At 54.4% G+C, this 69695-nt stretch overlaps 3 protein-coding genes and 1 long non-coding RNA gene across 4 annotated transcripts in view; all 4 read left to right on the top strand.

Moving 5' to 3' along the window:
* Positions 1–16255: 16255 nt before the first annotated feature.
* Positions 16256–29679, top strand: LOC119102291 (kinesin-like protein KIF20A). The gene is made up of 15 exons (XM_037225657.1): positions 16256–16340; positions 18601–18840; positions 20118–20227; positions 20575–20729; positions 21308–21589; positions 22397–22484; positions 23122–23258; positions 23678–23861; positions 24116–24244; positions 26158–26359; positions 26763–26927; positions 27442–27581; positions 28360–28534; positions 29118–29135; positions 29608–29679. Exons 2-15 carry the CDS (start codon positions 18610–18612, stop codon positions 29677–29679), a joined length of 2088 nt encoding a protein of 695 aa, XP_037081552.1. The 5' UTR covers positions 16256–16340; positions 18601–18609.
* Positions 29680–39927, top strand: LOC119102290 (rootletin). The gene is made up of 17 exons (XM_037225656.1): positions 29680–29757; positions 29893–29996; positions 30564–30639; positions 31000–31029; positions 31646–31786; positions 32154–32282; positions 32782–32939; positions 33311–33452; positions 33720–34895; positions 35196–35333; positions 35553–35717; positions 36393–36572; positions 37085–37163; positions 37206–37210; positions 37407–37522; positions 38161–38338; positions 39862–39927. The coding sequence occupies exons 1-17, from the start codon at positions 29680–29682 to the stop codon at positions 39925–39927; spliced, it is 2961 nt and encodes a 986-aa protein (XP_037081551.1).
* Positions 39928–41138: 1211 nt separating this feature from the next.
* On the top strand, positions 41139–45162 carry LOC119102289 (RNA-binding protein NOB1). Its single transcript, XM_037225655.1, has 6 exons — positions 41139–41240; positions 42549–42967; positions 43154–43471; positions 43955–44163; positions 44466–44628; positions 44954–45162. Exons 2-6 carry the CDS (start codon positions 42584–42586, stop codon positions 45137–45139), a joined length of 1260 nt encoding a protein of 419 aa, XP_037081550.1. The 5' UTR covers positions 41139–41240; positions 42549–42583; the 3' UTR covers positions 45140–45162.
* A 24368-nt stretch (positions 45163–69530) lies between these two features.
* Positions 69531–69695, top strand: part of LOC119103525 (uncharacterized) — an 18606-nt gene continuing 18441 nt past the window's right edge. The window contains exon 1 of the long non-coding RNA XR_005094772.1: positions 69531–69663. This is a non-coding gene — a long non-coding RNA (uncharacterized LOC119103525). The remainder of the gene's footprint in view (positions 69664–69695) is intronic.

Raw genomic sequence — 69695 nt, 5'->3', positions numbered from 1 at the left:
CAAATGAAGCGGACACTTGAGCCCAAGAGGCCGCGCGTCCTGATTCGAAACAAGACAAAATATGCTTTGAACCTGCATTGGCCGCCACGGTATCTCAGTGAGTAACAGTGCCCGCCTTGACTCAGCTGCGCCAGGGTGAGGCTGGAGTCACTTCGGCGCTCGCCATTTGCCCCTGACTTGGAACGCCTGCGGCCGGGGTCAGTAGGCGCCCGAGATCAGTAGGGTGGACTCAGCCGAACATTTCCACAGGTTAAACTTCTGCCGCAAAGTTCTGCCGTTCAGCTGGAATTCTACGATCGGATTACCGGTCGACCAAGGCTCGCACAGCAAGAGCAAGCCACTGCGTAGAGTAGGCCTGGACCTCAGGAATCCATCAAATTCAGTCACATTTTGCATGCTCTTTCCATATATCAAACATTACTGGAATGGTTTGCATTGGTGGCTTCGGCATCAGGCTACCTATGTGAACTACAGCTTGTACCTCGTGTTATGAGCCGTCAACTCAATAGGGTAATTGCAATCGAACGGCCAATTTTACCTGCGGTCATTTATCCACACGAGACCAATCGGAGGGACATTTTTCATGCCGTGCGAGGCTACGGGACAGCTGCTCCGTGCCAGGCTGACTCTCTGATCACCAGCCAGAAGACCAATGGGAAAGCAATCAGCTTTTTCCGGGTCTCCAACCCAGCGCCACCGGATCCAAATGAGCCATCTTTCTCCTGGGGCCGAAATCGGCCATTGCGGCACGAAGATGGAACATCTGCCGAGCCGATCCGAGCTAATTATTGCAGACCTTGAATGCGTTTAGATCTAGCATCACAATGCTGCATTTACGGCGCTATTCTCTCAAAACATTCCACAAAGTTCGAATAGAAAAAACATGATGTAGAAGCCTGCTAGCGTTTACCAGCCGTCCGAGCTTGCAAGGTGGGATTAAAACACGCGTTCACTCACGCCGAAAGCGCCTATCGACGTTTGTCAATTGTCACATGGTGATGTGGCTACATCACTGAACGTCATCGCTACCTGGCGTGTACATTGCACGTTTAGAAACATTTCACGGACCTCGCCAGGATACTTAAACCAAACTCCCGATCAGGGCATCCGTAAATGCTTAGCAACAACCACGAACAAGCTTCGTTCCCAGTCTGACGCGGGGAAGCCGCGAAGAGACCACGCTACGCTGTAACGTAGGTGACATTGCCACACTACTGCCGAACAGACAACAGGATTCGCTTGTCGGGGAGTGCCTGAGGAGTTCACCCAAAGTCTGATGATCAGGCCACGCTGAAGCGTAAAGGCGTGTGCCTGATGGACATGGGGCATAATCAGGTGTGACAGCTGCTTTTGACACATCGTCGTGCAGAGGAGCGTTTTTGCTAGCCTCAGGGCGCAGTACGAACGCTCTGCTGAGACTGCCGACATAGATACGGTCATTATGAGACGACACAGACGCACCACTTCATTCAGCATCTCTCTGACAACCTCCCCTTGTACTTGAGCACCAGACACATATCGATCACAGTTTTTACGCCTGGTGTCATGAAACCAGCGTTGCTGAGCACTTTCAGCTCCACCGAGAGCAGCTTTAGGACGACATCGGATGCGACAGGCCTCCGCTCCGCAGCCAGCAGCTCCGGAGCCCTATGAGCGTCCAGTGACTCTCGAAGCTGGTCTGTTGCTTTAGCTTGATCCTTGATGAGGATGTCTCCCAGCATCTGCAGACGTCTCAACGCAGGCAGATCGATGCGAAGCTGCAGTTCGACGGTTATCAGGTCCACCGCCTCGTAGTATGGCCTCGTAGTATCGGGAGATCCGGCCGTCAATCTCCGTGTCACCCACAGCATCCGCGCACTGCTTCAGACTTGTCGGTGGCCTGGTCAGTTTCGGAGCTGCTGGAGGGTCAACATGAGCATCTACTTCTGTGACGTTCTCCTGGACTCTGTTGAAGAGTTCTGTAAAGGCTTTCTCCTCTGGCATGCCTTGCATGACCTTGATGGATGCCTGCGCACCGGGGAGCACCTTACCAGCAGTCATGGAAGGCCTCTGCAGCTGCCTAGTGAAGAGCTCACATGGTGAGAAAAGCTGGATGCACATGCACGGTGCAAACACGGTGTCAAACCGCCGCGGCGAGCCGGGATCCCTCTCATCTGGCTTCTCGCGTCTGGGTGCGTTCTTCTGTCCTTAGATAGGTCCTTGAGTGTTTCAACGGCCGCATCAAGGTTGTCTAAGAAGCGCCGGAATGGTTCACACCTCACAGTCCACCGTGCTGGGGAAAACGCCAGAAGTTTCTGTGGACGGCGTGCTCTAGCTCCACCGACACCGCCATCTCCGTCATCCCCGCTCCGGACGTGCTCCTCGAGCACGTTTCTTTTTGCAGTGCTAGGTACATCGACACAAAGCAACGGTCGATCAATGGGTCCGTGACACCAAACAATCTGATCATGGCATCCTTCACAACACCAAACAAAGGCGAGGTGACAGCGTCATGGCACTCGTACAAGTCCATGAAGACTTTCTGAGGCTTCACCAAGTCATCCACGTATCTGAAGCTGACGGACAGCTGCTCGGTAGCTGTGCGTCGGTGTTCCCGTCCGCGGCCACCGAAAAGAAAAGCGCTGCTTTCACCTTTTGGAGCAGCTGTCGCTGTGGCATCTCCGCCATGATGTCCAATAGCTCAGTTTAAATCTGGTGAGTCAGGAAACTTGCGTTGCAGTGAAGGCACCAGCTCATCTCGGGGCTAAAGACGCTTTGCCCCTGGAGGAGCCTCTTCAAGTGACTATCATTGTCTGAATGTCCCCGGGGAGCACACGCGGCACTGAGCCAAGTCTCGCAGCTCATCGATTACTTCAGAGGAGGCTTTCCGATTCGCGGCCTGCTCCCTCTCGACGCCTCTCGCGGTAGTCCGGGCTATGGGCTGCAAAGCCGTCAGCACCGTCTTCTCCACACGCAGGTGATGGCGCCGACTTGAATGGGGCACCCATTTTTGTGATAAATCTATTCCGGTTACGCAATCCGTCCAAAAACGCCTTGTCTTTAAGTTTCTCTTCTTTACCAACCCCTTAGACGCCGCGGAGGCAGGTAGAACCTCACAGCATTGGTTGCGCCATCATACAGGATGCATCGAAACTCTTCTCTCTAGGCGGGTCCAAATCGCCGTGATCCGGATCCGGTGACCTGTTATAAGAGTGGAGTTTCAGGATTATCCGAACAGAGGAAAATGGTTCATGGGCCTGAACAAAACGGCGAACATTTTTGGGGGCTCCTTGCGATTGAACAGCATCTATCGTGTTATCGGTACGCACGTGTTGGGGGTGCCGGGACGACCAGAAGCGACCATGGCCATCTCTTTGTGCTTGTTTGCACACGATTAGCTCTAGCGTTCCCTTTGATTTTGCGACGCTCGACCAACCGTGGTGCATGACACTCCTGCCTCGGACTTTGGACCAATCAACAACCGGCCGCGTTGCGGCTTGTCAAGTGTACGGCAGTGAGGTCCAGATCCAGGACTTGGAGTTCTCAGTGCGTTCAGGACCGCCACACGCATGACTGCATGTGGATGCTGCTGCGTTTAAGAATTTGTCACGACGTAAGCAATTACTGACCGCAAACTTATATTCCGGCTTTGGGTCACCAGTTCTAACCCGACGAGTTACATTGTTGAGAAAGTTGCGGGCTGCTTAACAGTCATGCTGATTTGGAATGTTAGAACATCGAGGTAAAAATATCTGTTTCGGAATGGGATCATCCCCCCCCCCCAGGTTTTTTGCAGGCCTGGAAGAATGTTCTCAGATCTTAGAGCAAAACATTGGTCCCTTCTGGCCTTTATCTGTGCCTTTTCTGGTCGTGAACAAATGACACTTCCCAGATCTAGCGTGGGTATTTCTGGGTTTAACTAGACATGGGCCCATCCCGGGTCAAAAAGACACAAGATGCCTTTTCGGCACATGAGACGATTGCCTTCTAAGAAAATGGCCGGTCCCCTGATTGAAAAAGCCGTTTTGAGACCCATTACGGCCCGTTTCCAGACCTGAGAGGACCCCTCTGAACTACCATTGGCCCCTCCTTACCGAAAAAGGCGTGCCTTCTGGGTCTACGATGGCCTTTCCTGATCGGAAATAGGTATTTCTAGGCCTAAAACTTACATGGTGGATATCTACTGAAAATATGGTTATTTTTCTCAGACCTGAGACGGACCACTCTCATCAATCTGAAGGAGGGGCGCAGGACGGGGGGGGAGCACCGGGGCACACATGTCTCCCCTGTGGTCCAGAAGGGTCTTTAGGGCTCTTCGGGATCGACGATCAAGGGCCCGACAAGTGAGCCCGAGTGGGTGGCCAGGGGCTTGGTCAGGGGCTGTATCAAGGGACCCGGCCCGCAAATGTCCATCAGGGGCCTCTCGCGCCGAATGGGGACCTTGAGGGCAAACAGGTTCCGCTAGTCGATCCACGACCACGAATTTCGAACAGTTGGGCCCACTACCCGTGGCGGTCTAGGGCCCATTTCCAAAGCCGGGAACATCCTAGGTCCCACGATTGTCAGCCGGAAGACCCTTTGCATTGGTCGGAGTCCTGGGAACAATGAGGGACCGCTGTGTTGGCCAGTGGTCTCCCTAGTGTCCAACCCACTGAGCCCCTCAGCGAACGCATTCGTCGGCATGATGGTGACAAAGGAAGAAGGCTGGGGCCCTCGAAATAAAATGGCCAAACCTGGTGATTTTTCGGGTGCCTTTTCACAGAGACCCCTTCATCAAGCTGTGTTCCGCCCCCATCCTTCATACCAAAACTTTGGCCTGGCTCCTGGTATAAGATGGAGCTTGTGAGTTCGGAGGCAGGCTCTTCTCAGGCTTACGTGTTTAGTCGGGCCTTTTCTGGATCTGAGATGCCCACTTTTCTAGCCTAAAATGTGTCATCTCATGGTTTAAATGGGGCCCACTTGAACCTACGATGGACCCTTTCCAGACCTGAGAGGGCCCTTTCTGTGATCACGATGGGCCCCACCCAGACCTGAGACGAACCCCTTTTCAATTTGCGATGCGCATTTCATGATCAAAGACGGGTTCTTTTGCGTCTACAGTGGGACCTTTCCAGACTAGAAAAGCACCCTTCTCGTGCCCGACACTGTTATAAGAGCATCTTGCCTTAAAATTAACCCTTTCTGCATCTAAGAAGGGCTTTCTAAGCTTACTTTCATAACTCACAACAAACGAATCTCTTCCCCAAATCTACCGGGCCCCCATTTGGGCCACCTAAAATCGGGGAAAAGATGTTTTTGGTCCTTACCTCATCCATGGGGACAGTTTACCCCGCGGATTCAATGCCACTGGTTTTCTGAGCCCACGATGAGCGCATTCCAAACTAGAGATGTGCCCCTCACAGACCTGAAAAGTGAGATAGGCCTTTTCCGAGCCCAACGTTTTCCGTTTCTCAGCATGCACTGGGGTCCCTCCCTGACTTGAGACGAGCTATTTCTGTGTTTAGCATGGACCCTTTCCAGACTTGAGAGCTTACGACGGGCCTTTTTCCCGACCTGAGACGAGTCCTTCATGAGCTTACGGTGATCACTTTCCACACCAGAAAGGGGCCCATACCGTGCCTGGAAATGTCATGACTGTTTTACTGTCATGAAATGGGCCATTTGTAGCCTAAGATGGGTTCTTCGTGGACACGAAACAATTCCCTTCTGTGCTTAAGATGGGGTCTTTCCGGACCGGACATGGGCCCTCCACGCCTGCTTTAGTAACACAATAAGCAAGATTGCCACATACCAGAGGGCTTCTTCTGGGTCCCTGAAATTATGACGAGAAAAAAGATACTGATGTCCCCGCCTGGAAGACGGGGGGAAGTTTTTCTCCCCCCCCCCCTCCCCGAGATACACCGCTACTGCTATCCAGAGTTCGGAGGTCGCACCGCGTCCGGCGACACGCGGTCGGAGTCTTTGGATGTGTTCGGCGGCGCAGCGTGCTGCAGGGGAGCCCTGTCATAGGCAGCCCGCGGTCCGCCGCCAGCGTACAGCGTACCGGGGGGTCGGGCGCGCTGGGCCGGGCTGGGGGACGCGAGTCTGGACTGAGGGCCGAAGCGGGGCGAGGTGGCCTGTTGAGTCATGCTGCGCTTACTTTGTCATTCGTTGCGTACAAAATATTACACGCTATGTCATGCCACTGCATTTAGCTGAGCCATGAGCGGACGCGGTGCAGGACGAGGAACCCCACAGTTTGTGAAGAAATGAATAACGCACAATTAATCACCTAGGCACTTCTATAAACCGCGCAGATCGTAATGTTCAGTATGAAAGGTGCAACTGCACCCTTTCAGCTTTACAAAACAAATGTATTTATACGGCAGGCTTCCATATTTTGTTCCTGTGGGTACCCACGTTAGATTTTTTTTAATTGAAGCGGTGTGTGGGTATTTATTATATTAAATGATGGCGAGATTTTCGATATTCCATAACACGTTGAGTACACGCACATCAACTGATTGAGCATTTCCTCCATACCAGCGATAGGTTAGCACTTGTTGAAATTGCCTCATTCACCTTCCTCAGGGTTACACAGAACCGTACCTTCCCATTACATTCGCGCGACACAACGAGCGGCGAGATCCGGGCCGAACTGTCGATGCGCTCGATGATCCCTTGCTCTTCCATCTCCTTCAGGCGTGTATCAACCTCTCCAGCAGTGGAACCACCCAGCAGTGGAACCGTTCCCTCCACAACGTACAACGATGCTGGTACAGACAAGCCACGTGACTCGAACTCAGCCTGAGCTGCTCTGAGCACTCAAGCAACAGGCAGCTCCGTGCCACGACACAAGCATGGAGCCGACGTCCGCTGGCTGCAGCGGCACGTCCGTCAGGTCATTTTTAATATATCTTGATTTGTAAGACGTCGTGACAAAATAAAGCGGCTTGCTGCCGACTTAAGAGCTTAAAACATCGCTGAAGAATATCAAAACTTTCAGACAATATCACAAAACTAGACCAAAGCCCACAAGGCAAAGCACTTTTGAAGTAAAGAATAATGCCCTTTAAAAATTGTGATTAAATCATGCAATAAATGGTGCATGGTGTGAAAGGTGGGTAAATGGTGGTTAGAGAACAAGTTAAAGGAAATCCTGCAGGCAATGGTTTTTAGTGTTAATACATTTGTTCCCTTCCGGATGCCGGCTGATCGGTGCCTGTTGGTGTCTGGCCCGACATAGAAGCCCTTATCAAATCAGGTGGCCCCCGATCGAAGGGCCCCTAACAAGCACTGAAGACCGACCCTCAATGTGACCTCAGATCAGCTTCTTGGACCCTTCTGGGCCTTAAATCGCATCCTTGATTGCCAGTTCCCCCTTGGCACCAAAGGGGGGGGGGGGGCGGGGGCGGAGCACGTGTCCTTGAACTATCTTGCCTGTGCCACACCGCAGTGCCTCATAAAGGGCCCTCGGCAAACATTTCCCCGTAAAACATTGAAGCTTGTTCACTTTTTCGGTGAGCACCAACTTCATTCTCATTTATCCAGTCATGCTGGTAGTCGCGGCCATTGCGGGGGCCGTGGATTGTGCACTAAGGAGGCCCGTTTCCTTTCCCCGACAGAGGGCTCAGCAGGCAGGATAATAGAGGGCGCATTAAGAGGGCGCATTACCTCCCCCGGTCTGAGGCTGGGGGAGCTCTCCACCCCATTACAAGGCATCTACCGGCTGCTACTCTAACGACACGGTGGCGAGAGACCCTAGTCGATGTGGAGGCTCTCGGGCTGGTAAACTATGCATCGACATCAACGATGCATTTTACCATGGTAAGTTAGCGGGAGGCCTCTGGCCGGGCCAGCTGACTGCGGATCGACGCAAAGGCCTTTACTGATGCCAAGGAAGCTCTTCCCGCACAAGGATTCAAAAATCCGCCCAGGGAATCTGGGGCCCAGACACGGTTATGGGCCCCTGACCAAACCGGGACGGGGGGACGCCGCAGTTTGGTACTGGGGCCAGATTGACACAGAGGCTCTCCATTGTGTCACTGTGATCCTTTTTTGTCATTTATCGACATCCCTACATTGTAAGAGAGACCAAGACTAAGAATGCATTCGGACATGCACGGACCCGGCCTTGTCACTGCTTATGAGATGGGGCTCAGGCTGACAACCGAGCCAACCTGATCAGTTGCGTCGTCTATGACCGGTATAGGGCCCTCATCGTTCCAGGGACTCGCGATTGCCGCAAGAGGCCATCATCTTAAAGAATCAGTACTCTTGACCCGCACGGCCGGAGTTTTTTTTTTGGCACATGCTTGGTTGGGGGTAAATTTGACCTCCGAAGATTTTTCCGGTTATGTTCCGAACGGCGCGGTGTACCAACGCCAAATTGTGCATAGCTGTAGCCCAATTGAGTATTGGATGTTTTGGTACCAGAAATTTAAATGTAGCACGTAAGTCACTGAACCACAGCGGGGTTACTGTAAGGGTGTGATTCAGCGAATGTAATTTATAGGGAACCGTTCAATGTCATGCTACAGACTTTCTTAGACAACATAAAAATTGAATTGACAATTCCATCAACCTAGGGTCAGGTACATAGGTCAGACAAAGGTCAAAACCAACCTGCCTTATAACTCAATAGCTTGCCGTGTAGGGTAGTTTTGATGCTTATTTTAAGTTTATTGAATACAGGAAGCGCATCATACATCTTCCATGAACTTTTTCAGTATCAGAGTAGGTCACTGACGTGAAATGACCCAGTTCAACATTTGGTTTTCAGGACCATATTGCCTATGGTAACCCTTGACACCTAATTCAAATGCAATAATCAAAGCAGTTTTATACAGTTTCGGTCACCGTGACCTTCGACAAGTCATGCGAGGTCAATGACCTTAAATAAGCACAATTTACCTGCTTGAAACAGGTATCTAGGATTACAGTGGTTACAGGAGAATGTCTGGGGCACTTGGTACACCAGTCTGAGGTTGGACTTTGTTTTACCTTATTGACCCGAGGGTTATAACTTAGAAACATTTAAGTTATGACACAAGTGAGTTCGTGTATAGTTCAACACACTCTGTGAGTTTAGTGTCTCCAGTTCATTAATTTCTAAGATCTCAGGGGTGAAATTTATCCTCCCCCCCCCCCACACACACGAGCTCTTACGAGCTCGCCACGCATATTCCAACCGGCCACCTGGGCGCCTGTTAAGGAGGCCTCTGGCTAGTCCTTCGTTCCCTCGAGGTCCTCTTATTAGACCCTTGACCGTCGATCCAGAGGGTCGTCGATCTTGGGGCTCCCGGGACCCTAGGGAAAAAATGGGACCAAGTGCCCTCTGTACAACCATCCGTACTATGTTACTTAAGACGTTCCACAGGCAAAGGGCCAACAGGAAGCTGGGTGGTTCTTTTCTGTCGCCACCACAGAGAGCAAGCTAACTTAGTTCCCTCCTAAAGTTAGCGAGGTAGATCAGGGGGGTAATAAAAGGCGAGGGTAAATATCACGCAACATTAAAGATCTCGCATTTCAGGTCCTGGACGTGGGGCTCCAAACATCACCAAACACACCGCTCCAGATCTAGCGATGTCCTTCATTACTGCAGCGTGCCTTCATAAATTTTTGGTGCCGATTTGGCTTCGGTGTTTGAAGTTTAGTAACGCCACGGCTGCGATACAGTTCGGCAGTAGAACTTTGTACTCATTTGAATGCTCTTACCGAAACTTGATTTATACCACAACTATCTGCCCGCCATCCTCCGGAGGCGCATGTTCATGAATACAGCTGAGTATCTGCCAACACATGAACATCCCATGACATGAAAATCGTGTCTCTTCGTATCACCAGCGCCGCCGCTGGAATGCTCGTATTTTCCCCGCCACGCAATAAGCCTTGCGTGTTAGAGAAACAATGAGGCTCTAAAAGCCTAGATTGATGAGATCCTGCCGTAATACTCATTTGCTGTGTGCGATCTATTTTAAATAAAGCTCGCTGTTAGTCGTGAAAGATTCAGAAAGTCAACGAGGGTAAACAATGCAAATGCACTTAAGGATAAGGCTTGGTTATCTTGCAACGCGATCTGGCCCGACCCCAAAAGGGCGACTTGGATCCACCAGGTGTATGGATTGGCGGCTTTCTTAGTGCCTTAGTGTGGATGTGATATTTGATCGCAATCGTACACAACTCACTCTTCGCGTAAATCGACTCAGACCTGGCGTGGTGTACGCTGGGAAGCCATTAATCGACTCACGAGTCTATATGCACGCTCCCATTTCCATATAAATTGGAGGGAGTTGCCAGTCTCTCGGTTGCCAGTTGCCTGTCGAGCCGGAGCCGATCGCCGCTGGACGAGATCCCTGCTTTGCATAGAATGACCTATCAAACTCACGTACGACTGAACGGGGTCGTTCTCCGCCAGAGGCGTACTCAAATCTAACCTCCTGCGCCAAACCACCCGGGATGATATTCCTACAACACAATCAGGGGCATTAGCGCAATCACCCTGCAGAAGTCCGTGCTGTCATGCTGTCGCAGCTGTGCCGCCACGCTTGCCGCCACCCAAGTGCTGGGACATGCCAGAATGCAGTTGCCTGCAGTCAAACGGCGTTCGTATCTCGGTGACTTGAAGCCCGAGAAACGATGACATCACGGTCCCAGTACGTTATCCGAACAAAACGCATCGCGTGAATGTCGCCCGGCACATGTGTCGCGCAGCCAAATAATGGGCAAAGGGAGGACTGAAAGCTCGGGCCGGTGACTGTCTCCGAGCCTTTGACATCTCAAAAGCGGACGTCAGCAGCACCGCGACCGCCGCACGTGCAGGAGTGTGTTGGGCGCCTCTGTCGCGGGGCGGTATAAAGACTTGGCCGGCTGGGGTGTCGGCACGTCTTCGCCGAATCACAAGCTGGGCAAATGCGCGCTATGACACGTGTCTTTGCTGGTGGTGCTGACGGGTGGCAGCTGGCCGTCGGCTCATGGCGCGTCCCCCCGGCCCCCCGTCTCCCCCCGGCCCCAGTCCTCCTCCCGGACCGCCGCCCGCCGTCCGGCTCCTCAGGCTCCTCCGGCTCCTCCGGCTCGATGGGGCCCTCCGCCGTCCGGTTCCTCCGGCTCCTCCGGGTCCTCCGGGCTCGATGGGACCTCCGTCGTCCCGGGCTCCTCCGGCTCTCCGGCTACCTCCGGTCCATGGGGCCTCCGCCGTCCGGCTCCTCCGGGTCCTCCGGCTCCTCCGGTTCCATGGGGCCTCCGTTCGTCCGGCTCCTCCGGGTCCTCCGGATCGATGGGACCCTCCCGCCCGTCCGGGTCCTCCGGCTCCTCCGGCTCGATGGGGCCTCCGCCGTCCGGCTCTTCCGGCTCCTCCGGTGTCCTCCGGCTCGATGGGGCCTCCGCCGTCCGGCTCTTCCGGCTCCTCCGGCTCGATGGGGGCCTCCGCCGTCCGGCTCTTCCGGCTCCTCCGGGTCTTCCGGCTCGATGGGGCCTCCGCCGTCCGGCTCTTCCGGCTCCTCCGGTTCGATGGGTCCTCCTTCCTCCGGTTCCACGTAAATCCGCTCAACTGGTCCTCCTCGTCAAGTTAGACCCCAACGTCCTCGCTTCTAGAGTTTCGGCCGCAGTCAGGAAGCACCAGTCTACTAGATGACGACTGCCAACGCTCTGGACAACGTCAGCATTTTCTCTTACCTCCAGTACAGTTCATGGAAGGCAGTCGGCTCAGCAATCCACTACAAAGGATGCATCCGCCGCAGCCAGTCTGCCTGTCTTCGTTGGTGCGGACCCATCTACCATTCACCTCTTGAATATCAGCAACGCAGCCGACGTCGTCTGGCGAACTCGCAAGTGTAAACGGCTCTAGAAGAGATGTTGAAAGCAAGCGGTGTTTAAGTCCGTGATTAGCTGCACTCCAAAGCACCAAGGTAGCCGGTGCTTTGCTGGGTTGCGAGCACAGCGTCTTTGGGGCTTAGCCAAGCTGCAGTCAATGGTGTGCAGGATGTTCGACGACTGCAGCGGCTGGGAGCGAGGCGCACCTTTGCGTCTTCAATCTGGTGAACGGTGTCACATGAATAAACTTTTGGCTTTCGTGAATCATGAATGGCTCCGATGTTTCGCCAGGGAAAGGACATCTGACAGCCCGCGTGCGACAGCTCATCTGCACAGAGGCGACAGTTTGTGTTTGAGCTCTCGGACGCTTTCTGACTGGCGGTGGGGACGGCGGAAAAGGAACGCTCGTGGTGGGCCCATATTTTACTTGTTCAGTTTTGAGGGTGATTCTCGGAGCTGGTTAGGAGTTATAGTAACACGAAACAATGGATATACGTCAGGTGTGTGCATGCAGTTCACGATTATCCGTCCGGGTCGCCATATGGACCAATTAGAGGCGCCCTTCAACATCTTGAACACCCAGTCTCTATACGGTTTTCTTTGTAGACTTAGAAAATATTTTCAGATCTCAGGAACACTTTTAAGTCGCCAGGCGCCGCCACTCCATGGTTTGAGGTGCTTTTTCATGCAATTGACTTTCACCCATTGGGGATGTTGATGCAACACCTCTAAGGTTTTTTAGAATGCTTCTCCGGCATGTGCAAACGCGCTCAAATTTCAGAATCTTTCGAGGCACTTATTGCGTGCGTTGTAACAGCAAGAACGTGTTTCTAGCTTTCCTGCTTTCGGAGCAGCGATGGTTTCTGAGGGACACGACGCAGAGATCTACGGCCGGAGCGGGTGGGCAGGTGGCAAGCGACGATGCCGCGGAATGCGCGCGCGAGCCGACGTCACATTAACAAAGTCATGTATGATAAATGTACGTTCAAAACACATCAAAATACAGCCTCATGTACTCAAAATTGAACAAAAAGCATATCTGTTTAAGTTATGTGTCACTATGCGGCATCGTCTCGAAGTATGATATTGTAAAGCTAAAAAATCGATGTTCTGGAATACTCTGCCTTTATCATGCCATAATGGCTTAATTATTAAACTAACAGCATAAAACCGAGTACCAATTATGAGACCACGTTGAAACCAGTCAACCGGTTCTTTTCAATGAGGTCTGTTCTCGTTGGTTCGGAAACGCAAGGGGGTCGCATTACCCCCATCCCCACCCCCAATCAGCCCACGTTATGAAAAACGGCGAATCAGGGCGAGTGATGAGGTCGTTCTCTAGACTTCAGGAAGTATTCTTAGACCACGGACACCTCCTCCTAGCCCCTAGCCACGTCCCACAAATGTCCCATGAGCGGCGTCATTTTTTCGGTCGTCCTAGATCTGGGACCTAGCTTCAAGAAGCCCGTACGTATGTTGCGGTGAAGTCAGCCGCGAGGACCTGGATTAATGAAGATGTATCGTGTAAAAGTAATATGTAAGATGAAATTGTCAAAAGCGTCATGAAAACTGTACACTTGGAAACGATATGACGCGTGTACGGTGTCTATGTATCTAGTACCCAATGTGTCATATTTGTATCTGTGTAATGATCTTCACCATGGACTTCTCATTCCGCTATGTGTGCATGTTTTTTGAGCACGCGAATTTAACGTTTGACTATCGTTTTGTCAAAATGGATGCTCAAGGAAGGCCCAGGGCCGAAAGCTCTTCTCCGACACTTTTGGATGAAATTTGGCATCACGAGACTGTGTTTGTTCATTTAATTATGAGTCTCAGACCAGCACCCCGTCATACTGTTTACCAAATGGTTCGCGTGGATTGAACGCTACCTGCACTATTTCTGGAGTCAAGCTTGCATTCCCCAAAAAGGTGGCCTGAATGCATGGCCTGTCACCAACGCGAGGCAAACATGATTATCAATGCGGTTTAAAAACTGTGCCCGACTGCACTTGCAGACTCACGCGAGTGAGATTTTTGTGTTTTTAGACATCTACAGCATAATGTCAGTCTATTCGCAGTAGTAATGTTAGTTGCACCACAACAATAATTGCGTACATGATTTCCTAGGTCATCTGTGAACTACTGTAATGCACTTCAAAATGCAGTACCTCAAAACACCGTTCTTGTTTTCACTGTTACAATATGCTCAAGAAAACATGGTTCCTATTCACAATGTTATAATTTTGTGGTACCAAATGCACATCTACTAATGTATAAAGAGAAACCCCTCTCACTGATTTGCAAGTGCACTAGTTTTGATAGGGAATGCGAGTTCATTAGAGTGAGGGTCGCTGAAAAATATCATCTCACACAGTGTCAAAAGAAGTGAATGCAAGAGTGTTCAAGAGCCACTATATAACTCGTGGCCATGGCCACATACTCTGTCCATACTCCGCCTCCGCTTGGGCATACTCCGCCCCTGATACTCCGCCTGGGCATTTCGGCTCCGGCATGGTGTATTCTCGCGTTCGTCAGATATAACGACAATCTACACAAATAAATACTGGCGCCCTTATTAAGACTTCGGCAGACGGCAGGGACAAAGCTTTACGTGTCTGATGCCAAGGACCAAGGCGGTATAGATCGCGAGATCGTCTTCTATCTATTGCCACACGCCCCGTCTCCAAGCCACTGCAGAAACAGCAGCCACTACCCCGGCCTCGACCGAGGGAGCCGGATCGACAGCCGCTGCTCTCGCGCTGTCGTGCTTTACTGGCCACGCCTGACGAGGAGCGCACGAGGCTGGAGCGGGCAATGATCCGCCAAATGATGAATAGGCTGGTGGAGGCTGTTGAACGGGTGTTGGGGGGGCATAGGTGAAGGTGCTGTCGATTGGTTGGGAAGAGTATTTAAAAAATGCATAAGGATTGCGTTAGATGTAAGGCCCGGCCAGTCGGTCGGTCCCAAATTGTTAATAAAATAATGTTAAGTGGTAACTTGTCTAGCAAACACTTCTACAAATATCCGTATGAATTGCGAAAAGTCCAGAGGAATATGTGATCAATGGGGAGCCATCTACGGTAGTTATGGATGTTTTCTTCATGATGAAAATGATGCAGCTCAGCATAACCTTCAGAACATAGATGTCCTATGCCATTACATGGCCCTGAATGCAGTGCTGCCTTGCTCTCGGATATTGGTCCGTTCGTTTCGTTTCGTTCGATTTGTTCGGCTCGTTTCAGATGTAAGGTTCGATCAGAGTCAGCCGTGTGGGGACAGCCGGGCCTGGCCAGTGGCCGTCGACGGCGGACAGGAGCAGAGCTTAGATAAGGAATACCGAAAGAAGGACCTCCGCCCTGTGATCTGGTTTTTTACAGGAGAAACTCTGGCTGCATGTTTTTGTCACAATGTTTTTGGCAGTAAGCATTTGAAGCTTCCGACTTTGTTTCCGCCTAAAATGCTGTGGCAACTTTTATTCCTTGAAAAGCAGCCGGCGAAGTATAGGCGCATGCAAACTCTGGTGCCTATAAGCCATTTATTAGCACTCAAAGTTCCGACCGGCCTGTGTCTAGGTTGTATCTTGGAGGCAAATGCAGATGCCTCCACAATGCCTCCTGTTGAGGGGCATGCCTCCCTAATGGCCCGAAATGCTTACCCCCTGATAGTATATTGCGTTCCCAGGGAAAACAATGTTCAAGTTGGACGAATGATCTCAGATAGCCGGATAGTCATATTTGCCAAATGGCATGGATAAGTCGGAAAGGCAAGATTGTGCACCGGTGTGAAACAGCTGGAGGTGTACATCTAGCACAGGAACCGCGGCATTTAATTATTTCCGAACTGTGTTATGTGAAATAAAAGCGGGCAATGTACCCCATCTCTACCCCTGCCTCCGGTCGCTGAGCTTGCTTGCCTATAAAAATTCCTGAAGTTTATACTGACCCTCCCCCCCCCCCCGCCTTGAAACGTTTCTACGCCTGTGCCATACGGGGCCATTCTGATCTGTAGATAGTCCATTATTGACTGCAAAGGGCCCAGCCCGGGATGTAGCGGGCCCACTATGTAATCTTAGGGAGTCCATTTGAGCATTTTGGAGTATGCTCCCCCTCCCCCCAACTTGAAATAGTTCCCGTGTCCCTGATTGGAACGCTCATTCGTATGCAGTGGTATCGTCAACCCCAGTTAGGCAGTTTAAATCTAGGCTCGATATACACTGGGCAGACATCGTTTATGATATCCCATACCGATTACATCCCTAATGTGGGACTGTTCTGTTATTTAAACGGGAGCCTGAAGAGACCGGAGTGGACAGGACAAGTGGCTTTTCAAATTCCCGACCACCACTAGGTTAGGTAAATGTGAGTATAAATTAGTCACCATGAGCTGTTGTGTTGGAGAACCTTTTGAGGAACCGTTACAAAAGACAAAGCTTCTCCCTGATTGGCTGCAGGTTCAAAACATAAACCGGCTGTTCGCCGGGTTCGCCAAACCGTGGATTTCGCTGACACAAGGACGATACGGGCCTGGGCATCATAGGTACTCTTTGGTACAAGTAACACATCGGAAAGGTAACTACTGCGCATCTGTTGTAAAAATGTTCGACCTGTGAGATGAGGCCACATTTAGTGTATACTTCTCGACGACCCGTTATAAGTAGATGTCTTATGATAGTTCGGGGTTGTGGGGCGCGCCGATTACTAAGGTCATTTTGCTCCCATTTAGTTGACTTCTGACGCGTATTGTTGTAATGAACTTGCACTCTTGTTCGCCTAACGCCCCATATATAGCTTCTAGTTTTTCAAGCCAATCTTCATGACAGCACCATAGCATTGTAAAGTTACTTTGGTTCCTAGTTGAGAACTGCTGGCCTGGCTATGATGGGATTTCCCTGCATTTTCAACGAAATATCTTGTGTGGGAGAGGTTTAGTGGAAATAATGCCTGTATTACGAATAGTGACAGCCTGATCTGGAGTCCTCTTTGTTCAAGAAATGCTTTTGAGCATGTCCTCATGACATATTGTTAACATGAAAATTCCTTGGAATGTTGAATCTCTGCCATGCAAATTGTGGTAACCCATGTGCCAAGAGAGATTTATGCCATATTTGTGATGTTATTGTTGCAAGGATGCTGCCGCCCCATTGGACACAGGACACATTCAGGGATGCTGCTGCTCCATTGGACACGTGACACATTCAGTGTAGCATCATTTTTTGCAGGATGGCTTGCGGGCACATCCCAATAATTGATTGACCTGATGCTCAGTATCAGCAGTAGGACTAGCATGGTGTGACTGTTCCTATGCCAAGATGGATGTAGGTCTAATGAATTTGCTTTTGAGAGCTAATTTTAATTTATTTGCTTAAATTCAGTTGCTCAACCTAGGCAGCAGATAGGGGTTTGGTGATTAATAATATGATTGTTGCTTATACTTGTATGCCCCCTGGAACCTAGGAATGAAATTATGGTCTGGTGTAGAAATAGGTGACCAGAATAATGACTGAAAGTAATGAGAATGTGTGGGAATTAGGGTTTTCATCCCTCCTCTAATGAACATTGTAAGATCACTAGTGCAACACAAATGCTGGTCAGTGTTAGTGATATTGAAGTTTTAACAGGATTTGGTAGGTAAGCACAAATGTTTGAAGCATTTGTAGTTTGACTTTATGTCCGATGTGCCTTACCTGGTAATGTCAGGCAAATCATTTCACAAACATGTATATCCATTGTTTTATGCTGCTTGGCCTTAGTATTTAACAATGTATAGCTGTGTGTTAGTTTATATGTTTATAATTTTCTGTGAACCAAAATCATATAGCTAGGTAAATTGTCATTATGGCCACAAGATGACTTCAGCAGTAGATGTGCCAAAAGTCAAATAATCATAATTCTGTAGTTGTAGTTGCTTCATGCTGGGCCTTAGGTTAAGGTATGTATGTCCATTTCCCACTATCAAGTCTGTTGCAGTCAGCATGCCAAAGCTCATCTAGTTGGGTATGCAGGGTACAAATATAAGCTAATGCTATTGGACTTGAGCTGCCCTTTTGACCCAAAACCTTCACATCTAACCTGCCCAGCTGATTAGCTGCACATATAGTGCCTGTTTTGTTGCTTTGGGGCATAATGCTGAATGGCTTAGTGTGAGTGAGCAAAAGAACAATAGGCAGTAAACCACATGATGGCATGAACAAAAATGGACATCCCTGTCATGGGGTGAGGTCGAGTCACTTTGAGCACTTGATGTATGTCGCTGACTGGGATAACCCAGGGCTGTTGGCAACAACCAGGCAGGCTGTGTGCTGAAGTCAGAGGGTGACATGGACCTTGCTGAGCACTGCAGCATGGAAAGTTCCACCACAAAAGACTTGGAGTGTCACAGTTGGACCAAGAGCTCAGGGCTCGCGCAGCAAGCACTGCTTAGCATGAGCTTGGATCCTGAGAAACCATCAATCAAAATTTTGGACTTAATCATCAGTGTGACTGTTATAAGAACTTTGGACTCATAATACTGAAAAACCAAGATTTGAAGGCCTTTCTCATTTAAGCGATTGCAATGTCTTTGGCGGTTTTTAAAGGTGACGCCACTTTGAGGACAGGATTTCCTCCTGTACTTTTCAGCCAACGAACCCCAGAAGGTATTTTTACGAAGTAAGACTGAGCCACAATACTTCGGTTGGGACTCGCACCTTGGTTCCACAGCACCCCGCTTCCCTCGCCGGCAGCGAAACTGGTCCCTGACGCCGCTCCTGTTCTGTGCTGCTGTAGTCCCGCTGCCCTCGCCGGTAGTGACACTGGTCCCTGACGCCGCCCCTGTTCTGTGCTTCCGCAGAGCGCCGCCATGGCGTTCGCACGCCCATCGGCGTCGGACGTGTCGTACCTGCAGGCGCGCGTGTCGGGCTACACGGGCCGGGCGCGCGCCTCATCGGCCCTGCTGCCGGGCCTGGCGCCGGCGCGGCGCGACCTGACCGCCGAGCTGGAGCAGCAGGCCACCGCCGGCACTGCGCTGCGGGTGTTTCTGCGCGTGCGGCCCCAGCTGGACGGCGACTGTGGCGATGATACCGACGCTGTGGTAGGTACAGTGTGTGAGGGTGCGCTTGCTGGGGTGCTGGACGGGGCACCGAGGTGGATGCGTGGGGGGGGGACGAGATGGGCAGTAGGGATTGCTGAACTGTCCCGCATAGGTGCTAGGCAGGGTGGCAGTGGAATGTTGGGCGGAAAAAGCAATGGGGATGCTGCCCAGGCAGTATTCCAAAAGTCATCCAGTGAGCTGTGCAGGAGGTAAATAGAATGCTACCAGAATTCTCTTCGGCGACCTACGCACGCACAGTGCGTTGGCTGCTGCTCTGTTGCTCTTGAACCCGTAGTCATGACATGTGACCCGGCCGGCCACGTGCCGAGATCGAGGTGCCCAGCTGCTGGGTCGGCCGCTTCACGGTTCAGTGCTGATTGGCCGGTTTTGAGCAAGGGAAGGAGCGACAGACAGGGAGTACTAGCGCAGGGTTGTGAGAGCGTGCAAAAACATCGACATCACTGGCGACCAAATGGTCGAATAATGAACGCTGCCCAGAGGGGTGCTCGAGAGGGTGCAGAGGTGGTGGAGGATGTGTAGGAAGGGTTTTGTGGAGGTTACGGGAGAGGGTGCTAAGGCACGTAGTGCAGATGGTGCTTGGGGGGATCAAGTGACGTTGGTGCCTTCATAATCGTGCTCGCTTGAGATGTTATTATCCTTGTTAACTGCGTGTTGCGTTAAATGATCATATACTGTGCCCTTAATGACGTGGGTATTGCGTTTCATGCGTTTGTTTATTCATGGTTTTGTTTGGCTTGCAGTATGCCTCTTTTCTGTACTCCTGCGTTCTCTGGTAGATATTCTCAACCCATTGCATGTTCCTTTCCCCAGTAAGAATTTGCTGGCGGCAAAATGCGTTGAAAAGCAATGATATGGCGTGCCACCTGGAGTTCTGGTCGTATCGCGGGAGATTTTGCCAGTGATTTTTTTTTTTTTTTGATTCGGCTAGTTTTGTTTTTGGTGGCTGTGGCTTGCTCCGGCAATCCCGTTATTTTCCCACAGGGTGCAGTCCACCTAACTAAAACATTGCCGTTTAATTGTGTGGGTTGTTGGTGTTGCGCAAGTTGTGCCGCTTCCCTTAGAAAATGTTGTGCAAACAAAATTGGTGACGCCCTGTCAGTGATGAAAGAAAGCTGTCAAGCAGGGATGCGTGCGGTCAACCTTTATTCTCTTGTTGTAGTTTCGTGTTTGCGTCGCAGGCAGCACGGTACAGCCGTCGCACCGTTTCGGGGATGAACCATTGTGTATCTCACAGCCGACGTCCCGTTCTGTTGCAGACGAGCCGTGTGCTGGAAATACCTAATAACGTGCACCTGGTGATGAATGCTCCCAAAGACTCGGCCACGTACAAGAACGGAATGAACGGCAACGGCAAACTGGCACACCGGTAATTGCCATGTCAAAATGATGAAAGTGCTCTCAGTGCAGTTTTCAGTGCTGCTATCTGTGGTGTCAGGTGGCGGATGTTGGTGTGGGTGTAGCAGGTAACGTTACCGGCACGTCCTGTGCGACCGTTTGTCGTCCGTGGGACGACCTGCTTAGTACGGACTGGCGCTCTCGCACCGCTGCAGACGCCGTGTCAGGCGAGATTTGGCTGACACTGACACTCCTGGTCGCGTTATACATGCGCACGTACGCAGAGGTGCCCGATCAGCGACGGCCGGCGGTGTGGTGGCGGCGCTGATCACCTCTGCTGAGCTGATGCACAGCTGAGCCCGTGATACACCCGCGCAGGTACACCTTCACCCACATCTTCCGTCCCGAGACGAGTCAGCAGCAGCTGTTCAACCAGACGACGCTGAACCACATCACCGAGTTCATCAACGGCCACAGCTGCCTGCTCTTCACCTACGGGGCCACCAACTCCGGCAAGACGTACACTGCTCAGGGTAGGCGACCGCGGCCCGCCGGCGTGGCCAGCCTGTGGTCGCTTGAACGCCTGTGGTCGTGTGTTCTGGAGGCGGGTCCTTGTCGTTTGAGGAGGTAGATGGTGTGTTGGAATACCCAATGACTGTTCCAGCGTTAGGCGCGTCTTGCCGGTGGGTGGCAGACAGGCATCAGGAAGGTTTTCACGGTGTGCGGACATTATACAGCTCCCAATGCCTTTGACGACGGCAACCCCCTGCAGCTGCCTGGCTGCCGGAAGCGTCTTTTCGTTGGTTAACTCCACCCCGAGGCATTTACCTGTGACGTCACAGGTAGTCATGTCGCGACAGGTTCGGTTTGTAGGGCTTACAGCCTTTGGTATGTAGCATTTCGTGCCTGCGACGTAGCGGTGTAAATATCTTGCGACGGTGTGTGTCAGCGGGAAGCGGGCCTGTTGTGATCTCGCATGGCGTGACGCTCGACGTCACGGCGTGACGGCCCGTCACGCGTGCCGCGAGCGCTGGCTCCGGCTAGTGACACGTCCCTGGCCCGGCTAGCGCCGTCCCGTGGCCCGCGATGACGGCCGCTCGCCGGCCGGCAGGCTCGCCGGAGCAGCCGGGCCTGCTGCCGCGCGCGCTCGACGTCATCTTCAACTCGGTGGGCGACCAGCTGTACGCCCGGCTGGACATCCAGCCGCGCGGCTTCGGCGAAGTGTGTCGCGTCTCGGCGCGCGACGAGCAGGCGGCGCAGCGTCTGAAACGCGACACGCTGCGTCTGGGCTGTCAGCCGGAGTCGGCCGAGCTGGGCGCCTCGCACGGCTCCGAGGACAGTCTGGCCGCCAGCTCGCTCTACCGCAGCCAGGAGAGCCTCGCCGGCTCCATGGGTGAGTGAAGCTCGCTCTACCGGAAGCAGCCGGGAGCGATCCTCCCCGCTTCCGCGGCTGAGTAGAGCTCTACCGCAGCCGGGAGATGTTCTCCCCGCTTCCGTGGCTGAGCAGAGCTCTACCGCAGCCGGGAGCGATCCTCCCCGCTTCCGCAGCTGAATAGAGCTCTACCGCAGCCAGGAGAGCCTCGCCGGCTCCGTGGGTGAGTGAAGCTCGCTCGACCGCAGCCGGGAGCAATCCTCTCTGCTTCCGCGGCCGAGTAAAGCTCTACTGCAGCCGGGAGAGAGTCCTCTCCGCTTCTGCGGCTGAGTAGAGCTCTACTGCAGCAGGAGAGCGGACTGGCTCACGTAACTGGTGCGAGGCTAGGAATCAGGAGCAGGTGATTTGGTGAAACGTTGTTCACTGCGTGGGCTGAATTGTAAATCGAGACATAATGAAAAGTAGCGAATGCTTTTATCGGCAGGTGCATTTACACTTCTCTCTGCACGCACTATCTTACGTGCTAAGAGCATGTATACATATTTTTTTTGCTCGCCAATTCCCGTTTTAAATTGGTGTCCAGTGGTATTGATTGCTGTTTTCAGCGGGTCGGTGTTGAAATAGCAGATCATGGTTTGTCTGTCTCTTTTTGTCTGACCTTGCGCGAAAATCTCCCTAGGTTACTTGCGCTCCTCGACATACCATCCGTCGATAAATCGGATGTTTTATCGTCGTCGTCGACATAAGTCAGCAGAGTTGACCAGCCCGCGGGCTGCCGCTGGCGGCCGGGCAGGAGACGGCTGTGTGACGTCCACCTGTTGTTGCCAGAGTCACTGAGCGACCTCAAGTGTCCGGAGATCGAGGCCCGGTGTCGGGAACCGGCCTCGGTCAGCATGGAGAACCAGCGGGAGACCAGGTGCGTGTGGGCCCGACCTGGTCCCGGGTCGGGCGTCGCCGACGCGACCGTAGCCCTTCTCGACCTGTCACCTGTCCCGGCACTGAACACCATCTCCACGGGTCCTGGCTTGGTCCCGGGTCGGGCGCGACCGTCGCCCCTCCCGTCCCGTCACCTGTCCCGACACTGAACACCACTCCCGCGCGTTCTGGCTTGGTCCCGGGTCGGGCGCGACCGTAGCCCCTCCCGACCCGTCACCTGTCCCGGCACTGAACACCACCCCCGCGCGTTCTGGCTTGGTCTCGGGTCGGGCGCGACCGTAGCCCCTCCCGACCCGTCACCTGTCCCGACACTGAACACCACCTCCACGCGTCCTGGCTTGGTCCCGGGTCGGGCGCGACCGTCGCCCCTCCCGACCCGTCGCCTGTCCCGGCACTGAACACCACCTCCATCTGTCCTGCATTCGCCGAAGTGTTGGGCGGGCCCGGCTGGTCGATGCCGACCTTCCCACCTGGTATTCCCGATAGAATAGCCCACTGATTTGTCAGAAGTCTCTGGTGCTATGGGGCGGAGCTCCTCCCTCGTCAGCCACGCGGCGAGGACTCCGAGGACAGCGCGTACCGACCGTCCTGATCGGAGCGTGGACCCGTGCCGTCAGGTTCTCGGTGTGGGTCTCGTTCGTGGAGATCTACAACGAGTACGTCTACGACCTGCTGGAGAAGATCCCGTCCTCCCAGAAGCGACGCACCGTTCTGCACCTCGGCCTGGACAAGAAGGGCAACACCTTCGTCAAAGGTGCGGAGCTGTTCTGTGGCCTGTGACGAGGTCCGGCCGTCTGGGCGGTGAGGCTGCTCCTGCTGAGCGCGGCCACTGTTCAGCGTCCGGCAGAGCTCGTCTCTCGGTTGACTCACGGTCGACGGATGATTGTTTGGCCTGTGTTTATATCCTCTTTCAATAATGAAATCAGGCTCGCTGACGCGGCTTGCCAACGACATGCACGGACAGCGCTTGTGGGCCGTCCGTAACACTGCCCGGCGTCAGCGTCCGCCTCGCCCAGCCCAGCCCAGCCGCTGCCGTTTGGCCCCCTCATGTCTGCGTGGCGCTCGCCGTCTCGTGCAGCGCCCGTCCAAGCCGTCCGCTGGGTTCGCTGACGTTCGATGAATGTCCGCCGGCTGGCGCCCTGACGCCCACCCCCCCCCCCCCCCCATCGGCAGGGCTGCGTCACGTGCAGGTCCGCACCGCAGACGAGGCCTGCCAGGTGCTGCGCGCTGGCCGGCAGAACCTGCACTTCGCCTCCAACCGGCTCAATCACAACTCGAGCCGCTCGCACTGCGTCTTCACCGTCAAGTTGATCCGCATGCTGGACACGGACAACCCCAGCGTGGCTCGCATCAGCATGTGAGTCTGGCCGGCGCTGCCGTCTGGGCGGCCCGGTCTGGGACACCGCTGTCGTCGGTCACAGCGCTCAGTCGAGGTTGTGCCCGGGATGCTCTGGCGTAGCGTGATCGCTGCCCCCTCTCCCCCTTCCCCCTCTCGGTGCCAGGTCCCCTCACAGGACAGCTTAGCCGTGGCGTAATGCTCCGCTCGTGTGCCTCAGGTTGCCTGTGCGTGGCTAGGCCATGACCCCCTCCCCTCCCCCATCTATGCCGCAGGCTATCGGTGTGTGACCTGGCCGGCTCTGAGCGGGTGGAGAAGACCCTGGCATTGGGCCAGCGCATGAAGGAGGCCGGCAACATCAACACCTCGCTGATGGTGCTCGGTCGCTGCATGAAGGCTATGAGGTAGGAGACAGCATTGGCGCGGCTCGTCCACCCCGGGCGTGTCAGTGGCCTGGTCGTGGACTCATCTGTCTTGGGATCGGCAAGTCGGAGGCTCCATTCGTCTTGTGGACAGACCTCGCTGGCCTGTTTCCTCCAAGGTGTGGCGATGCTGGTGCTTGTAGCGTTGTTACATGTGTTAATAGATAACTTAGCGATCATTATCAGGACCTGCGTTTGCGTCCTCGCTGTCGTGGTGAAGTGAGCATTCCCGAAACCATGCGGGTCAGGCGCGGTACGTTGCAGCGCTCCACTCTGGCCAAAATACTCGGAGGCGTGGGGCCCAAAGGGGGCCCCGCTCGGGTTTACCAAACTGCTGCTCGCACCGCGGCTGGGCGGTCTGCGGGTCTCCGCTCGGGGTGCCTGGCTGCGCGTGGCGCCTTAGGGTGTCAAGGGGCGACGGCGCTGAACCGCGGCTAGTGCGAGGAGGAGTCCCCCCGGTTACATGTGGCCTTGTGGAAGGAGTCGTCCGCCCCGTACAGCACTTGGGTAGCCGTTGGGGTATATGTAGCTATACTGATAGCGTTAGAATATGGGCGTTAGTTAAGGACAGCGCCAGTTCCCTGCGCGGCGTGGTGCATATATACCATTTACAGACTGTCATGTAGCACATTATTTCGTCCGCAACTAACGCTATGCTTTCAGCTGTCTGGAAGAACGTTGTTTCGCCAAATCCGTTCGGATCGATAGTGAAAGGGCCGTGGCGTAGCGCGGCCGCGCGGAAGCGTACGGCCGGTCGGGACTAAGGCAGTCGGTAATGTGATGTGTGCTTCTGCTCGGGGTGCTGCTGCTGGATCATTTACGTTACCGCCACGCGCCACGGTGTGCGGCTCATAGTTGGTGACGGCCAACGAGGTCCTCTGTTTCATGGAGATGGGTTAAGGTGGGCTTTGAGCTGGGGCTTAATGGTCTTTACACCTCATTATAACAGCTTCTTTGATTAACCTCCGGGCTTTGAAAACTTTTGATCCACCTTTACTATGCTAGATCCCTAGCCGCGTCGGAATTCTAGGCCACGAGAGAGCCAACTGCACTGCGAAACGTGCGTCTGGGGCAGACTGGCACGCTCTCTATCCCTCCCAGCAAGCGTGCATCTGGGGCACGATCTCTATCCCTCCCAGCAAGTGTGCATCAGCAGGTGTGCATCTAGGGCACGATACCTATCCCTCCCAGCAAGTGTGTATCTGGGGCACGATCTCTATCCCTCCCAGCAAGCGTGCATCTAGGGCACGATCTCTATCCCTCCCAGCAAGTGTGCGTTTCGGGCACGATCTCTATCCCTACCAGCAAGCGTGCGTCTGGGGCGCACGGCACGATCTCTACCCCTCCCAGCAAGAAATTTCTACCTGGTAATGGACGTACAGCTCTGCTGGGACCAGGTGGGTGAAAACCTCTGGAAACCAGCTGCTGGCGATAGTAGCGGCAGCTCTTGTCCTGCCTGCCTGGACTCCCACGGCCGCCCCGGCTGCCAGCGCCCTTTGGCAGAGGGCACGTTTGGAGCCCGTTTGGCTTCCGCGGCCGCTGACGCTCGGAGACGGTCGGCCAGATGGTCCACACCTCCCGCCTCGTGAAGGCGGGCTCCGTCGGAGGGCAGCTGGCCAGCTCGGCCTGACTGGGAGCGTCAGGAGAAGGCGGCGTTTTCCGCTCGCTCGCCGTCGCGATGCGCGGCCACTTCCCGTTGGTGCCCTGGACATGCTCCTTGTAGGTGTGTTCTGCCACCCTCTTTCCTCACAGAGCAGTCCCCCCCCCCCCTCCCCCTCCACCCGGCTTGCGTCCCCCGACAGGCGCCGTGCGCGCGTTTCCGCTTCAAATGGTATTACCGACCCCTCTGTCCCTGTGCAGCTGCGGCTCTTGACCGGTACCCTCCCGGCATGCAGACAGAACCAGACGAAGACGGCGGCGGCGGCGGCGGGCGGCCCGGCCCTGGTGCCGTACCGGGACAGCAAGCTGACGCGGCTGTTCCAGTCCTACTTCTGCGGCCAGGCGGCGCGCGTCACCATGATCGTCAACGTCAGCCCCAGCCCGGTCGTGTTCGACGAGACCATCCAGGTGCTCAAGTTCTCAGCGCTCGCCAAACAGGTGAGCACCGCGGGCGCTGTCGTGCGCGCTTGTTGTGTGCGCGTGCGCGTGTAGCCGAGGTTGACGGTCGGGCGCGCGGTGCGGGGGCAGTGCCCTGTGTCTGCGTTCGTGGTCTGTTCTGGGCGCCTGTTTGTCGCGACCGCTAGCTGTGGGACGTCATGAAGTTCGTTGGGTGAGGCCGGAGACATGTTTTCGGGGGACGGGAGAATTGCCGCTGTACTTTTGATGGCCGGCACATCCAGATGACCCGGGGCAGAACGAGGCGAACGTGTGGGTGAGGTCGCACTGGGCCACCCGAACCGCTACCAGGCCTAACTCGCGACACCCAGCTGCGGAGGGGACTGAGCCGCCGGCTGTGGCGCCGACACCGGCGCGCGGTGACCCGTGCCCGGGCCGGCGGCAGGTGTCGATCCAGCCGGTGGAGAAGCGGCGCGCCCCGTCGCGCTTCTCCACCATGGTACGCCGCTCGGTGCAGGTGGCGGCTGCCGCCGTCGGCGCCGCCATCGGCCGGCCGCGGCCGCTGCTGGACGTCACCGCGCTCGACGAGACGCAGGGGGACGAGCACCAGGTGAGGGGCGGCTGGCGCGGCCGCCTGGAGCCGTCGGTGCTCCTCAGGCCGGTGGGCGGCGCCGTGGTGGCTGGCGTCGGTCGTGCAGGCGGCGGACCCATGGCGGATCCCGGCTCGGCCCGTGCCGCCTCCGTGACCCTGACCCACTCTTGATCGTGGCCTGGCGCTTGACCCGATCGCCCTGCCCTTCGGCTCGATCGTCCTGACGTTTGAACTGGACACAACCCCTGAACTGTGGTCGTGGTTAACCTTTTGCCGGTTCGCTTTTGTTCCTCACTAAATCGTAACAGCAACTTTAACCTACTGGCAGATCTAAGCGGGATTCTGTACCGCTTTCCCATGCTCAGGAGCCTAAATGTTGGTTTTCGGGTTAATGGAGCATTATCCGAAACCTGCCCCTTCCCTCCCCTCGCCAGATTCGGTGTTGGATTCGGCTGAGACTGAAAAATTATGCCTCCCCGGCGGGGGGTTTGGGTGAGCGCGATCTGACGTCCCTCGCCCCGCCGCGTGGCAGAACCTGCTGGACCTGGTGGAGAAGCTGCGCCACGAGCTGGTGGAGACGAAGCGGGAGAACGCCGGCCTGGAGGCGCGCATCCGCCAGGAGCTGTGCGAGGAGTTCGCCCAGCACATGGTCCAGATCGAGAAGGACTGGCAGTGAGTTGACTTGCCTGCCGCCGCTGGCCGGCCAGGGCAGCGTCAGGCTGGAGCGAACCCGGCCAACGATGAGTCCGCACGGTTTGCCGTGCTGGTGTGTTCGACGCGTGCTCAGACAAGAAAAGAGGGCTCTGCGCTGGCGGACAAATTGTTTCCCCCTTGCCCGCCACTTCCGTCGTGTTTGAGCAGCGCCATGGTTGCATTGGTCACAGCATGGGCGTTACATGGCCACGCGTCCGAACAAGTCCACGAACCCCGGCTAGCATCACCGTCTCCATTGTCGTCAGCTCAAGACTGGCCCGCGTTTGCGAACCACTGACCGGGGCATGAGCGCATCGCGTCGCGCCTTCTGTATCGTACGTTGTCATTTCATTTGTACTATGCAGCCCGTTCCGTTCCCAGTTTCTGTCACGGTTCACCACTCCCGCTAATGTGCGCGCTCCTCTCGGGGCTGCGGCCGCGTGCGGGAGCTCGGCGTCACGGTGTGACGTCACCCTGCTGCGGCCGCGCGCGGGAGCTCGGCGCCACGGTGTGACGTCACCCTGTTGCGGCCGCGCGGGAGTTCGGTGCCACGGTGTGACGTCATCCCGCCGCGGCCGCGCGGGAGCTCGGCGCCACGGTGTGACGTCACCCTGCTGCAGCCGCGCGCGGGAGCTCGGCGCCACGGTGTGACGTCACCCTGTTGCGGCCGCGCGGAGCTCGGTGCCACGGTGTGACGTCATCCCGCCGCGGCCGCGCGGGAGCTCGGCGCCACGGTGTGACGTCACCTCGCCGGCAGGGACCGCATGCAAGAGACGGAGCGCTACATGGAGTCACGCGCGGAGCTCCAGATGAACGAGGTGGCCAAGAGCCTCAGGGCCAAGTACTCGCGCAAGCGGCGGCGCACATCCGCCAGCGACGACGACGGGGGCGACGCGGACGAGGCGGACGACGACGAGGCCGACGAGCTGGCCGTGAGTGGGGTGGCGGCCGTGCTGGTACCAGCCGTGGAAGGACCTGTGGAAGTGCGCTCAGTAAGGATCAGTAAAGACCAGTTAGAGCGACCAATACGTTTCCAAATATTGATGATAATGATAGTTGGGGTCTAATGCATATCCGCTTGTCCGCTCGTCGTAATAACGTCCCACCGACTAACAGGACAATTTCAAGATGGATGCATGTATTATGTATCATGTGTAATGCGATGGTGGGGTGGCAGGGTCCCAAACCCAAGACCAGCAGGTCTAGAGCGGAGCGCCCCAACCACTGTACTATGATCGCTCCATGACGCTCCGTCCGCTATTCCCGACACCGACATAACTAAGTTGGCTAAAATACGATTGCGATGGCCTTAATGACGTAGGTCCGCCTGGTGCCTGCCGGTGCGGGGGTGCATCACTGGACCGCCCGGCGTCTGCTTGTGCGGTGGTGCATCACTGGGCACGTCTCCCGCCTGTCGCCGTCGCCGGTGCCCCCGCTTGTTAGTCGCCCGCCGAGCCGATCTCTGCGTGTTTGTCCCGACGGCGATGCCCGCTGATGACGCCGCCTGGCCGGTAGGAGGCGCAGGAGCGAGCCGCCGCTGCCGAGCAGCGCTGCCAGCTGCTGGAGCAGCAGCTGGAGGCCGAGGCGGCCGACCGACGCCAGCTGGCGCAGCGCGCCGCCCAGAGTCAGGAGGAGGTGGCGCGGCTGGCCGTCCAGCTGACCGAGGCGCGCCAGGCCGGCGACAAGCTGCAGCGTGACTTGGTCAGTGGCCGGTGGAGGCGCAGCCGCTATCGCGCAGCCAGTGTGGTGTGAGCTGTGGCAGGACCGAATGGGCTGACTAAGCTGTCATCCAGCCACCGTCACTGCTGCAGAGCTGCCAGACTGTGAGACCGGGCTCGGTGGCCAGCCGCGGTCGAGTGACCGTCACTGGTGCGCTGCGCTGAAGGCTGCCAGCGTGTCGCGAACTGTGGGGACGCGATTAGTGTAGTTCCAACAAGCGGAAGATCAGGCATTCTGTGTTGCTTGGACGGCCGTCGGGGCCGGACCAGTGTGACCCGACCTGCAGCCGGACGTGTTCAGCCAGCGCCGGTCCGTGCCGTACCGCGGTCAGCAGTGGCTGCACGGCATCCGGATGTAGATGGTGCGGCCGGCCGCCGCTGTGTGGTGGCTGTCTGCCGGCACCCTGTACCGGGCGCCGCTGCACACCCCCTGCCCTGTCCGCTGCGGAGCCGGGGCTGTGTGGTGGCTGTCTGCCGGCACTCTACACCGGGCGTCGCTGCCCACCCCCTGCTCTGTCCGCTGCGGAGCCGGGGCTGTGCGGCCCCTCGCTGACCCGGCCCGCCTGCCGCAGGACGAAGCGGAGGCCCGCTGTCGCCGACATCTTGAGAGCAAAGCGGATGACCCGCTAGTGGCGCAGCTGACGGAGCAGGTGGCCAAACTGCAAGATGATCTCAGGTACGGACGCTTCGACGTCGGTCTGTGTACTCCTCGGGTGGCCAGTATACAGACACGTGGCTTATGGTGCTGTCATCGGAGCCGCCAGGTGCAGGTCTGACCTGCGACCATGGGGTGCTTAGGCAAGATCATCCACAGAAACTTATCACGTGTTGGCTGTCATGTGCTTGACATTGTATGCTTTCACGTGAGCCGTACCCAGCCTCCAGCGCTCGACTCCCGTAACACCATGGCGTCCTGGTGCACCAGCCACCCTGCTCCCCGGCATCACGCTGTCTGTCCGGGACCGCGCTGTCTGTCCGGGATCGCGCTGTTTGTCCGGGATCACGCTGTCTGTCCGGGATCGCGCTGTTTGTCCGGGATCACGCTGTCTGTCCGGGATCGCGCTGTTTGTCCGGGATCACGCTGTCTGTCCGGGATCACGCTGTCCGTCGGGCATCACGCTGTCCGCCGGAGATCGCGGTGCCCGCTGCAGACGTCAGGTCCGCCCCAGAGCCCAGCGTCCGCCCCAGACGTGCCGCCCGGCATCACAGTATCGCTGAGGCCGGCGTCGGTTGCGGCCGCCAGGTTCCGGGACATGGACCTGCGAGAGACCCGCGAGTACCTGCAGGAGGGTGGCGACGAGTTCCTGCAGCTGGAGGCGGCCAGCGAGCGGCTGCAGAAGCAGGTGGCGCTGCTGGAGGCCCGTCTCACCGAGCGGGACGAGACGCTGCGTGACCATCTGGTGAGCGGGCCGCCCCGACTGGCGGCGGCGGCACCGCTGCCCCGGCGCCACAGCGGGTCGGTCTGGTCGGCGGTAGCCACGTGCCATCAGGTCCGCCCTGGAGGCTCCTAGGAAAAGACCAGTGTGGAAAGTAGAGCGAATTGAGCTTGCCACCCAGAGAGCCGTGGCGCTGTGACCACGGAGTGTCCGCTGCCACCGGGGAGTGGTGTCGAGAGTGGCCCGGCCGATGGTCACCGCTCCACTGGCGACGTCGGCTGAGGCGTGCTCGTGGGTCGCCAGGCGCACCAGGAGGATCTGGAGCAGCTGCTGGCCGGCCGCTCGCAACGCATCGCCGAGCTGGAGGAGGAGCTGCAGCGCAGGGCGGACCGGGTCAGTAGCCAGTCGAGCCTGGGCCCGCGTGCTGACATCCTGCGGCCCGCCCGCTACCCGCCGCGCACTGCTCTCGACAGCGGCAGCCACTCGTGGTGCGGCATCCGTAGCGGTTGTCCGTGGTGTCGCGATTACGGCTATAGTGATTACGGCTATATTGGTGTCGTGATTACGACTATATTAGTGTCGTGATTACGGCTATATTAGTGTCGTGATTGCGGGTAGATTAATGTCGTGATTACGGCTACATTGGTGGTATGGCCGCAGGCGGGTATTTTCGACGTGATGGGCCCTGACTAGGCGCTTCGCTGTGGTTGGTTTGCTGGCGCCGGCTGTCCAGTGGCCTGACCCATGGCTTTTGGTTCGGGGGTTGGCGGTACTCTGGCTTAAGTGCGCGACATCACCCACCGCGCTGCCACCTCTGGGCGGAGGCGGTGGGCGACGCCATTGTATACTAGCCACCGTGCGCTGTCTGGCGGGACACAGTGGCTGGTAACGCCCATGCCGGCGGCCGGGCGAGCCGGCGGTGCTGACCGGTGCCGCCTGGACCGGACAGTGTGCGTGCGGCCAGCGGGCGCTGGCCCAGCCGGCGGAGCTGTCCATCCGGGAGGAGGAGGAAGAGGCCGCCACCGTCGAGATGAGCTTCAACAGTCGTGTCCGCTCGCTGCGCACCAAGACGGGCGCCATGCTGCGACAGGTGGGACAGCGCCGGAGGAGGACGGTGGGGGGGGGGGGGCTGCAGGGGCCTATCCGCGCGGTGTGGCGGTGCGACCCCGGCCCCGTGAGCTTCACGTGCTCGTTCGTACGCCGGGAGCCGACAGCTGAAGATGGCCTATGCTGTCACGGTTCTCTCGCAGAGAAGGTGCAATGTTCATCAAGTTCAGATAGTTCAACAGCCATCAAGTTCAGATATGTGAAGGGATGATGTAACTTGTAGGAAGTATTGCATGCAAGACTGCTTATAGTAGTAAAAGTCCACCTGAAGGTGTCCGCGAGGGTGCGCAGACGCGCTGCTTTCCCTGCCGGTGCGATGTGGAGGCTGCAGTGTGTGCGTTGCCCGGCAGGTGGCTAGTCCGATGCAGGCCGGCACGCTGCAGCTGCGCGCCCAGGTGGAGACGCTGCAGGCGCAGGTGTCAGATCTGACGCAGGCGCACGCCGCTCTCCAGCGCCAGAACCGACAGCTGGAGGAGAAGGTGCGGCTGGTGGACGTGTGACACTGCACTTGCCTGCACTGGCGGCCTGTTTTTGCATTCCTTTTATGAAACGTTCCTTTTCACTGTGGTATCGTATTCAGTATAATGAGTTACCGCGACCTCAATACCATGGGCTTAAGTGCCGGGAGTTATGGAGTGTTGATGCGTACCAAATCCAAGATGGAACCAGGCCAGGCATAATAGGAGCTGATGCCACTCGTGACGTGTATGAAGGAAAGTGGGGAAGTAGGCATTATGTTGGCAGCAGCAATTAGACTGCTCCAGGTGGGAACCGGAGTTTGGAGGAGGAGGCGGCAGCCGTAGGCAGGAGACATGATGTTGGCCTGTGACGACCGCATCACGCGGTCTGGCGGCGGGTGATGGGCTGTAAGGCTGTCGTGCCCGCTGCCAGGCTGTAAGGCTGTCGTGTCCGCTGCCAGGCTGTAAGGCTGCCGTGCCCGCCGCCGGGCTGTAAGGCTGCCGTGTCCGCTGTCGGCAGGTGGGCGAGAGCCGGGAGGAGGCGGTGCGTCAGCAGCGCGAGCTGGAGCTGGAGCGGGACCTGGCGGCCGGCGAGAGCGAGCGTCTGTTCACCACCAACCAGCAGCTCAGCACCCAGCTGACTCAGCAGGAGCGTGTTATGGTCGACATGACCAAGCGGTACGGGCTAGCTGGCGACCGCCCGCGGCCAGATATCTCCTCCTCGGGCTGTGCTGCCAGCTGCTGACTGCTCTATATTGCCCTGGTGGCATTTGGTTCTGCTCTTTGTTTTGAAGAGCACTAATGGTATTAGCTGTCTTTCTTGTTATCGTCCGGTTGGTATTGTTGGGAAGGCCAGTTTCCGTCACGTTTGCGGAGTCACTGCTGGTAGAAATCTGCTGCTTGGCGACTCGCGCTGCGCGCTGGCGTTTTCAAGCGGAGATTGACGAGCCACCGCTTCAGGCCTCGCGCCTCTCTGGGCTGCCTTCCCCCGCTGGCACGCCGCCTGTTTCTGGGGCTGACCCGCCGGCCCCGCTGGCCCGCCGCTGCAGGTACCTGGCTGCCACCACGCCGGCCCGTGCGGCTCTCGAGAAGCGCTCGGCGCCGCCCGACCTCAACGACACGTGCGGTTTTGAAGAGGCTGAGCGTCAGCTGCTGGAGGAGCAGCGGCAGCAGGTGGCGCAGGAGCGGGAGGTGAGTCGGTCGGCCCCGAAACCGGGACCTACAGTGCGTGCTGGCGACCAGCACAGTTGTCAAACGACGGCGCGCCAGCTGTCCCACTGCGGCCTCGTTGCTTGGCTCACCTCCTTTGAAGTTGTTTTGGCTTGGCGTCCCGGCCTCGGGAGTTTCGCTCAGCCGCTGAGAGTCGCGTGCGTGCCTCAGGACACCGCCGCCGCTGCCGCTGCCGCCGGTGTCGCCGCGGAGGAGGCCGCCGCTGCCGCCGGTGCCGCTGGGGAAGAGGTCCTCGGTGCCGCCGTGGAGGAGGTCGCCGGTGCCGCCGCGGAGGAGGTCGCCGCTGCCGCTGCGGAAGAGGTCCTCGGTGCCGTCGCGGAGGAGGTCGCTGCGCCCGGCACCGAGGCGGAATCGCCGACCTCCCAGCTGGCCGCGCTGCAGGCAGCGAACGCCCGACTGACGGCGGAGCTGCAGTCGGCCGGCGAGCGGCTGACGGCCGAGACGACCCGGGCGTCGGAGGAGCGCGACCATCTGGCTGCCGAGCTCCGGACGGCCGCCGAGCGCCTGACCGCCGAGACGGCCGGCCAGGCCGAGCTGCGGGCAGCGAGCGAGCGAGTCGCGGCCCAGCTTCAGGCGGCAGACGAACAGCTGGCGGCCAAGACGGCTGAGTCGGTCGAGCTGCAGGCGGCCAACGAGCGGCTGACGGCTGAGCTGCGCTCGCTCACTGAGCGTCTCGCCGCCCAGACGGCTGAGGTCGCTGAGCTGCAGGCGGCCAGCGAGCGGCTGGTCACGGCAGAGGCCCACTCAGCCCAGGTTACAGAGACCAGCGAGCGGCTTTCGGCCGAGCTGGCCGAACTGCGCACCGACCGGGACCGGCTGGCTGTCGACCTGGCCGCACTGCAGCAGCAGGCGGAGCAGCACACGGTCGAGCTGGCCGAGCGAGAGTCGGCCGCCGCCGCCGAGCGGGCTGCCGCCGACACGCGTCTGCAGGAGCTGCAGCGGCGCGCTGCTCAGAGCCGCGAGAGACTCGACGAACAGCTGGCCGCCGTCATGGAGGAGCGTGACGAGTTCAAGTGCCGCGCCGATGTGGCCGCACGCCAGCTGGAGGAGCGCGAGGAGGAGCGCGACGATGAGGCGGCCGCCGGCGCTGCTGGCGTGGCCGCTCGCCTGGCCGAGGCGCAGCGCGAGCTGGAGCACCTGCAGCGCGAGTACAAGCGCGCGCTGCACGACAAGAAGGAGGCGGAGGCGGACGCAGCCGTCTGCGAGCGGGAGATGAAGCAGATGCGCGCGCAGCTGCAGCAGGGCCACCAGAGCGACGTCCAGCTGGTGGAGCGGCTGCGCGCGCGCGACACCGAGGTGGAGGTGCTGCAGGCGCGCGTGGCAGCGCTCACGCGCGAGGACGAGGCGTTCGGCATCCTGAAGGCCGAACTGGAGGCTAAGAAGGAGGAGCTCAGACAATGCAATGTGAGTGTGGGTGTCCAACCCACTTGAGTACCCGTCCCAGGGAGATGCGTTTTCCGCGTCCTGGAGGGTCTGCAGCCGCTCTTTAGCCTGCCTGTACGGAAGTCTCTTAAACAAAGTGGGATTGGTGTTCGCGATTGCCTGTGAGGCTGGGGACGCCAGGGTTGTGTCCTGTTAATGATAGCTGCGGACGTCATCTCACTGCTGATTGGCCGGTGCTGATGTCACGTTGCTGCTGATTGGCCGCCGCTGACGTCACTTCGCTGCTGATTGGCCGCCGCTGACGTGCGCCTGTGACCGCAGGTGACCGACCTCCGAGCCCAGCTAGAGCGGTCCGATGCGGAGACCAGTCACCTTAGGGATGAACTGGAAAGGCGCTCCAACGAACTGCTCAAGCTCAACATACAAATCGACATGCTCAAAGGAAAGCTGACGGAAAAGGTGAAACACTATTCTGTGGGGGATGTCCTTGGCCCGTTTGGTGCTTTTGTTCCCCGAATGCAATCCCATGCTCTTTCAAAGTGTGTCGCCAAATCTGCTTGAGCACAATGTCCACTCTCGACCTCGTCTCGCCTCGGCGGCGCGTCCGCCACGCCGGCGCCGTTGTGCGGGGCGGGCGGGCCGACCCGCTCTCACCGGCTCTGCTCGGGACGGCCGCAGGACGAGGACTTGCAGAAGGTGCGCGACGAGCGCTGCCGGCTGATGCAGATGTCCGAGCAGAACATGCGGCGCAAGAACGACGAGCTGAACCGCGAGCGCCACGAGAGCTCGCACCTGCGCGACATGATGGCGCGTCTCACGCCCAAGTCGTCCTCGACGCTGAAGGTGAGCCGCGCCGCGCCGGCCCGAGGACGCGCGCGCCGCCAGCAGGGAGCGACGGGGCGCGGCGCGGGCGCTGGTGCCGACAGACAGCCGTGTTCGCCGCTTGCTGACGACGGCGCTTGTGGCCGACGTGGCGTGCGTGTGCGACGTGTCTTGTTGAGCCGGGCTGACTTGTGCCCGTCGCAATGTTCGTGAGTGACATGGTCTGTATCCGCCGAATGGCAAGTCAGAAATGCCGCTGTGCGTGCCCCAACGAGTCGTCTGTGCGTCCTCTGACGATGGAAGATGCTTTGATGCGCAGCTGAATGTGCCGTGCGTCCTTTCGTTTGATCCAGTTTGGGTAGGAGCATTGGTCGTTTGCTGGATTGATTTACACTGCAGCAATGCTAGCTAAGAAACGGCGCTGCGGCGACACAAATGCTAGTTTGGTTACGTTACGGCGTGTGTTGAATTAGTCTCATCAGCTTGTACGGATTTCGAACAGAAGCTCGATACATTCGCTGGTGATTAACGTCACACACGCACACCGCAGTGGTGCTGCGCATCAGATACACCATAACTCGCACGTCTCTGACCTGCGACAGCCTTTCCACTGGTGAAGCAAGCGCATGGTCCCGTTTGAAACCGACCCCAGTGTCAGCACCCCACCGGATCCGTGCGGCGTGTTCTGTGCGCCAGGCGGAGCTGGACGTCGCCAGGGCCGAGAGTCGACGCAAGAACGACCGGATCGAGCAGCTGGAGGCGCGCCTGCGCTCCTGCCGCGACGACATGGCCTCGCTGACCGCCTCCACGCCCACGCCCACGCCCACGCCGCGTCGCGCCGTCCCCCGCGCGCCCTCCGTCGACATCGTGGCTGAGGTGGGCGGACGGTGGCGACGGCTGTGTGTGGGACGGGGACGCCGGGGCGGGGTCGTGCCGACGGAGCCTGGCGATCGTCCGTCCCCGGGCTGGCTGGCTGCTGCGGCGGCTGTGTACGGCCGGGTGTGCCCGGACACCCCTGCGCTGTGCTTGCTGACTGGTGACATATTTCGCCTCGGCTGTTAATGATCCCACCGGAACCCGGCTGGGCGGGCTGAAGTTTCCGGCGCGCGGACGAGTGGCGCCGCTGTGGCGTCGAGCGCAGCTGCTCCGCGCTTGGCGCCGTGACCGCTGTGTCTCAATGGCCCGGCGTCTTGCCTGACCCCGTCCGCGCCCCTCATGTCTGACCCCGCCCGCGCCCCGCCTAATCCCGTCCGAGCCCCGCCTGGCCCCGTCCGCGCCCTGCCTGACCCCGCCCGAGCCCCGCCTGACCCCGCCCGAGCCCCGCCTGACCCCACCTGCGCCCTGACTGACCCCACCCGCGCCCTGTCTGACCCCGCCCGCGCCGTCAGGTGACCGGCACGGACGGCGATGAGGCCGAGGTGACGCCGATGGTCCTGCCGAGCCGACCTCGCTCCGGCCGGCGCACGGGCCGGCGGCCCCCGCGCGCCGCTGCCGCCTCCGACGTCGAAGGCCAGGTGAGCCCACCCCGACGTGCAGAGTCGCCGGCGGTCTGCGTACCGACGAAATCAGGATTGTTTAGAGTAGTGTGTTGCATGCAACGATCGAGATTTTGAATTGCTCGGGTCCGCCAGCTGGCCTCCTTCATATGTGGACGGTGCAGCGCTGTGCTGAGCTGAGCCTGGCTGACGCTGAGCCCGTCCGGCCGGTCAGGACGCCGACCAGACTGGCGACGACGAGCCGCCGGCCTCCCAGCGGCGCACGCGCCGCACCACCAGGGCGGCGGTCCACTTCACCGACGAGAACGACGATCCGGACGCGTCCGACGCGTGAGTGGCGCTGACTAGCGGCGGCCGGTAGAAGTGTGCTGCAGGTCGCGGCTCCAAACGACGCCGCTTTATCGGCTTGGTCGTTTGGAATTGTTACCCGCAGCACACACGCGCTGACGATCGCTTATGGCTATGTGCCAGTAACTGGCACCCGTTGATATGTACTGGATCGCGAATCGTTATGTACCAGACAGCCCTGGCTTATCGGCTGAGTCGTCCGGTACATAACAAATTATGCGTCCCTGTGCCCCTGGTGCCGCGTGTACCAGGCCTCCCAGCTCCCCTTCACGTTCCCTGTCTGTCGTGCCTCACTCCCTCAACATCCAGAGAGCCGGTGATCTTACCACCGCTGGTGACAGCCTTACTCAGCTGTCAGCTTTACTCGACTGTTCATGAAGGCAGAGCGAGGAGCATGACAGTCCCGATGTTAATTATGCGTCCCTGTGCCCCTGGTGCCGCGTGTACCAAGCCTCCCAGCTTCCCGTTACGCACGTTCCCCGTGCGTGCGTGCGTGCGTGCGTGCGTGCGTGCGTGCGTGCGTGCGTATGTGTGTGTGTGTGTGTGTGTGTATATGTTTGCGTGACCTCCGTGGTCGTCCCCGCGGTGGCCCGGCGTGACCGCTGTCCGTCGGCCGGCAGCGGCTCGTCGGTGTCTCGCAGCAGTCGGTCGCGGGCGCCGCTGGACGCCATCACCGAGACGCAGCCGACGACGCCAGCCGACCAGGCGCCGCCGGCCCGGCCCGCCAAGTCCACCACCACCAAGCGCAAGCTGTTCAAGCGCTGCTCCGACCAGATGCTGCAGTGCTCGCCGGTGGAGGTGGGCAGACAGGGGGCACGCCTCCAGCACCCGACGCGCGTCGCAGCTTGCTTGCGTGGCGTTTGGGTTCCATTAGTGGTCTTGCTGTGGACTACTGGGTGGCTTAGTGTGGCCAGTGTTTCTTAGTTCAGATTTAGTACCAACGTCATCACCACGATAGGGTTTTCCTCTCCGCTGTTTATTTTCCAGGAGACGCAACGGCAGCGAAATGGCCAGCGGCGTGGCAGGGGTGCGTTATGCACCCTCGGCGCACGTCATGTAGTGTCATTTTAGCGTCATGAGGAGTCGTTTTAATCCGCGTTCGACCTTGCTCACGAAATTGATAGTTATATTCCTATTGAATTGTAATAACACCATTGTCTTGTTCTTAGGAGTGTAGCACCAGATAGATGCTACGGGCGAAAATGGTATTATGAACCCAACTAAATGGAGTGAACACTAAAGCTATGCTTTGAGACAACTGTGCATGTGAAAAAGTGCGTACAAATGGAGACAGCGACACAATGATGATAGGTCGGATGGAAAAGTAGTATGCGCAATTAAGTACCTACGCAATTAAGCGTAAGCAAATATACGTGAGTCATCGAGTTTGCATGGAAGTGGTATGTATGCAAAAGTTTGTAAGCAGATGTTCGTACTGTATGGAGCACGTATATCGACTATTCGCATTTAAAGGTTGTGGGATAGTTATGTACGCTATAATTGTTCGTAAGCAAAGGCTGGTAGCGGATTAAGTTCGTTTTAAGCGCGTACTCAAATGTTTGTAAGCATGGGGTATATAATAACACAAATATTTATATGCGTAGTGTGAGCGGTGTGCGATCGACGTGCTGCGGCACAGTCAGTGCTGTCCGACGCCCGCATCGGTGTGCCGTGTGTGATCGATGTGCTGCGGCACAGTCAGTGCTGTCCGACGCCCGCATCGGTGTGCCGTGTGTGATCGATGTGCTGCGGCACAGTCAGTGCTGTCCGACGCCCGCATCGGTGTGATGTGTGTGATCGATGTGCTGCGGCACAGTCAGTGCTGTCCGACGCCCGCATCGGTGTGCCGTGTGTGATCGATGTGCTGCGGCACAGTCAGTGCTGTCCGACGCCCGCATCGGTGTGCCGTGTGTGATCGATGTGCTGCGGCACAGTCAGTGCTGTCTGACGCCCGCATCGGTGTGCGGTGTGTGATCGGTGTGCTGCGGCACAGTCATTGCTGTGCGACGCCCGCATCGGTGTGCGGTGTGTGATCGGTGTGCTGTGGCACAGTCAGTGCTGTCCGACGCCCGCATCGGTGTGCGGTATGTGATCGGTGTGCTGCGGCACAGTCAGTGCTGTCTGACGCCCGCATCGGTGTGCGGTGTGTGATCGGTGTGCCGCGGCACAGTCAGTGCTGTGCGACGCCCGCATCGGTGTGCGGTGTGTGATCGGTGTGCCGCGGCACAGTCGGTGCTGTGCGACGCCCGCATCGGTGTGCCGTGTGTGATCGGAGTGCCGCGGCACAGCTGGCGCTGCCTGACGTCCGCCGACTGTTTCAGATCGCCGAGAAGCACGTGTCGCCCCGGAAGGTGGTGACGCGCAGCCTGCGCTCCCGCAAGAAGTGACGTGCCGACGTCGCTGGGAGCGAGCGGTGCCATAGCGGGCGAGCGGCCGCCGTCGGTCGCAGCTCGGGACGCCGCGGGCCGGCCGGTCGGCCTCCATAGTGGACTGGTGCTGAGAGCGGACTCGAGGTGTTTTTGATAGGTCAGATGGCTGGCTGGTGAACTGGCGACTGGACGGGCGACGGTGTGACTGACCACACCCCGCCGAGGCGCACGGCCGCGCCGGCCCCGCTGTCCGCGCAGTGCGCCGACGCTCGGTCCCGACAGCCGTTACTGTGCGATATGTCTCTTCCGCTCCGGTGGCGCCATCCAGCCTGTGCGACGTGCAGCACTGAGACACGCGTCTGAAACCACGCTCACGTCTGCAGTAGGCCCAAACTGGTCTCGTGCGGTAGGCTGAATCCCGCGGAGGCGGGTCTTATGCTGCTGTTGGATGCGCTTCCGATTGTCATCTGTTTTCTGGTGTGGCTATGTGTTTTACTGACATCGCACGTGTCTGGATATGTTGATAGCTTTCTTCCAAATACGGCATGTTTCCATCTTCCTACGTCTATCTGTCCGTCACTCAGAATACACGTTAACTGGATGATATCTCTGAGACGTGATACTGCACAGGGAGCAGCCAAGTTAACTCATGCCCCATGCATGCAATGATTTCGGTGTTTGGCGAGTGGCGATGAGGTGGGGACAGCATCTGTTTAATTTCATAACACGACTGCGACGGACGCCCTTCGGGAAAACATGGAAGAAGTAGCGACAATGTTGATGCGCAGTGGAAAGCGCTGCCTTCAGAGTAGCTATTACGTGGCGCTGAGGTGGTCTCCAAATGCATGAAGCTGTTGCAGACGGGCCAGCAGTCTGAGGACAAATGCGTGTGGAATCGGGGGCGCCGCGTTCTCTATGACCGTGGCAAAAAAGCGTCGGATGTTCATTAAGGGCGCGTTTGATCTGTCGTCAGCACCAACACCCAGCACCAACAACCAGTATTTTCTCTACGTCAATAAGTCACAGTCAATTAGCTTTTTACGTCACGCGATGGCTGGCGCTGCTGACAAGATTTTTTATCGGTTCGTCAGCATGGAGAGAAAGCACTACCAGATTGAGTAAATCGCCTACCGGAGGGACGATATGGTAGCACCATCTTGGGACATATGTGACACTAATGTTTCTTATCGTCTGAGACCTCGTGTTTGTGTGGGACAGCAGTCGACGCGTGCGAAAGTATTATACGTGCGTATGGAGGGGATCGGTGGTTTCGTCGCGTGTGCTGTATATGGCTTATCTTGTTCTGCCTGAGAGGTCTGTGTCCTGAAATAGTAAGTATCCCAGGTGATATTTCTGACAGTTTGAGGCTGGGTATTGTTCGCCATGACGAGGCAGCTAGTATGTCCCGTTACGATAACGGTGCCATTGTCTGACTTGTTACGACTGTGTTCCCATGATGGCCATTCGTGCCACAATTGTTACAGCCATAGTTTATGCAAAGGAATGTGTACTTTTGAAGGCTGGAAGCAGATATATTGTATGTGATGAAACAAAGATTGGGTCTGCAACAAAACCCTTTTTATAAACCAATTGGAGGGTGTGATGTCCAATGTGCAAATATGTGCATGTTTTTCTTGTGATGGGCTCGTTACCAGTACTCTGTATTAACATGAGGTTACAAGAAATGACCACCTAGAGCCAGCAAATACCAGTGGGTAGTGGGTAGTGATATTGCCAGATAGCTGCCTGCCACTTTGCTGTGACATTTTGAGTGAGATCCATCACCAGATCTTGCGGGTGTCTCATAGTGGAATATGCTCTGGACAGTAGAAAAAATGGATAACATTGAGCTGCATTTTTTCTTCATGGAATATGATTCAGCTGCTAATATATTTTATTGAACCCACCTGGGAAGCAGCCAGACCACATGAAATATGTGTAACATGTAAAATACATGGCACAGTAGCAAAGTGCATGCACATCATAAATCTGGCTGCCCTGAGTTTTATGCATGGCTGTCATGAACTTCACTTCATGAAACTGATGTGCCAAGGAGTTATGATGTTGTTAAAGTAATTTTGAGCCAAATGCTCAAAAGTTTTCTTCAGCAAAAGTGGGTTGAAAAATCAGAACAGTGTAGTGTGGCCTGAGTTTGGATGCATGCCTCAGGCTTAGCACACTGTCATGTAAGTGTCTTGCATGGTGGATGATTTGCTGTGGGTGGGAATGGTAACAAATGTGTATATCCTCAGCATGATCTCTTAATCTATCACTGTCAGCACATTGGTATCATTTAGACTGCATTTGAGTCTGTGGCAACCCAGTAATGAATTTTTTCAGTTGGTATAGAACTTGGGAAATCACTACCTACATGCCAGTCAGGGAAAAACTATCCATTGCATCAGACACCCATGCAATGGCATAACACATCAAACAGCACTGGCCCGGCTGCATGCTGCTGAAACTTCAAATTATTTATGCTGGAGAGTCACAATTTTGTGTGAATGGTGACTCCAAAGCTGCCAGATATCCCTCAGTCTCATGGCTCATTTTCAGTAGAAAAAAATATGAAGGATGTGAGTTAGATCTTGAGTTACCTAAGATCACCATCACCACTTTTTTACTTCTGCTCTCCTCAGCTTCTGCAGAGCTTCCAGTCAAGACAAGCTTCAGGATGATCACAGAGCCATACATCGACAAAGTGGTCGCTGACTCGGCGGCCTTCTTGCGCAATGTGCCACTGCACCAGATGGCGCACGAGGTGCTGACCGTGCCGGACGTGGTGGCCGAGATCCGCGATAAGGCGACGCGCGAGCGTCTCCAGGTGCTGCCATATGACCTGAAGCTGAGGGAGCCGAGCGACGAATGCGTCCGCCTCATCTCCGACTTCGCCAGGGAGACGGGTGACTTCCGCTTCCTCTCGCTGACGGACGTGCGCGTGCTGGCGCTGACGCTGCAGGTGACGCGCGAGACAGTGGGCGCGGCGCACTTGCGCCTGCGGCCACCGGCCGACGCGCGCCCCCAGCTGCACCACTACCACCCGCGCCAGGGCGGCGGCGCGCCGCTGCCGGTCGGCTTCGTCACGCAGCAGGTGGCGCAGCTGGCCGTGGACGCCGCGCAGGACGGCGCGCCGGAGACGGAGGACGGCGCGCCGGAGACGGAGGACGGCGCGCCGGAGACGGAGGGCGGCGCGCCGGGCCAAGGCTCACCGCAGGACGGCGACGAGGCGGCGCCGACGGAGGGGCGCGGCGACGACGGCGGTGGCGGGGACTCCGGCGCGGCGGACCCGGCTGATGAGTGGAGGGACGCTGGCGGGGGCGGTGCGGCCGACCAGGACGCGGCCGAGAACGCCGACGACCCGCCCAGCGAGGAGATGTTTGACGCCAAGGAGACGCCCGACGACGACACGGGTGACGAGGCCAGCGACGGTGTCGACGAGGCGAACGGGGACGACGGCGACGACAGTGACGGCGACGACGGCGGCTGGATAACGCCCGGGAACATTCAGGCAGCCAAGTCCACACTGAGCGCGCAGGCTGGCGAAACGGAAGAACCGGTCAAGGTACGTCCACGGTGTTTTGCTGCCGTGGTGACCATTCCAGACGCAGGATGAGCAGACTTGTTTTGCAGCTTTTTGAGCTATGATGCAGCTTTTTGCTGTTGTTTTCGTGATGGACGAGTCCTATGCCGTAGCACTGCTCCTACGCATTTGTTATGGGGTGTCAACAACTCTTGCATACTCCCAGTTGGCTTTGGGAGCAGTGACGGTCATGTTCCGATTTTTTTTCTGGAAGTTTAGAGGAGATTAAAGTCGCTACCCGGGCCACACGGTTCTGACTCATAATGCACGATTATTGCTCATAATGGTACATGGCAGTAATGGCATGCCCTTGAGGCAAATGTTGAAGCATTGATACAATCCCACAGAAACGTATAGTTTTCTGCTCCCGGTTCCGAAATCCCATATGTCCGAACGCCATGTGACGACGGGATGTCACGTGCCGGAACACCAACTGACGGCTCTGTGTGCGGCCCTGTCCCACAGGTTGCCTGCATGACGACCGACTTCACCATGCAGAACGTACTGAAAAAGATGAACCTGGAGATGGTGTCGGTGGAAGGCCGGCGCATCAGTCAGGCGCGTCGCTTCATCTTGCGCTGCTTCGGCTGCATGCAGACCACGCCGCGCATGGACAAGACGTTCTGCCCGTGGTGTGGCAACAAGACGCTCAAGCGTGTAGCCGTCACGTTGCGGTACGCGGGGGAGGGGAGGGGGGCTGGGCGACAATGGTGTGGAGTTGGGAGACTTTCCGAAAATTCGAGGGAGCAGTGCCATGCATAGAAGTAACCTCTGACCGGACTGGTGTGTTGTGTGTCATTTGCCATGGTAAAAGTCGGCAGAAAGCATTATCAGTAAACTTTCGGGAAGAAGTCTGAATTGAGGTTAGTAGTTAAGTTATAGCATCTCTTGCAGTAACGTTATATTGATCACCGTTCACCGCATCTTGATCAGTACATTGCCACCTTCACTCAAAGCGTGACGCGTGTGACGACAGGCCGGACGGGACGCAGCAGATCCACATCTCGACGCGGAAGGAGATCAGCAAGCGGGGCACCAAGTTCTCGCTGCCGCTGCCTCGCGGCGGCAAGTACTCGGTGTCTCCGATCCTGTGCGAGGACCAGCCGGTGCCGCAGCGACGCGCCACCGCCCGTTCCCAGGTCAGAGAGGCGCCTCTTCCGCGCTTTGGCCACCGGGCGGTACGTGTCGTGGTCATCTCTTCCAACGATAAATTAAATTGCTGGCTTTTCTGGGAATAGCATTGGGGATAGAGTGGTGTTTAGGGCAGGCCGGCGTCCCTCTCGTGCGCTGTGGCCCGTAGCTCCATCAGACAGCAACGCTTTCAACCCAGTTTGTACCTCAGTCCTAGAAAGACGCCGTGGTTAGGTCTCTGTGGATCCAGAAGAAGACTGGTCTCGGTGTAACCGCCCGGGTGCGCCTCGAAGCTTGCGCAGCCCGTCGTGACCGCCCTCCGCGGACCGGCAGGCCCAGAACGCCATCCTGTCGGAGGACTTCGTGGCCGGCGGATCGCCGTTCTCGCTCAACGACGTCAACTCGCGCGCCGCCCAGCTCGGCAGGAACGCCCGCCTCAGGCACGTGCCCAACTGGGAGCGGCGCAACCCGAATGCGCGCGCGCCACCTACCGGCAACAAAAAGAAGCGCAGGAAGTGATAGCGTATTGCAGAGGGTGGTGCCGTTCGTTTCGCGCGTTTTTTGGGTTGTGCGGGTGGTCTGACGCAATCAGGAGGGTGCCCTCCGGTCGAAGAAAGTGTGACAGCGGTAATTAGATCGCGCGGTTGCCGTGACGTCATCGGTGATTTGGCGACTGGCGGATCGCTGAACGACACCCACGGTGCTAAATGACTGCCAGCTATTGGTCTGATGTAGTTCATTGAGGCCTCGAAACTGGTGTGTGCTGTTTTTGCTCTGCATTGGGTCCAAGGCAGCATGCCTGCGTTGCCGATCGCCGATACAGTTCGGATTGTGGTGCCTTGACCAGCTGCACAGCCCACGCTGCATACAGTTGCTGCATTTGCACCGCCTTTTGTGCACCGGTGCGTGCTGAATCCTCGTTGGCGTCACGAAGACCGTGCTGCGCAAGGTGTCACCCTCTCTAGATCACCCGTGTGAAAGGAACAGAGCACACTCCCTTGAACGCAATCATATTGCATTGAAACGTGAAATAGAGCCGCGTATTATTTTTTGGTATGGTCATCTTTTGCCTCGATCAAGGAGTTATTCATTAAGTGCAAGTGCTCCATACCTTACCAATGTGGCTCGAGGGACACGCTGTTCAAAGTGGCACGGGAGCGCAGTTTTAGTGGAGTGGTGTCCCTTTCCCGACGAAGTCCGTAGTGGGTTTTCACTTCTCAGCTGTGTGCCTCGGAAACGATGTGCTGAACGCGTGTGTTGATCCGACCCTATGTTGTCCGACGAGTTCACTATTTGGAGCATCAACTGCTCCGCGGTCATACCGCACTGACGAAATATAAAGCTATCAACACGTCTGTGTTTTGCGATGGTAGAACACGGCTTAATGGCGATAATCGATCATCGGAGTGGAGGGAAACGCAGATGCATGGTTGATACAACATCGCTGATGATGCCGTACCACGGCGAGGTAGTGGTATATTGGCATTGATGTTCACACGTTGGCAATGGATAGCCACGAGATCAGGTTGCGAGCGATGCAGGGCTGTCGCTTCGACCTCGCTGATTGATTGTATTTTCGAATGTTCTGGAGGCGGATTGCCATGCTGTTGCACGGGTTGCTGGTGAGTGGTCGGTGGCGTGTATGCAGGATAATCGCTAATGTTTTGCATGCAGCACGTTTCCTTCGGCTTTCCTTTGGGACCGTCGGTATAACTGCCTGTGCTTGAGTTATTCCTTTGTGGCATGATGTATGGGGCAGCGTGTGTTGCAATCCGATTTGCCCTGTGCCTTGCTTCGAACCAGCCGCGCGCATCATGCTTTGTGAAAAGAACCCTCCACGCTGTCATAGCAGCACCGTAACAAGCGAGAAGGAAACGTTTCCGAGCATTTTAATGCTGAATGCTGAGCCGCGTGTTAGGTGCAGTTCTGTGGCCGGCGCATAGATGTCACTGTCGGCCTTTGGGATGAAGCCCACCGCTCAGTAAGCTTGCAGCGCATTGGTGTTCGAATTCGACGTCGAGCACCGATTCGGTGAGAAGGCGACTATGGATCAGACAGTCCCATTAGTTTACGAACATGTGGTACGTTGTCCATCACATGGTGTTTTCTGTGACCTATGACATGGTGAGTTAAAAGGACGAAATCAAGCCGTTTGCCTCTCACATGAAAGTATTATGAAAAATACGGTGCCCCAGTCAGGGCGGACACAGAATGTATTTTCTAAAAGCCAACATTCAGTGTCGAAAATTGTCGAAAGCAAAGTCGAACGATGGGAAGCGTTGTCATGCAACTCTGTGGGACCGATTTTCACCTATGAAAACCATGCATCCATTCCAATGTGGACTGCATAAACGGCATAGTTCAATGAGATTTTAGGCCAAACAGCCGTGCATGCAACGTGACGACATCAAAAGGACGGTTTAACGCGGTGCGACCACTCTATGAAAGCGATCCGCGCAAATGTAATGTATAAAGCCCAAGCGCCGATTATAGGCCGGGCTTCCAAGAGGCGCAGATAGAGTGAGAATTTCAAAGTCACACTCAGTCATAGAACACGGCAGCGCCGTGTTGCCGCTGTATGGTGCATATTGTCGAAAGTAAGGTGCCCTGTGAAAACGCCGTGTTGCCGCTGTATGGTGCATATTGTCGAAAGTAAGGTGCCCTGTGGAAGCGCCGTGTTGCCGCTGTATGGTGCATATTGTCGAAAGTAAGGTGCCCTGTGGAAGCGCCATGTTGCCGCTGTATGGTGCATATTGTCGAAAGTAAGGTGCCCTGTGGAAGCGCCGTGTTGCCGCTGTATGGTGCATATTGTCGAAAGTAAGGTGCCCTGTGAAAACGCCGTGTTGCCGCTGTATGGTGCATATTGTCGAAAGTAAGGTGCCCTGTGGAAGCGCCGTGTTGCCGCTGTATGGTGCATATTGTAAAAGTGAGGTGCCCTGTGGAAGCGCCGTGTTGCCGCTGTATGGTGCATATTGTCGAAAGTAAGGTGCCCTGTGGAAGCGCCGTGTTGCCGCTGTATGATGCATATTGTCGAAAGTAAGGTGCCCTGTGGAAGCGCCGTGTTGCTGCTGTATGGTGCATATTGTCAAAAGTAAGGTGCCCTGTGGAAGCGCCGTGTTGCCGCTGTATGGTGCATATTGTCGAAAGTAAGGTGCCCTGTGGAAGCGCCGCGTTGCCGCTGTATGGTGCATATTGTCAAAAGTAAGGTGCCCTGTGGAAGCGCCGTGTTGCCGCTGTATGGTGCATATTGTCGAAAGTAAGGTGCCCTGTGGAAGCGCCGTGTTGCCGCTGTATGGTGCATATTGTCGAAAGTAAGGTGCCCTGTGAAAACGCCGTGTTGCCGCTGTATGGTGCATATTGTCGAAAGTAAGGTGCCCTGTGGAAGCGCCGTGTTGCCGCTGTATGGTGCATATTGTAAAAGTGAGGTGCCCTGTGGAAGCGCCGTGTTGCCGCTGTATGGTGCATATTGTCGAAAGTAAGGTGCCCTGTGGAAGCGCCGTGTTGCCGCTGTATGGTGCATATTGTCGAAAGTAAGGTGCCCTGTGGAAGCGCCGTGTTGCCGCTGTATGGTGCATATTGTCGAAAGTAAGGTGCCCTGTGGAAGCGCCGTGTTGCCGCTGTATGGTACATATTGTCGAAAGTAAGGTGCCCTGTGGAAGCGCCGCGTTGCCGCTGTATGGTGCACATTGTAAAAGTAAGGTGACTTGTGAAAGCTAGGATCCATTCTAACCTGAGCTTCCGAAACGCCACCTTTTACCATCAAGCAATCCCGCAGAAAAAACTGCGAGGCTGTGTCAAGACAAAGTCCAAGTTAAGCAGGTAACGCTGCACGTGCAGTCCAAGTGCAAGCTCTAGTCCATGTGCCAAAAAGCGAAGCTCAAGCTCGACGTTCGTGTTCAGCCCGAAGGTGAAATGTATAGGTGGCTATATGCCGCCTTTGTGTAGAATTATTGCGCTTTAAGGGAGCTTCGTCTCAAAACCGGCATCCACCCCGTTGTGAGCCGGGAAACACAAATCACAGAATCGGCCATCAATACCACACTTAAGGTGAACTGACTGGTTAGCGCCAGAACGCCGCCGTGTCACATCCCTTTGTGCAAATAATGTGGGCTGCAGAAATGTGATCTTTTAACATGAATTGTTCTGGCTCAAAAACCACAAAACGCAAAACAAATGGTAAAGGTTGAAGACGGTGTGTTATCATACTGCCACCTTATAGGCCCGATCTGTATATATGTGACGTCATGTGAAAGCCGGGCGTCTGCACCAGCCTGGACGGTGAAAATTTCACGCTCGTGAGGTTAATCTTTCCGGCCGAGCAGTCATTAACGCGAAATTTCGCAGTCAGGAGACGGAAAGCGCTCTACTGCTACTTCATAGGACGATGAAGTAGCAATAGAGCGCTTTGTCTCCGTGCGTGTCTTTTGTCAGCACATCAAAGTAGACGTTTTGCATCTGTGTTTCCCAAAGAACGTTTAGGAAAGGAGCCGATTTCAGGTGTTCCGTGATATTACATAGATGCTTTCCGAAGCGTTGCAGACGTTTGAACAATGGCGGAATGAACTGACAAGATCATCAGATATCATATTGCAAATCATATAGGTTTCAGCAGTTCTAAATACTGCACCTGACGGCTGGCAGTGGGCTACCTTGGTTGCACCCGTGGCTAAGTGTGCGGTATGTATATTATAGATGTGGGTGTGTGCGCGGGTGTAGAAGTATAATGAGCGATTGAGATATGAGGTAATGAGAAATATCATGTGTAATATATACAAGCATACACCCGCAGCCCAGTTGGGAACCAGCGGCCCCTCGTTGCACGTGCAAGTGCTATCAGTACAACCTATATGAGATGCGATGTGAAAGCCAAGCATAAACTCCTGCTTGAGCCGCCGATAGAGCGAAATCAAGGTCGTCGCTCTCGTTCCATACGCCGGTCTGGTTTCCCGAAATGCCGTGATGTATGGCCAACCAGTCAGGCTAAAAAACTAACGAACCCGGCTCTCAATGCGAAGGGCGGGATAGTACCGTACCAGCGCTGTACGAAATTTACGCACGAGGGAGTCGATTCAAGTTATTTTATATTTGCTCGCATTGTTCGAGCTCGTTTATTTTTTACGACTAGTTTGGGCTGTAGCTTGTAGTTTGTAGTTGGTGCGACTGTAGTTTGGAACAAATTTTCTTTGGTGACAGCCCAAGATGGGAAGGACGCATGGTCCTTGAACGGCACTTCATTGATGTCTGATGTCTGGTTGTGCGCCCCGTGGCCGACCTAAGGCAATGTTGTGCTGTGACTACGCACGTGTTGTGCCGCGGGCACTGTGTTATCTGCGCTGCAAAAGTTGACAAGACCGTGATATTTGGATTACCATCGTAAGGGGTAGCTCAGTATTGGTGGGCGTTTCGAGTGATCCTCGAGCTGGGAACCGATTTCGTTCCCTGAACGCATCTCCTGAAATGTACGTAGATATTTACTCGTTTATGGGAGTCGTTTGGCACGCACTAGTAGCAATAGTTCCACCGACTCAGTAAAGATGCCGATTGATGCCAAGTTTTTGGAGTTCTAAAAATTTATTACATGGTTTAAATAAGAAATTAATAACTAAGCTTCAAAAAATTGAACTTAGACGGACAGGGACAAGAAAGGAATTTTGGGACATCAGATATTATGAAGTGTCACAAATTGGTATGCATCTCAACTCATTTGGTGCTGCTCGTTTTCAAAATTGACTTTGTGCATGAACATTAACAAGCTGTTGAAAAAGGTCACCGGAAAATACTTGTTTTTGAAATATGACGGATGACATTGTTGATATATATATATATATATATATATATATATATATGACATTGATGTTTATGTCTTAGGAAAGCCTGGGATGCTCCGTTCTTACCTGATCACGATTCGTTACCACTCGTCATCCGACTAAGCTGCCGTCCTCGAGCTTAGTGATAGTCGAGCTTAGCGGACATCGATGCGAATGATGAATTGTGGAAGTTTTCACGATAGCCAAGTTTTTTAATTACTTGTCTGCCATCCTTTGCTTTCTTTTCATCCCATTCGGGTGGGGAAAATGCAGTCACGCGAGTAGTAATCGGGGTTTCCTGTCGGCTGTAGGTAGGTAGGTAGTAGTTACTTGATGATTAGACATTTTTGGGACATCATGATTTGGCGCTGGTTTATGGACAGCTGGTCGATCCCCCTCGGACTTTGGATTGGACTTTGGACAGGGACTTCGAGGAAGCGGCAGCTGCGGTTCAGACCGCCCTGGGGTCGGCGACCGTCACCTTGTCAGGCCCCTGAGGTGTGGCGATCGTCAGTGGTCGTCCCTCCCTTCGTGCCCCTTTTTCTCTGGCTACGTGCCTGGTCGGGGCACTCCCACGGTACCGGCCCTGCCTGCCAGGATGAGGCAGGCGACGTCATTTAGCCACAGAAGTTGAGTGCGTCATAAAACTCAAATGGCAAGATCAGAGTACCGAATGTTGCACTAGACGTTCAGCCTGTGGAGACGGCGTGTGCTCGTTACGAGGAGGGTGCGGGCCGGCGCCGTATACATCAGGCGGTGTCTAGCGTGGCTGCCGAGTGCAGCTTGCGTAACCGTGGAGGGCGCGTCTTGCTGGGTATCGGAACAGGTGATGAGTCTTCACCTCCAAGGGCGCATCAAGCGGAATGGCACACTCCTGCAGCAGCTCTCGAGGCAGTTGAAAAAGTCGAGCTGTTCGCAACATTGTCCAAGGAACAACACGACGGCGCGACATGTGTATTACCGTCACTTTGTGCGGTCTTTACCCCCCCCCCCCCCAAACAGAGTTGCTCGATACGCCCCCGTCGGCATCGTCCGATCGAGAGGTGTGTAAATCTGACGTGCGGGAGCTGTTTATCCACGAGCGGCATACAGCGCTGATGATGGAGCGGCGAAGATGCGTTTTACGACGGACGCCTGGTGAGTGGAATGTGGGCCGTTTGAACTGTGGAATAATGAGCTGTTGTGAAGCAACTAACGACGGTCTGCTGGCATCGGGTGCGGTGGAATCTGAAGTACTCACTAGCGGAATCGCCACCGACCTGTCGTTTACGCACTTCGAAGGAGGTTTGTCGGTATGAGGTCCGGTGGCATCACATCCGCTCCCCACCTCCGTGTCAATTAGCATGCATTACCCAGTCACGTGTGAGTGTTCTTAACAGGAGCGGCAACGACCAGTTTCTCTCCACACTTCCAGAAGCGCGAAATCGGATCTAGAATTGAATGTCAAATGCTGTCCCTTCCAGCATACAATACAAGGAGTCAGTTGGTAATATTCAATAAGTGGACAATTCGTGCGTGACGTGATATGGGCGAACGCCGGAGCCCATTTTAACACCGAATAATACGCGAACCGTCCAATGGCCCATTATTAGAACATGACTTCTTCGTGGCGACTCGATGAATACAAGGATCCAAGGAATGTGCATACATACGCAGAGTGCTTCATAAGTTCCTTCCCATATTCCCACCGTCCGAAAAAACACATGTTCACGCTGTCTTTTACACAGAACAACGTAGTCTCCCTCAAATGCCAAACACTTAGCAACCCTACTTGCCATCGGCCATCTTGCAGAGCACGGAGGGCGGAATGCCCGCCCACTCCTGCAGCTCTGAATCCAGCTCCGCAATGTTCTTGCAGGGACTCACCTCGCTGAGGAGTGCCTTCAGTGTGCCCCACAGATTTTCTGTTGAGTACAGGCCAGGGAGCTCCCCACTCGCACTGTCTTGTCCCGCTTGGCGCCACCCCTGGGCTCTCTGCGGCTTTTGAGCGGACGCGCCGGTTTGTGCGTCGAGACAAACAGAGACAGACAGTTTCACCATCCGGCTAATCCGCCGATGAAAGACGTCGCCAAACAGGTTTGACAAAACTGTAGCCAGAGGCACTGGAGATTGAATACACTTGTTGTTGCTATTGTGAGGCTGCTTGAGTAATGCAGGTGGAGTTCACTGAACACTGGGTCGTTAGGTCCAAGGCTGCGTAGCACGCACCCCCCCCCCCCCCTCACCCATCAATGTTCAGTGGCTGCTGACGCAGAAGAACACCACGGCGACCTTGGGGAGCTCCCCAGTAATGCCGTCCTGTTCTTGTGTGCATTTGTCCTTTTTGCTTCGAATGGACAATACAAATGTACTTTTATTGCGTCGGCAGTCAAAAGGTTAAATAACCTTTCCTAATTCCTAGCTACAAAATATGAATTCCGCATATCACATATGTTCCGCTTTTTGCCTCTGCAATACTTTTTGCCTATCACACGCTGTTTCGCCTTCCGTAAATCGATTACGGCGCGTCAGTTGGTGTAGTTATGTCGTGGTCCGAACGAGTGGAAGTATGTTTTTGGCAGACAAAAATTTTTAGGTTGTATGTTTGCTTACCCGTTGGTCATGACTCTCAGCACTCACTTGCTGCATGTTTGTTTGCTTCCGGTAAATCGCCCGCTTCGTCGAATGATGGACGATTTGATGGAATCGAACTCCAAAAGGTAATTTAGGCGTGTCAGCCCCCCAAAATTACGCATTTTTAGTCACAACATACCGACTACATATAGCCTTTTTTTCTCTTTTGCCTCCGGTAAACGACTACGACACGTCCATTGTTGTACTTTGCATTGTGACCTGATTCAGGGAAATTTGTTGTGTCAGCAGCCAAAGAAGAAAATGCTTGAGCTTGATTGGTCAGTGGGTCAGAGCATTCATATGATCCATGCTTGTCCGCCTCCAGTAATCGACTAAGCATCGTGGAACAGTGTACTTTTTTAAAATCGTAGCCGGAGCGATGGTTTTTAAGCGTATCAGTTTTTCTATCGGATGCGTCAGCTGTGTATGTGGTACCTGCCTTCATTGGTGTTATCCTAAAAAAGGAAGTGCTCGATATCCCTGCCTCTCTCCGCCCCACGTGATTTGCTCCTAAAATAAACCATACATTAATAGCCGCGATCAGCATTATTTCCAGTATGAAACTTGTGCCCTCACTCCTCTTCTTTTATGGTAGATAGATACATTGCCGTGGTGCGCGCCCTGTGGTTAAACATCCCAGCAAGTTTTTTGATCAGGCAATGTGCTATGCATAGCGCAAAACTCGTCTTCATTTTCCTTGCGGCATTACAGGTGCATTGCTGAGGTGCAGGCGCTGTGCTGTTCTGTGAGGCATCGATTCTTGCGATGAAGATATGAGCCCAGCACTTGATGCTTCCTCTCCTCTTGTGATGTTGCGGACGTGCTGCTGCGTTGCGCGCGCTATGCTTCGCCTTTTCTTGCAATGCGGCGAGTCTCGCGCTAAAGTGGTCTGTTTATGCGCCTTACATTCCTGACAGTGGTGGGATGCGTAGCAAAGTGACTGCACGTTGCAGCAAGTTGTGTTGCTTTGCTCCCCACGATGTTTCCTTCTTTCACCTTCGCTGGCGGTAATTTGCCTCTGATATGAAAATGACGTCTGACGACCGTGTTAAATACAACATGCTTGCTGAAAACCCGCGTGATGATGTTCGGAACCTGTTCGTCTGTGATCCTCCAGAGTCACAGCAAACCGGACGAACCTTGGCTGATGCTTGACGTCAGCATGTCTCTTTCCACCTATGTTGTCTGTGCGCTCACTTGGAATGCTAAATTTGTATGCTTGTACAATATCGTTTGACAAGTGAATCCAATTATATCAATGTTTTAAAATTAACACTCAGCTTCTTTCGATCGTTGGGGTCGCGCCGAAGACGCACATTTTTGTGACAAGTATTTTCTCTGCTGCTCATATTCACGTTAATGTGTTTTACTCTTTCAGTTATACGATTTCTACAGACAATTTCGCTGCGTTTCCCACTTGTTGCCAGCCATATGACTTCAACGGTGCACTTCTGAAAGTTCTGATAAAATAGACAGTGCTGAATTCATGGTTATCTTGGCAGCAACCGTGAAGGTTGTCACTGACGACCGCCATGTACCACCGTGGCGCGAAAATGGGTACTGCGGACGTCGCTTATGGGATTGAAAACTGGACTGCCTCAAAAGATGTCATCCTTTCGGCTGTTTTTGCGCGGTAAGGTTTGATGACGTTTGCACGGTAGTAGGGGAGAGTGGGGTGCTTTGCCACGTTCAGATAGTAGTAGTACCAGAGCGGTTTACTCTAAACATGTGTAGCGACTAGCAGTATTGATCACTCAGATGACGCACAGTGGCGCCCGTCAAAGGCTTGCGCCTGTCTGTCAGCGTCTGTCTGTCTGCCGTTCTATGTTCGGCTGCTAAATAGTATGCGTCTTAGCGTCAGCGCGGCAAACTTGCTTTCTCACATTTCGTTGAAAACTCCAGCCATGGGTGGAAACGTAACTAAAATGTCGCAACATAACCAGACTAGTTCTGAATGTTATATTGAGAAGTGAAGGAGTGAAAAGTACATATGACGCATATGTCGCAAAGCACCGATCTTCTGCAAGCCAAGATTTCGGGTGCCGCAACCTTACTTTCAAGATTTCGGGCGTCGCGAACTTACTTTCAAGATTTCGGGTGTCGCGAACTTACTTTCAATATTTCGGGTGCCGCGACCTTACTTTCACGATTTAGTGTGTCGCAAACTTACTTTCAAGATTTCGGGTGTCGCGAACTTGCTTAACATCTCGGGCGGTCTGTGCATGCATTTGTATTGCCGTCCCCGGATCAAGTGCACCCGCATTCACATATGAGTTTTACACAGCTACATCAAAATTACTAAAAACGGGCCTATTAATCTCGGAAAAACGGTATCACAGGCAGGACATGCAATACACTGACCTACACCTAGTCAGCAAAAGATAAAACAAATGCATATGGATCTAAAACTGCAACCGCTTGCAAAAGACCAGGCTCCTGCTTACAAATGGCCAGAACAGTGACGTCAGATCCAAGCCACGTGACATCATTTGTTCGAGGCGTTTCTTAAATTGCGGTATACCGAGCTTGGATAGCTTTGGTGGCAGCTTAATGTACTTGCCGGATGTCTGCGCACGTCGCCTTTGCCCGAGTTAAACTTTGCTCTCGGCAACGGAGCTGGCTGGTTTCCTGATATTGTAGCTGTTTGTGACTTGGTAGCAGGTAACAGGCGGCAGCAGCCGTGATAATTGTCATATATCGTGATGCGTATGGTGCCAAAGCTAAAGTAATGGGGAACCGGACACGTTTGGAGACCTACAAGTTAAGTTCATAGAATTCTTTGCAATTTCGTCAGAACGTCCGTCAACTATGTGAGTCTAGCAGCCTACGAGGCTCAATGATGTGGCGCTCACGTGCTTGCCCACAATCAGTACCGCTTGAAAACAGCCTAGCGGCGGGTGCACTCAGGGCTCGCAATTGCATTCCGCGAAATCGATTAATCTTTTAATGAGTTCGTACGTGTTGACCAACAAAAATATTGGACTGATGCTGGTCACAGTAAAGTGAGCTTGGCTTGTCTGGTTGTGTTGATCAGTCCCGTTCCCTGCTTTTTTGCACAGCGTAGTGCATTCGGGGGCGATTTCGCGACGATGACATTGACCACTTCATGGTCGATTGCCGTCACATCTATGGTTCGGACAACGGAGGCGTAATGGCGCCGACGAGTTGGGGGGGAGGGGGGCGAATCAGTGAAAAATAAGAAAGTATACCCGAGATGACGTCATCAACCATCTTTCACGGAGCTGGCCCGCTTTCTTCTCAAAGTTGATGGGGTTTCTAAACTGCGTGAAAAGGTACATCCCTTTTGGACAGTGGTAGCGTCTCAGTGATTTGTAGACGGCACTTGCACCAGCGCTGTGCAGTCGATTTCACACCTTTGCCTGCCGTGGTTGATGACATCTGACATAGATTCTAAAAAAATCCCTCCCTCTCCCCTAAAACCAGCGGATTCATGCACTATTTGTGCGTGCGGTGGTGAGCACAACCACTCTCGCGTTCTCTCCAATACTTGTGACCGGCTTCGCCCATCGGCTCAAGCTAGAGCCACACAACCTGCGTCAAAGTCGGGCCCCGATACTGCCCAGGTCCCGCAGTGGCGCGAGGCCCCGATACTGCCCCGGTGCCGCAGTCGCGCGAGGCCCAAATACCGCCCTGGTGCCGCAGCGGCGCGGGGCCCTGTTACCGTCCCGGTGCCGCGGCGGCGCGGGGCGCCGATACTGCCTCGGTGTCGCAGTGGCGCGAGCCCCAAATACCGCCCCGGTGCCGCAGCGGCGTGAGGCCCAAATACCGCCCCGGTGCCGCAGCGGCGTGAGGCCCAAATACCGCCCCGGTGCCGCAGCGGCGCGGGGCCCTGATACGGCCCTGGTGCCGCGGTGGCGCGAGGCCTCGATACTGCCCCGGCGCCGCAGCGGCGCGGGGCTCACACCGTCTGACAGAGGACGGATTATCGTTCCGGTAAGGAAGGGAACGGGGGGGGGGGGGGGGGGGCGAGGGAGACTCTGGCTTTTTACTTTTGGAGTGACTGGTTTGAGTTCGTCCATCAAGCTCAGTTGTCATGCAAGAATGGAACTAGCTGCTCATTGCAAGACGGTAACTTACTGCCCACAACGATTTGCAGCAGGTTGATATTCCACAGAGCTTCTCGTTTCATATTTGCCCGTACCCAGTCTAATGGCGTGCATAATAAAAAGCAAACAAAAAAGTTTACATGATGCATGGGTGAGGCGAGCTTGCCAAGAGTGAAGTGGGCCATTACAAGCTACGCAACGTGATAGAGACGGGGACAATACACCCTAGTTATTATGTTAGAGTCGAACATGAAGTTCTCATTTGGGATGAAGTGTGTCGCCCACGAATGGACGCGTGGTGACTGCGGAGGCCGACACATTCCGTCGACTGGGGAGAGGAGGGGGTGGGGAATGACGGCGGATGGTCACAATTGTACAGGTCAGCTCAAGTATTATAACTAACCCAACGCTTCATGCCATGTCCGTTGCCTGTCTGAGGCTGCCTGCAATTGAACGGATGGATTGGGGTAGTGAAAGATGACCCTAGGATAAAGGGAATTGGGGATTTAGAAAGACATATCCATTGTAGATGACCCGCCGAGTTTGTTGTGCTCCGCTTTATCCTCGCCCCAACGACGTCTCTGTCAGACCTCAGACCTCACCTGACGCCCTTGAGCGCGCCACTGACGCCAGCTGGCGGACGCGACGAGGGCCAGCTCGCTTGTGGAATGCGGCGGGCATACGCGCCAGTGACACCCGGTATAGGATCGCTGATATGAAGTAAATCAGAGTTCAGAGAATTATGCACCACCTGCAGCCGCTTTGATGCCCCCCCCCCCCCCTTTGACTAGGACCCTGTTTGCACCCGATCCGGAATTGCCTGATGGCAACATTTTTAAGCCGTACGCCGAATAGAGATAGAAATTACTGGAATTCATACTTTAGATCATACCTAAGAATCAAGCCCCAGCGAGACGTAAGAGCTACCGGTGCATTATTTGGCGCACTGGTGGTCTGTCTGTCCTGGAACATTGCCCATAGAAGTGTCATTCACAATACGGAAGTAAATTATCTCTGCGCATCGCTATTTGCTCAATGTTCATTCTCTGTAAGTGGGGCACACCCACAGCTCCGCTCATACGCCTGTGCTGCTTATGATCCGTTCGGTACGTATTTTTGTCAAACCAACTTTTTACCCCAGGAACATCTGCGTACGCTTAATTGATTACAAACGCTGCCTTCTTGTTTTATGTACGCGTACTTATTCCATGCAAACTTTGGTCCGGACGAAATTTTGTCAGTGTGATCAGTTCCCTACGTGCTTTATGTCATGCAGACGTTTGTTTCCAAAGTCTTGCGTACAAAATTTGGCGTATGTTCTCCTGCCATACGAACTTATACCCTACGTGCATTTGGTTATGAACCATGGCCAATGTACATTGTGGCCAAATGGCATTGCGTACGTATTGAATGCATCCGTACTTTTTCCATGCGTACTTTTGTCTCAAAACCGCCTGACATTGCGGTCAATATGTACTTGGCTAGAAGTGGGTAGCATTTCTCCGATCCCCGAGTTTTCGGTAAGGCGCCCGCTCTCCTCGACTCCAGCTTCGAATACGAACTAGTCCGAATCCACTGAGTTTGATACTTCCATCCTGTGACGGGCCGGACGGGCCCAATGTGTATCTTGTGCAGCTCACATTTGGCGGAACTGTGCCAGTGGTCGTCTCAGTGATGCGATAGAAGAAACCTCACGTTGCTGTGGTGTGAATTTAAAAGTTATCGTTTTTTCGAGCCTGACATGGGCTTAGAGTGAGTGCCCGCCCTCACCCACGATATTGCTACCGTATGGCCTGCATCATGGGACATAGATTACGACTCAGAGCAGATGCCTCGCTGCCCTCCTGGGATGCATATAGCCCCGTGATTTGCCTTGCAATATTTCAGGCATTCTGATCCACGCCGATGGTCCAAGTCAACAGGCCGTGTTCCGTATTGCGCGTCTGCATGCGGATAAGATTCGTGCGTGCGTTTACATGGAATGACCCCGACCCGGCTGCGGGTGAGCACGCGTTGCATAAGTTCCGTCGACAGAGGGCGACAGGTCACGCGTCCGTGAACCCGAGACCTTGACCCCGCGCCCCCTGAGAGCGTGACTGCGGTAGGAGGAGGAGAGTCGTCTCGACGTGATGGTTTTCTGGCGGATGTCCGGCTCTTAACTCGGCAATCAGCGTGGTGGAAAGGGCTTAGGCTCCGTCGACCTGTGTTTCGAATGTGCATGTAGCCAAAATTTCCCTCAGGGGAAATGTTAAATTTTTCCCAAAGCCTGTGATTTCAACAAATTTCTGCGTATTCGCCCATCATCTAGTATGAACCTCCTAGGGAGGGGGGATGGGGACATGCCCCTTCGCTACGTTCCTGGTCATGAATATACGAACACAGACATGGCCTTGCGTGGGAAAACTTGCTGGTTAAGAAGCTAGATACCTGTCCGGAAGTAGCAAATGTTTTAACTGAGTATTCATAGCATACTTGCCGCGGTGAATTCTTATCGAACAACTACGGCAACATCTAATGCCATTCCCGGCCTCATCAAGGCTGCGCTTTCCTCTTGGTTCGTAGGCGCCACCTGAAGATCGCGGCGGCTCTTGCTGACCTTCAACACGCAGCAAACAAATCGGCGTCACTAAATCAGTCACAGGCGACGCAGCTCTGCCGGCGCCGCGAGCGGGCGGTTAGTGCCGGCCGCGGCGGCAAATGGCCGTATAAAAACGGCGGCGTCGGGCTGCGGCGAACACACACGACTGTGCGGACGTCCAGACACGACCGACAACAATGCGGGCTCTGGTGAGTCCCCGGCGAATGGCTGGAGTGTTGTTGCAGGGATCGGTGTGTCGAACCTGGAAAAGCGGCGGTTGCTGATATGCCACAAGTTGGTCGTATAGGCTTAGAGTGCTGTGTCCGTAACGCTCTTTCAGGTCACACTTGTTTGTCTGTTATTTGAATCATTCGCTGGTATGCTGTGCTTTTGAGGTTGGAGGTACCCTCAAAAGAGCATCTTTTGCCATTTTTCGAAATTTCCTTTGCCTGTCGAAATTCTCAATTTTCCCGACCGGCCAGACGCCATCAACTCGCGTTATCACAATCTCTTGTCACAGGCAGTGACTGTGGCACACGGTTCTTGGCATTGCATCCAAGTGGTTTTCATTTCGTCCACGATTTACAAGGTCTAGCGACAGCTGCTGATGGATCGTCTTTAGCATACATGTGCGATAGCTTGTGACCGCAGAAGGTGGACGTTATTTGTATGCTCTCTGAGGGTGTCAGTGATTACTGCGGTTGGTCTAAACGGCAACCAAATGTGTAACCACCAGCTATTTCGTCCTCAGGATACTGCAGGATATTGGCGTCACGCGTGCTGACGCCTGCGTAGTCCTATTTGAGACAGGAGACAGCGCCAGTACCGCTAGCGCTGGCGCAGACTGTTACTTAAGCCACTACCGCTTGTCGACAGGTGGCACTGGTGCTGGTGGCGCTGGCGGCGGCGGCCCCGGCGCCGCAGGAGGGCGACTCGGCCATGGCCAAAATCGTGCGGGACGAGCGCAAGATGAACAACGACGGCACCTTCAGCTACGCCTGGGAGTCGGACGATGGCACGAAGGCTGAGGCAGTCGGCGAGAACAAGCAAATCGGCGAGGAGTACGGCGTGGCCATGACCGGCTCGTACTCGTTCACGGCGCCGGACGGCATGACGTACGAGGTGCGCTGGACGGCCGACGAGAACGGCTTCCAGCCGGAGGTCGTCCAGCCTGGCCAGTGAAGCAGCGGGCGCCGAGCAATCCCTGCGCTCGGGATCGCGCACCGGGTGCCGGCCAGCCGACACTCCGTACGCACTGGGCGCCGGCCAGCCGACACTCCGTACGCACTGGGTGCCGGCCAGCCGACACTCCGTACGCATCGGGCGCCGGCCAGCAGACACTCCGTACGCACTGGGTGCCGGCCAGCCGACACTCCGCATGGGTCCGCTCAGCTCAGCTGCTGAGGTGGCTGTAATGATGTCGTTCCTTTAGATAGATGCGATTCACATATTTTTGCAACGAAATCATGCGTCTCCAAAGGCTGTCAGTTTAGCCTCAATCTCATTGTGCCGCCCACACGTTACAACATTTGTGTAAATACATGTTTGATAAAGGCACAATACGTGTTCTGGAATTGTGCAGCAAAGGTGTTTTGGACTTAAGGTTCAGACGACACCCTAAATATGAAGGTGAGCAGAGGCATAATCTTCCTTGATATTTGAGCTCCTTGGTGCGCTTGATACGATCAAAAGGGATTTGTGTGAGCAGATAGCTCGAAAAAACAACCTCTGATTATGGCGCGTGCGCGCTAGCAAACTTTGCGACATTTGTTACGTGGTTTCTTTCACGAGTTCCAAATTCGGAGTTCCTATGCCGAGTTGTTGACCTTCGACATACCGGGAGGTACTGGTGAAACGGCGTTATCGTGCAAACTTTCGCTACATTGGTAGAGTTCGGCGTTTCTAGCTGGGCTTATGGTCACGAGTGAGAACGGTTGAGCAAGATCGAGCCAGAAATCCCTCTTGAAACCCAAGACACGTGAATTCTAAAATTCCTCCGGATCTGTACAGATGCTGCCACCAAAACTGGATGTTGAAAACAATAAGTCGGCCGAGCTCCCACGTCCTAACACCCGATACCCGAGTCTGCACCGAGAACTGCACGAAACACAGACGGCTAAGCCGGAAGTTCACGATGCTCCACGCCAAGCATTATGCTACAAGTTGGCCGAGCTCCCATATCCTAACACCCGATACCCGAGCATACACTGGGAGCTGCACGAAACACAGACGGGTAAGCCGGAAGGTCACAATGCTCCAAACTGAGCATTATGTTAGGAAACCGCGTACATCGATCGTCAGGTACCATAAACATTGCCCGAACCTCACAAACATTTCAAGACTTTAGGTTCGCATGTCCTTGGACTCAATACCGCATGGTGCTTTTGAGGGCTGTACGAGATAGACGGCTAAGCCGATTCAATGATTCGCACCGGTTGTCGCGATAGGAAGAAATTTGCGAGGAGGAATCGACACCTATCACAGCGAATAGAGAGCAATTTCTAAACGTACAAAGCCTGAACATGGTGCTTAAGCCAGATGTCAGGGGGGCTTGGTGTGTTCAGCCTCGGACGAAGATTGCAAATGTGCAATGATTCTAAGCCTTTGAGATCTGTGCTGTCTTTTGCTGTTGCTAAAAGGTATATTTCAAAGTTGTCATTTGTTGCGCTGTGCTCCATTGCTGTGTGTCAATCTAAGATGCGTCGCTCCAGTGGTGAGTACATTGTCCGTAAACGTACATCATTAAACTGGTCGCGAATACTACGTTTGATTTATCCCACATGAAACATCCCTGGGCAAAGGTTATAAAATCCCCTATATACTTCGTTTTTACGCCTGCCAAGGATATAGACATGTGGGCGAATCACATGCACATTTTTGTTTCCGTCTACAGACACGCAAGACTCGGCTTGGTTCTCGGCATACATCACTTGCCGTCAAAGCACGTTTGACATTGACTGGCCGTAACGGTGTGGTGGGCCATAATACCTAAGCTGAGGGGTGGGAAATCTGAGAAGAGGAAGTGAAATAAAAAGAATGAGCCGTGCTTTTCTGTCCTTGTTTTTTCGACAAAAAATAAGCTCAATCAGAGAGTGCGATGTAGGCACGCTCTCTCCTACAGAGTGTGCCCATATTGCGTCATGTTAACAGAAATGAACTGTTTTTTTTTTCAAATATTAATACTGTTAAAGCCCCAGAAGCTGAACAAGACTTAAATATTTGCTGACTGCAAGACTTAATTCTCTGCTCCCATCATTTGGTCAGCTTAGCTCGCAGATGGTGCGTTTTTTATAGCTACTGACGGTTTCGGAAAGGTTGTAATGCCCTTAACTATGAAACATTTTCAAGAATTGCGTCCACGGCACGGCGCAATTCCATTCGATTGAACCCATGAAAAACACCTGCCGTCCTTACGGAATGCAGAAATACGAATTGTTTAAAAGGTGGTGCATGTTTCCTCATACGTGGATCAATGATAGGAGACTAGTCTGATATTACACGCAAAGTTGGGAAACGCGTATAGTGATAGATTGTAGCGCCTATTTGGTGACCACAATCACTGGGCAATTACGATCTACATTGAGCTAAGTGGCGAATAACGCTTCGAAGTAACAACATAAATAATTTTGTGTATGGAATAGACAAGTGGTGGCCCGCGGGCCAAATAGAGTAGACAAGTGCACCTCATGCGGCCCATGAGAGTGGTCACAAATTAGTCACGGTTCGATTTGACAGGGGACAAAATATGTTAAACCAAGCCGGTCTTGGGCTGCTTATATTGCAAACTTATCTCAGATGCCAAATTTGGTGATAAAGGTGCTCTTCAAAGCAATTTTATCTAATCAAGCAAAAATCATGACAAAATCGGCAATTTTAAAGTGGTCCACAGCTTTCAGAGGGAGGCTCCTGCGCAGTGTCGCATTCTAGGGGAAGGGGCACCTAGGACAGTGTCAAACTGAAGCACACATCATCCAAGTAAATGAATGTCGACTGCTAACAAACCTAGACCGAGGGACCTTCTATTTATCCAGCAATGGGTCTCACTAACCTAAGACATGGTCCTTGTTCCAGAAGAAACCTATTCATGCATAGAGGTGCCTCCTAGTCCAGAACAGGATGCTTACGATTCACAAAGAGGCAACCAAATATAGCCAAGGGGCCCCGCTATCCGAAAACAGGGCATCCTGATCCGGAACCGCGATCATCTAATGCACGAAAGGGGCCTCTTATTCAAGAAATGGGGCCTCCTGAGTATTTAGGGTTTTTCCCCAGCCAGGACAGGGGCCACCTTGTTTGCAACGGGGCCTCCTTAACCACCAAAGAGGTCTCCTTCAAGCAACATTGGGCCTCCTGATCTATAGCATTCACTTCTTAGTACTTCACATAAATTGACCTCAGCACCCAGAATGTCCGGTAAGTTAGCAACATATTCGGATTCGCATTGAGCATCGAGCACTGATTTTGTTTATGGTGAATTTTTTAGTCAGACACGAACCGCTGGGGATGAGAGCGCGGTCAATTTTCCTCCATGGCAAACAGGCTGTCCTCGAAAGGTAAGAAAAGACAAATCAAGCAGTAGTTACTTTACTTAAAGGTTTTCAGTAAAAGAAAGGTCCGATATGAAACCCCTGCATATATTTCAGCTAAGGGCGGCAACAAAACAGCTTCCAATGTCAATTTTCAAGGTTTTAGAACGGGTAGTGCCGTACCGCCGTTGTACAGTTTTGATGTCTGATGTCTAACTAAAATGGCATGAGTTGGCGCTCAAAAATGGGGGACAAAACCATGCTCTTGCTCGTTATCTCGCCCCCCCCCCCCCCTCCCCGCTACCGTATTCGCTCATTCCGACGACAAGCTGAGATAAAGGAAGGATGGTGTACAGTAAAAAAGCCCGCTCATCTTTGGTATAACCAAGCGTAAGCGTAGGAGCGTTTTATAACTGGGGCCAGGGTCAGGTTTCAGAGTATGCTTCAGGAGCTTATATTGGAAGGCAGGCTCGGCGACTGCGAGGGAAACATGGAGCTGGAAGGCTTTGTCCGCTCTTAATTCACATCACGCATTTTGAAAATAAGTAAATGTCATGGTTGCTATGCTCCATATGCACCTACAGCTGTTTCCTACAAGTGTGCGACCTTACCTGTTCCACTAGACTATACTAATTGGCAAAGAAGGCTATCTAGCTTCCTAAAATTATCATTCTACAAAGAATTTATCCCGCGGAGGCGAAATTCCACGAGTGAATAGGCGTTTTGGGTTATTGCGGAAGGATCTGCCTACAAAGTTTAGGTGTCAAAATACAGCCTTGGCGTACGCTGGTCAAAATTTCGAAGTTGAATTAATGGCCCATAAAATGCCAGAGTTTTCTTGTGCCTGGGATTCGCCGCTTGCTTTTAAAAAGTGTGTCGCGGCATTTTAGACAGTTTCGGACGCTTTATATACTATCTACCAAAGCAATGTTACAAAAGCCACTGTAAAAACGGGGTTTCTCCTGTAATAACCAAGTCATAGAATGAAGGCCCTTCTTCAGGGTAGTCCTTGTCTGAGCCCTGATCTTGTCTGCCGTTGGTGATCACTGCTCTAGGCCGCTGTCCCCCGAGTGACTGACTGCGAACAGATCGTGTGGCTGCCTGAGGGCATGTTTATTAATCAGCGTCACTTCCTTTTGGTGTGTAATGCATATGAACACCTGCTACAGTACCTATTTCTGAATGATCTTCCCATCCACCACCCCACACCAGGAAATAAACTTTCGGGAGACTGTCTGTCGTTGCTAGGCACGAATCGGTCCATCGGGCATTCATATGATCTTTCAACTGAGCTGACGTTACATGCTGCAGTGGGTGGGACGACCGTACACATTCTTATTCAACAAGTTGCGGCCATCTACGAGTTGTATCTGTCGTGAGCGTTAAGCGTGAGCTGATACTTTAAAAAAAACGTTGGCGTTTCGTATATTACCGTCTCTTCCTTCAACCTTCGTAAAATTATCATGCCTACGCTATGTGACAGAAATTTGAGCCGTTGCTTGAAATGCACGGCAGATTGCAGGCACCTTCTGTAATTTCACTATGGCCTAATTTGTCTGACGAATGTGTACGATTTTTGGGCATTCTATGAAACACCAGAAGTAAAGGCTGACTGAACCGTGCACGGAACACTTTGGAATAACCGTTTCATGCATTATGTCCAATTTGATGATTAATGCTTTTCAGTCACATCCCACCTCACCGGACAAGACTAACTGCACTAACTGCTCAGGCGTCGACCGTGTGGTTCTGAGTCGTTCCACTTCCGCGATTCGGCGGTCTATTATCGGGGCTTACATGGCTGGGTTCCGCAGCGTGTCCGAGTGGACCAGATTCCCTCCTCCAGCATGTGGCCAGCATTTTCCTTTCAGCCGATTGGCGCACGCGTGACATACCTTACTCGCGTCAGGTCACACCGGGGTCTTGTGGGCACACCGGACCCGCATGGACTTCATACCAGGATCCCAGTCTGCGCTACCTTATGCTGTGCAAACCGCTCGATGACACGACGGTGTTCACCTGTTTGCACAGTTCGTCATTTACAAACGGGCTTTTACATGACACTTTCGACTTCTTGCGAGTTTTCTGCCTACGCGTTGTGCCGTTGAATCGGAGACGAGCAGCACAGACGGCAGACTTCATTCGGTACTCCGTATATCTGTTCTCACGGAAAAGATTGTGTGACTACGCTTACACGACTGAGGATCAGAACATGCTTACACGCACCGCCGTAATTCAGCGTGAAGGAGGGGGGGGGGGGGGGGCAACGGTTTTAAAGTGCGGTTCGGTTGCATATCTTTCACCTACTTGTTCCACAGCGAGGGTGTGGAGGAATGAAATCGACACATTTTGCGCGACGTGTTCAAAGGGGATGAATTGCAGGTGCGGTGTAGATGTAGTTTTGCAGAGAAATCTAGCAATGAACAGAGCTTGAAAATGTCGAGTTGTCCGAACAGAAGAAAGGCTTGGTTGTCCGAGTCATTTTGAGTACTTCCTGGTATACCGAAGGTCGATATCCGACTCCTAACCGTAAAATACCAGGAGCTGAATGACTCTCCCGATTGCACCAACTTCTCAACAGTGTTTAAGCGCTGGTCGCGCCGTTGTCCAAGGCGGCCACCTGATGACTCACCCGGTCACCATCCTGTACCTTCTTCGTCCTTCCAGTCATCGACTTGTTTCTCGAGACAGTCTTGTGGTGTATATCTCCAGGCCGCTCAAACCGCCTTTTTAAGTGATCAGAATCCCGAGCGGGGTGCGGAGCCGCCTGGACGACACCTCGGCTGCGCACCACGCATGCGTCGGTCCCATGGCCCCGCCCGTTTTTCTCGACTCTCCTCCGCACCGAGGCGCAGGGAGGGGAACCATAAAAACGTCCAAGATCGTAGCGACCAGTGCTCTTATCATCCTAAACACAACATCCGATGTTCATAATACCCAAAATACGTCCAATTCCGTGCCCATTGACGGAGTTTATGGCATTTAAGCTCGCAACGCCCCAAATCCCAGTATTCAATATTCGTAACATCCAGCGACCATGACGTCCAATTGATTAACGTGATTGACACTGCCCTCCAACTAACGGCCGTCGCGAACGCTGGATGTTATGAACTTTGGATGTTGCTATTTTGGGTGCTACGAGCTTGCGTACTGGATTCTTCTCTATCCAGAAACATTGTGCGATTTTTGGCTATCACGAACGTTGGATGCAGAGATTTTGAACGTTTTGATCATTGCACGTTTATGAACTCTCGATGTTTCAACACGCATCTATCTTGGACTCCTATGAAATAAACGTTATTCAGAAACAAATGTTGTCCAGATCTCCTCCACCGGCCTTTCGACCCACATCTCCGGCTTCGATTCTCCGCTACGATAGTTTTGTAACTTTGGTGTCATCTTTGGTCTTTGAATATAGTTTCATCTCGGTAGTGTACACGGAAGAGTTGTCGCAGCCATTCCGTCTGTACGTATCAGGCCACTCCATTCTGCATAAACGGATTTTGTGTTCCTTGGGCCCCTTCGATGAACAACGAGCGATTTTCGCTGATCGTGTCGGGTCGTTTTGCTTCGATGTTTTTTATGTAACTTTCACTGCACTCTAACCTTTTCAAAAACATCCAATTACGTCAGCTGGAAATAGGAAGTTATTCCTGATTGGTATTACAATTGAGTTGTTTTAATCGGCCATCAACAATATTCTTATGTGTTACATACGGAACCAAAAATAAAGTGGTCGAGATCCGGGGAGAAATAAGGTTTTTGGTAGGTTGTTACCTTTATGGGCTCAGCTCCTCCTCCCCCCCCCCCCCCCCCGCAACCGATTCCAAGAAGTGCAATTTTACCTAGGTCATTCTTTACACGATGGCATCTCGCAGCATCGTTATCGCAAAGGACGCTTATTCACTCGTAAGATTGTATGCAACGCGAGTGTAAGTAACAGGCGAACAGGAGGGTGTGTCACCACATGAGGTTTTCTCTAGATTTGTATTGGAATGTGATTTTTCGTGCGCTGCATGCTAATATTTTTTTTACGGGACTAAACACACAAGATGCGTATTTTTTTTAGCTAGATCGATTTCCTTCTCGGAGATCCAGAAGTGCCCACTGATTTCAGTGCTACTAATGCTTTGCGATTTTAGGTTTGAGCGTCATCTACGACCAAACTGTGTTGTGGTCGCCGACTGAATTACACTATTTTGGGCTGCGGTCATATACTTGATTATGCAATATGTAGTTATGCATTTGTTTTAGTGACATTTATTTGTTGTTGAAAATATAAGATTTCGTCATTTCATCAAAATACTTACAGTAATGTGACTTTACAAAACATGTTATTTAAAGGCGTTTGTGATATCACCGTTGCGAACGTTGTTTATGCGTCCAAAAAGCATCCATCGCCAACGTTGTTTATACGTCCAAAAGCATGATCGTTTGACAGGTCATAAGTAATTCAAAGGAATGATTTGATGAAAAGTTTATTGTAACACCGATATCCAAGAGGAAAATGTCTGTCCGAAAACAATGCCAGAAAATGTTTGAGGCCCCCCAAAATGTCTAAAAATGTTTTGAAGAAGTTGTTTGTCCAACGGAGACCTAACCTGGTACCTAAGCGTTCACAGAGAGCCTCTCAGGTCCGCATAGACCGGGGTGAGTGCGGCCTGTCTACGAGTTGGAGTGACCCGACTGTTCTGCTCCATCGCCGCAACCTTGCCCGTTCATTCATCAACTCGCGTTCTCTGTCTGCCAGTGCCGGCGCCAGGAATTACCGTATGTTGGAGATGAATGAATGTGCATGTTTTTGTGTTTGTGAATCCGTTAAGAAGCGTTGAATGCAGGCCAAGCCTACAGTTTTGTGTTATTTCCCATCTATAATCAACAGTTCACCCTGAGACATAGCTTAGTTTACAACCTGTATCAGAATAATAAAACAATGATGCTCGCTTCGGAAATATTGCCAATAAGGGTGGCACCACTGTTGACAGATGGAAAAATGGAAGTCGGCTCGCGCTCAACAATTACTAATTCCTTATCTTACCTCACCTTACGTTATGGTGATCGGGAATTATAAAAGGCCACTAGGCCTGTAGGTCCCGGTCTCGTAAATTCCTGCTCTCAAAGTTAGTGAGATGTGATGTTCTTCACCATCAGCATCACTTTTTCATACTCCGATAAGATGTTATGATTGACGACACACCCTAGCGTACAGTGAGTGTACCATATGGTTCCGAATATTACGCGCCGAGGTAGGGCTCCAATGACGTCACGCTGACGTCAAGCGGATCGGGCGTTCAAATCGGCGGATTGTCTTGCCCTCCTCATACGGCCTTGGGCGGTGGGAGGGTGTCGTTGTTCGGAGGTCAATTTTGCTCAATTCTCGGATTTTCCTTAAATCCTGAAATCTGCACGAGACGTATCGAGATAGGACAAGAATTGCTCAGCCCCTAGGAAGGTACGTAGTTGTCTTTGAAGCCTTGCGCTGCT

The sequence above is a fragment of the Pollicipes pollicipes genome, unplaced genomic scaffold (assembly GCF_011947565.3).
Source record: "Pollicipes pollicipes isolate AB1234 unplaced genomic scaffold, Ppol_2.1 Scaffold_5724;HRSCAF=6776_pilon_pilon_pilon, whole genome shotgun sequence".
NCBI lineage: Eukaryota > Metazoa > Arthropoda > Thecostraca > Pollicipedomorpha > Pollicipedidae > Pollicipes > Pollicipes pollicipes.
This window is presented reverse-complemented; position numbering and strand designations above follow the sequence as displayed.

Excerpts from the sequence above, each read along its gene's own strand:
- LOC119102290 (XM_037225656.1), top strand. The coding sequence starts at position 29,680 with ATGGTGCGGCCGGCCGCCGCTGTGTGGTGGCTGTCTGCCGGCACCCTG. Across the intron at positions 31,030-31,645 it reads AGGATCTGGAGCAGCTGCTG|TGTGCGTGCGGCCAGCGGGC; the intron begins GCCGGCCGCTCG and ends TGGACCGGACAG. Across the intron at positions 33,453-33,719 it reads AGGTGGCGCAGGAGCGGGAG|GTCCTCGGTGCCGCCGTGGA; the intron begins GTGAGTCGGTCG and ends GCTGGGGAAGAG.
- LOC119102291 (XM_037225657.1), top strand. The coding sequence starts at position 18,610 with ATGGCGTTCGCACGCCCATCGGCGTCGGACGTGTCGTACCTGCAGGCG. Across the intron at positions 22,485-23,121 it reads GAGAACCAGCGGGAGACCAG|GTTCTCGGTGTGGGTCTCGT; the intron begins GTGCGTGTGGGC and ends CCGTGCCGTCAG. Across the intron at positions 26,928-27,441 it reads CGCAGGGGGACGAGCACCAG|AACCTGCTGGACCTGGTGGA; the intron begins GTGAGGGGCGGC and ends GCCGCGTGGCAG.
- LOC119102289 (XM_037225655.1), top strand. The coding sequence starts at position 42,584 with ATGATCACAGAGCCATACATCGACAAAGTGGTCGCTGACTCGGCGGCC. Across the intron at positions 44,164-44,465 it reads CGTGTAGCCGTCACGTTGCG|GCCGGACGGGACGCAGCAGA; the intron begins GTACGCGGGGGA and ends GTGTGACGACAG. Across the intron at positions 44,629-44,953 it reads GCGCCACCGCCCGTTCCCAG|GCCCAGAACGCCATCCTGTC; the intron begins GTCAGAGAGGCG and ends GCGGACCGGCAG.